At 37.7% G+C, this 72,089-nt stretch overlaps 1 protein-coding gene across 1 annotated transcript; it reads left to right on the forward strand.

Moving 5' to 3' along the window:
- Positions 1-7,302: 7,302 nt before the first annotated feature.
- On the forward strand, positions 7,303-53,328 carry CDC5L (cell division cycle 5 like). The gene is made up of 16 exons (XM_063097495.1): positions 7,303-7,485; positions 9,939-10,042; positions 11,440-11,601; positions 12,201-12,328; positions 13,747-13,846; positions 18,886-19,104; positions 20,585-20,729; positions 21,919-22,107; positions 30,627-30,775; positions 32,542-32,704; positions 34,473-34,637; positions 35,984-36,064; positions 36,356-36,598; positions 39,147-39,344; positions 49,161-49,373; positions 50,118-53,328. Exons 1-16 carry the CDS (start codon positions 7,441-7,443, stop codon positions 50,220-50,222), a joined length of 2,409 nt encoding a protein of 802 aa, XP_062953565.1. The 5' UTR covers positions 7,303-7,440; the 3' UTR covers positions 50,223-53,328.
- The last annotated feature ends 18,761 nt before the right edge of the window (positions 53,329-72,089 follow it).

Here is a 72,089-nt window from a genome sequence, read left to right on the forward strand (position 1 = left end):
AAAAGCCAACCCTATATAGTCAGGCTACGACAGTCAAACTAACGCCTCTCAGCATTTTTGCAGCCAATCTCCTTCTCCACCGGGGAGACCCCATTGGTTGGCTAGTGAGGGCTGCACATCTGGTCTCCCCAAAACCTTAAAGTGGAAAGGGAGATTGGGGCCCATGCTGAGACTCAAAGTGCCCGAGATATGAGACTTTATTTCTTTCCTTGTGAAAACATTTGTTGTCTCCAGACACAGCCAAAGTGAATGAAGCAGGTTTAGAACACAGGACATTCATGCTACTTTCATATGTGCCTTTAGACTAACTAGCAGAGAACGTGGTACCTACCACCAGTAACTGTGTCTGACCCCTTCTTGGGTTAACATCAGCATACATCTGTGCTAATTCTCTGGACCCTGAGACACAAGGACCACCCCTACCCCCAACAAAATCCAGAAAACAAAACCAAGAAAGAAAGAAAAAAAAAAAAAAGGTTGCCTAGAGATTTTTCTGGCGTACATTAACTTCTGAAAAAAAAATATTTTTTTTGTGCTTCTATTACTTAAATGTAAAAAAGTCAACTGCAGCCACCTGGTGAGTGGATAATGGAGAACACAGAGTGAATAAAAAAAGATTCTGCAGGAATTTCCTGATGGGGATATTGAGGTGGCAGAGGAAACTGCTCTCAGAAGGTACTCTGGTGTTTTGGAGGGATGAAGGTATAGAGAAAAGCCATGTGCATGTCACAGCTGTTACAGCTCTTCTTTCCAGTTACAGAGGTTGAACCTGTTAGATGTGAAAATCCTCTTCACCTCACTTTATTTTCTTTGGTAAATAATACTTGTGTTTGTGCGGGGTGTGTGTGTTCCTTTCTTACTTTTAATAGAAACAGCCTGTATATGACTATTTACAAGTAAATTCATTAGAGTAACAACTTTGCATTGCACATAGGTATTCTAATTTCAGATCCTGGGACAAATGAAAATGGCCTCTGTGGACAGGAGGAAACATTGTGTTATACAGCTAGTAGCACTAAAATCTGTATCAGCTACATAAAGACAATTCCAAAACTTTTTACAGTCTCTGCACTCTAAGTTACCGAAATATTAAGGCATTAGGGTATTAAACTTCTAAAATTCGACAAAAGATTTATGAATATTCTGTAGGATCCCTCTCATTGTCCACATTTCAAGTATGAGGTATTCAGTTTGGTTAGCCTGCTTCCTTTTGCTCTTGGGCATTTGGCCTTCAAAAGCTAGGTAGGTAATATCACCGTTTATAGGACTTGACTGGTGGAGTATTTTAGAGTTGGAGTCTCAAGATCAAGCCACTGGCCTAGAGAGGCTTTTCTTTCCTGGCTGGAAAACCAGGAGAGAGTACCTGAGTGTATAAATACCTCCACCCAGGACTGAGCCACATGCCAGATGCGGGATAGTGCCCTTTCTAGGGAGTCTGTGGGCCAAGTTCCCAGTGGACTCTGGGGAAGGATGTGGGAGCCCATTTGAGGTGCCTGATGTCCTTCCAGTGCTGTGGAACTCCAGGAGGGACTATAGCCTGATCCCACTCTAAGGGGGAGGCCACTACTGCCTCAAGAGACAACACTGAGGCTCTGAAACCAGAGCCTTGTAAGAATACAGACACGAAAAGCAAATGTTTCTTGGTGTGCATGAAGTGGCTCAGCATCCTATCAAATAAGCAGCCAAATATCTCAATGCCTTATTTTCTGAAGAAATGTGTCTGCTGCTAGCAAATGTGGAGAGGGTGGGGGCAGCAGACAGACCCAGCTTCCAGTGGTGAAGGTGAGAGCGTGGGTGTGATCATCTGGCTAGAAAAGTGTTCTTTTGACTTGGCACAGTGTGGGCTGGTGTAAAAATGGGGTTCTGTTAGAAAGGGAGGATGCATGGGGCACAGTTATACTAAAAATTATTTGTTCTTTATCTGAAATTCAAATTTAACTGGGAGCTCTGCATTTTTATTTGCCAGATCTGGCAACTTACAGTGGAGGTGGCACAAATGGGGCGGGTTTGAGGGCTAAGTAGGAGGTAAAAGCAGTAAGACTCTGGGATGACTTGGTTATGGGTGAGGGAAAGGTATGGGGGAAGAAAAAGTGGCAATATGGGGGATGGTGATGTAGTTGCCAGGACCAACTCCAGTCTATGTGGCCATCTTTGTACAACTAGAGAAACATGCCCTCTCAGTGGACACAGCCCCTTGGATGTGTAGCATGGTGAGCTTTGTGCAAGCTGGATTTCAGCCTCGTTTGTCCATTGTGCAGTGATCTTCCTACACAACCATATGTGGCAGCTCTGTGCTATTCACTAAAATAAAGAATGCTGGGGAAGTCCAGGTTTTCTGGGAGGAGGTCGATGTTGGGCAAGTTGACTTTGAGGAACCTGTGACACACACAGGAAGAACAGTCCAGGGTGTAGTTGGCATATAAGCCTGGGGTCTGGATACATGCATGTGAAAAAAAGGCTCCTGTGAGAAGTGTATATCCCAACCCATGCCATGTGGAAGTGAGATCTAGATGTAAACTACCCAATTGGAATATCGATGCCAAACCGAGAAGTGAACTCAAAAAGATCCTGAACCTCTAGGGCCTGAGAAAAAGCGAAGTCTCTTTGGGAACACTTCCCCACCTCAGGGCACAAGGGACTCCCTCAGAATAACAGCTGCAAAGATGAGCTTCTGAGAAAAAATTACACACTACAATTAGATCTACAACAAGGAAGTATCAGTATATGAAACTCAAGCTAATTTAGGTGATTAAACCATGGTTAGCAATATATGAATTACCAGGATTTAGGGTGCATGGAATTCCATTTTGTAGTAATTTGACACAAGGACATTAATATTTCTCAACTCCTGCTGAAAAATTTCTAAATGGGAGGGTGGGGGGCTTAGGGGTGGCAATCTGGTAGATGGGGTGGGCCTAAAGGACTTGTCTTGAAATTGTATTTGCAAAGTAGTGCAGTGTCTTTACTGAAATTGTATATGTTTATTTGAAGAAATGATGAAGATTGTGGGGGTGACTAACCCTGTCTCCCAATCATGCCTTGGTATAACTACAGGCTCTGCCCCTAATTTTAGCCCTTTCCTGCATAGTTTCTTGATGGTAAAAAGCTGGATTATAGGAAGTTAGAATTTTGATTTTTTTTCTTGGCTAAGTAAATGTTAGTCCAGTCAGAACCAGCTCCCCAGAAAGCGATGACGGGTAGGGAAATGGGAGACAATGCAACAAATCCTCCGGCTAAAATGTCTGATTAGCCCCTTACAGTTAGATGGAACTTTAACCTGTTTTTCCTGAGGCAGAGTTCCCCAAATTGTGTTTTCTGCTTGTCAATAGGTATTATAAAAGGTTTCAGGGTCAAACTAGTTTGGAAATGCTATATTTAAAAAGGAGTGCATTAGCTTCCTAGGGCTACCTTGACAAAGTACCACAAACTGGGTGGCTTAAAACAAGCCAAATTTATTCACAGTTCTAAAGGCTAGGAGTCTGAAATCAAGGTGTCAGCAGGCTTGGCTCCTTCTTGGGGGTTCAGAGGCAGAATGTATTCCATGCCTCTCTCTCAGCTTCTGGTGGCTGCTGGCAACTCTTGGCATTCCTTGGCTTGTAGATGCATCACTCCAATCTCTTCTGCCTCCTTCTTCAAATGGTGTTCTGCCTATGTGTCTGTATCTCTTCTCTTCTTATAAGAACACCAGACATTGGATTTAGGGATGGCCCTATTTCAGTATGACCTCATTTTAACTTGATTATATCTACAAAAACTCTATTTTCCAAATAAGGTCACATTTACAGGTACCAGGGGTTGGGACTTGAACATATCTATTTTGGGCAACACGATACAATCCACAACAGGAAGAAACAGACTTCTTCATCTTACCACTTCTCACAGGCCTTAATTTTGGTGACTCTTCAAAAGGGGAAGACAGAGCATGCTGTTTTTTTCAAATTCAAATAATCATGAAAAACATGTTCATTTTTTTATAGTGTATCCCATGCAACCAGTGTTCTGAGAAACATGCTTGGGAAATAACGCCTTGGCTGAGTAGAGAAGAAGTGAAAGCCTTCTCATTAAGCTTCTGTTTCGAAGTGGCAACTCAATTTGTTAATGATTCACAGTGACCGGCTGTACAGTCTGGTTGCCTGATGGTGGCTGCTCCTTAAGGCTGTCCTGCCAGAAATCCTTGGCAGCCCTGGGGTGGGGATGGCCTTTTTTGTGGGGGCCTCAGACTTAGTTGATGAGGCTGGGATGATACGGTGGGAGAGACTGGCCAGTCAGACCATCCTGGAGGACAGCATGTTCCGGTTCTGGTGTTTGTGGCTATGGGACTCTGGTTTCAGACATCCTGGAACTTGCATGAAGTTGCATTTTCTGAATCCTGAGAAAGGACAAAGAGTCTGCATGTTCAAAGGTGACTTGGGGGGCAGTTGACAGGGCTGCTTTGTCAGGATGGGCAGGTTGAACAATGCAAGCTCCTGGGGAGGGGGTGCAATTCACATTGTAGACAGGGTAGATCTAATTTCTGTAGTGGAGAGTCCTGTTCTCAAAATATCAGTATTTTGTGACAATTTTCCAGCAGGTGGCAGTAAAGTGTCTTGAGGAAGGGGCACCTTTTTCTAGTTGGCACAAAGGTGACATATGGTGTAGAGGTGGCCCTGAGTGGAAAGGATAAGCCATCATCATGGACTCTTGGAATGTTAGATCTGAAAGAGCTCTGATAGAGGGCTGGCCCAACTCTGAATTTGTCAGGACTCTTGCTTACAAGTAATAGAAACCCAATGCCATCTGGTTAAAGTCAAAAGGGGAACTAATTGTTAGAATGCAAGAACAGGGATGCAGCTGGGACTCAGGAACATATTGGATACAGGGGCTCCAACATGGCAAGGACCTACTTCTGTCTCTACACTTTCCTTTCTGCTCCTCTCAATGCATCTGCAACATGCTTTCTTCCCTTCTACATAGTCCAAAACATAGTGGTAGACAACTTCTAGGTGTCACATGTTAGAGGTTCAGCAGCTAGCAGACAGACTGACCTCCCTATGTTAAAATTCCTGGGGAGGAGACTTACTTGGTTCAGCTCTGATTAGATCAATCAAATGGTGTGTGTGTGTGTGTGTGTGTGTGTGTGTGTGTGTGTGTGTGTGTGTCTGTCTGTCTGTAACCACATCAACTAAGTGGACTTTGGGGGTAGGGTGGGCAGAAGGTAATGGTCACACATTCTACAGGGAGTATTGAGATAGGAAGTGCTCTGTTGCCCTGGGTTTGGGTTTTAGGACACACCTCTAGGTTTCAAATGATGCCCCAAGGTCTTAAGTCCTTCCTCTAGGCCCTCCTCTAGAGAAGAGTTACTGTTGTTTATTGGACCTAGTTTCAGCACCAACATGGGGGGATTGAGACCACAAGGAATGGACTTAGTGAAATCCAGCAGCTAAGCATGCTTGGTAAGAGGAATTTATACAGGATTATATGACCCCAGTGTCTAAGCAAGCTCAGTGGAAAGGAGTTTATCCTTTGAATGACCTTCCACTAGGGGTGCTAAAGAGCCAACAATATTCTTTAATATATTCAGTACATGTGATAGAATTTGGCCAATGACATACCCTAAAAGGAGAGTGACTGAGCATGCGGTAAGACTGTGTTACATAACAGGGAACCATACCCTTACTTGAATATTCATTAGATAATATGAATATGTACCAGATAGAAAAACTATAAAAGCCGAATCCCAGTAGAAGGTTGGGTGGTTGCTCACTGTCTATGGGGCCAGCCTGCATTTTGCCTGTGGAAAGTGTACTTTCTTTTTAATCACGCTTACTTTCATCAAGCAGTTGGTCACTCTCTTGAGCCATTCTGTACTCTGTACTAAACTTTAACTGTGTATTTCTTACTTTTGTATTAAACTCAATGTGGGCCCTGCTCAGTCTCTGGAGATAGGCTGCACTCTCTCTGTGAAATCTGTATCTCTCATTCATTACATTAAACCTGTTCTCACTTTCTAATGAGACTCTGCTCTTGAATTCTTTCCTGTGGCAGAGTCAAGAAACTGGTAAGAGGCTGGGGTGGATTGAGGCTGGCTATTGGGTCTCCCCAGACCCTATCCTCTGGCTTCAGTAATGCACAGGGAGGTCCAGAGCCAGAAAATGGCTTGTCACAAGTCCAATGGCCACGTGACAGCAGAGATAGGAGTGGACCAAGAGCTTAGATGGCTAAGTCTGTGTGCTCTTCATAATCCTACATTGCCTTCCTCTCAACAGAAAGGAATTTGTTTTACGGATACAATTTTCCATTTCAAAGTAAAAAAAAAAAAAAAAAAAAATCAAATTAGAAATTTCTTTAGCCCTTCCAGGAGAGGCAAGTGGAGAAATTAAGAAATATAAAGAGAAAGGCACTATATAAATACTCAGGGTGTTTCTCAATCCACTAACTAAATATTTCCATGCCTTCTAGGGCTGGCGCTAAAGAGACGTTCTGAAATGGTGAAGGAGATTGAGTTAGTAATAGGGACGTGGGATGGCAGAGAGCTTGCCACTCCCTACCTCACTGGGTTTTAGTTATGTCTCAATCTGCCCCCAAATTTATATTGTAGGTATCGTTAGCTCCACTTTCAGATGAGGACACTGAGATTCAGCAAGATCGTTACCCAAGCTAATGAGAGCCAAGATTTCACCCCACCCATGTTTGTCCAATACTGGTGCCTATCAATGGTAACTCTTCCTACTAATCCACACAGACTGAATAGCGATGAATAAAAAACTTTGACGTGACATTTCTTCAGGTTTCTGGACAACTACTAATTGCCTAGGGGTGGGTTGAAGTTGGCATTGCCCTCCTTGCAATAATAGCTACCATTTTTTTGAGCAGTTACTATGTATTAGATACATTGCCGGGTTTATGGTGTCATTTAGTTCTTAGGATAATCCCATGAGGTTGGTACTATTATTATCTGAGTGTTCTGTGAATAGATTTCTATTAGCGGAATGCTCAATAAAGTGCTAAATTAATAAATCAACAAAGCTCTCTTTGGACTAACAGGGTTGAAACTCTGACGCGTGACACTCCCACCCCCAGCCACTAGGTGACGTCACGACCAATCCCAGTATGTTCCCAGCCTAGCCCTACCGCTGGTATCTCGCGAGAGACGTGGTTTCTTCTAACTTGTCTTGGACATGCGCACGGCGTAAAGGCGCTTTGGCCCGAGTGGTTTGACCGTTTTCTGTCAGTCTTCCCACACTAGTTTTAACAGGGCGCTACTTTCCTTTCAGACACCCGAGATCTCGCGAGACTTGCTATTCTGTTCGGAGGGAGAGCCACCCTTGCGCCTGCGCAGATCTTTTCAAAGCAGAAGGTCGCGCTTGGAGGAAGTGGCGGCCTTGGGTCCCGTGACGGAAGCGCCGTTACTAGTTCTCTGAAGCTCCTCTCGGCTGCTTGCCGAGATACCCTGCCGCCAAGATGCCTCGAATTATGATCAAGGGGGGCGTGTGGAGGAATACCGAGGTGAGTCCCCTTTTCCCGCCGTCCTCTGCCCTCGCCCCCTCTGGAAGCTTGTGCGCACGCGCGCGGAGGTCGGGGAGGCGAGGGGATGACCTGTGGAGGAGAGCAGCGCGAGGGAGGACCCTCGGGGCCTTTACCGTGTGCCCGGCCCGGTGTTATCTCAGCGCTTCTAGGACAGGGACCGTTACTCACCCACCTGGCTACTCAGCTCCGAGGTCACTGTCAGGCACTTGTTAGGCCCTTAGTGAACATTTGTTGAATTGAGGACGCGCCCCCTGCTCCCCGGAGGAACTCGCAGTATGACGGGGGAGATAGGACATCAGCCAGAGTTGGTCTTCCGGGGCACGGCGCCTCTCTCTGATACTCAAAAATAAACAAGTTGCTGTTGTCACAACTTTGTTTCTTCATTGACTTTCTTGCAGAGGGGGGAAGCAGCTTGAGTGTCAGGTTCGAGGAGCTCATTTATGCCCGCATCCATCTGTTTATCTGCTATCCATGCGTAACCTGTCTGTCCTCCCCACAGTTTCCAAGATCTATCACTTTCTTGTCTTCTTGTCACTCCGCCTTTGCCTGGATAGAAACCAGATGGTATAAAATAACCATTAGTATGCAAAAGGGCAGAAGAGAGGGAGTAAAATAGAAATTATATTGTAGTGCATTTGGTGTTCAGGGTGCATTGAATTTATCAGTTTCCAGAGCATCATATTTTTTCATACCCTGTCCTTTTACATCTTGTGCCTCCTTAGAATATCTTCCAACTGCTTGGCATCCTTCTGACCATCCTTCAAACCTAGTTCAGAAATTCTTGGAATGTTTGCCCATTCATCCTGTGAGAATTAGTTGCATTCCCACTTGTCATAGCTTGCTTTGTCCTTTTGCAAGTATCACATCCGTCTATGTGATGCTGGGTAAGTTTCTTAACCTCTCAAAGCCTCGGTTTCCATATCCCCATATTCTAAATGGGGATAATAATACCTACTTCTCCTGAGGATTAAATGGGTTAACACATTTGGACCATTTAGAACAATTGGGTACATAGTAGTCTCTCAGTAAGTGCTAGTTGCTATTTCTCTCACCAGACACTGCTGTAAGAGGACCAGGTATTGGTATCCCAGGAACCTAGGACAGTAACCAACATGAAGTAGGTTGCTTGGCAGATGTTTGAGGAATGAATCTAGTAGGGTGGCTATCTACTATATATACTTAGTTGAAGGTGTGTGTAGGTATAGCAGTACTGCAACAGAGTTACGAATAAAGTCAGTGAAAATTGCCTCCGCTTGCACTGAGGGAACCAGGCAATTTAAAATTGGAGAAAAGATGACTTCTGAAGGAGAGACAGATGTACAAAAACAAATAACAGGAAGATTCCTATGCAGTGGTCAAAGCCCTGCAGTCTTTATTATCTCTAGTAATTATCTCTCATAATGGAGGAGAGGGGTAGAGTGGGGTGGCTCAAGTACGAAGCGTGCAGTTCAAGTCCGGTGAGGTAAAAAGCGTAAAAGTGAAATGCCTCAAGTGTATTCATCTGTGGGTCTGTCATCTCTGGTATCTGCGGCTTAGCTTGCCAGGCTGCCCTAGGATTGGTGCATTTCATATTGTGATGGGTGCCCTGGTGAAATAGTACTGGAGACTGGAGGGAAAGCTGAATGGTGGGGTGGGAGAGAAATATTTAATTCTTAGGTTGGACCTGAGATGTAGATTCTTGGGTTAGAGTTGGGGTTAAGGGGCTGGAGAGGAAATGCCATGTGTAAAATGAAGGCAGGAAGTTTGAATTGAAGAATGGATTCACTAGAGTCACAACTTGCTTCTTGAGGCCTGGATGTGTGTCCTGTTTGATTCTCTTCCCCAAGTACACAAGACCTGGTTCATGGTAGGTGTTCAGGAAGTGTTTTTTGAAGGAATGTATAAATGAATGAAATACACCTTTTTGAGGAGAATGGCAACCAGACATCGGAGAATACTTCTGTTTGTCTTTATCATAAAGTAGGGTTTCTCAGATTGGGCTGTTTTCACTCTCAGTTTGTTGGGCGATGTGTGTGTAAGGGAGGGTAACGTGTCCTTCTAAGGGATTTCTTCTTAATTTCTTGCGTTTTGTTGATTCTTGCTTGCTGTTCATCATCATAGTCAATGAGGTTTTTGTGTCCCCTCCCTTTTTTTTAAACTTAGGGTATGTAGGCGCCGAGCCTGTGGCACACTCGGGAGAGTGCGGCGCTGGGAGCGCAGCGACACTCCCGCCGCGGGTTTGGATCCTATATAGGAATGGCCGGTGCACTCACTGGCTGAGTACTGGTCACGAAAAAGACAAAAAATAAAAATAAAAATAAAAATAAATAAACTTAGGGTATGTATGTATGTCTCTTTCTGTACAGCAGCTCTATCAGTTTATTTAAATTTTGTCTTTTCTCCCTTGGAGTTTTGTGATTGAATGAACCTTTTTTCTTTGACAATTTTTTTAGGATGAAATACTGAAAGCAGCAGTAATGAAATATGGGAAAAATCAGTGGTCTAGGATCGCTTCGCTATTGCATAGAAAATCAGCAAAGCAGTGCAAAGCCAGATGGTATGTACCAGTCAATAACTGGAAAACAGAATTATGATGAGGAAAATGTCAGCTCTTTGAATCTTATCAAAGAAAGTAAGAATTGTGATATAACAAAAAGTATGAAGTGGGAGGTGGGAATTTGGACTTTCAACTTAGTTGTCACTTGCTTTCTCTGTGATCTTAGGCAAGCCATTTTTCTATTCCCTCTACCCTGCCCCTCTTTTCTCCTAATTAGGGATAATAATACTTGGCTCCAGCTGATGGAGATATGAGGTTCCATCTAAATTAATGTGTTTGAGAGTGCTTTATGAAGCATAAAATCTGCTTTTAGGGACAGATAGGCCCCAGCTTATAAATGGATTGTGTTCCAAAAAGTTTATAAGTTGGATATTTTAGAACTTTTCCAAAGAACATTTATTTCTTTGATAAATAATGGTTAATTTTCTAGGCAAGCTCACAATTATTGAGTTCCTTTATAGCAGAGTGGAAATATTGTATATTTGCTACTCTAAAATATAACATAAGCCAACACTACACCTATGGTGTCACCTTTTAAATCACAGGGTAGTGGACACATTAAACTATTTACATGTGTTCTTGGCATGAGCGATTTGGCCCCAGCCTCAACCCATGTGATACTAAAAACATACATTGGACTGTACAAGAATGACCTAATTTTCAAGGCACCTGGATAGGATAAAGGATCAGAATGTGGAGATTGGACTCCAAAGAGGAAGATCTAAGGTTGAAGAAGTGGTTCTGATTTCTGTTTCTCTTAGTAGCATTAAGCTTCTGCTCTGATGTTTGGTAAGACTTATGGCCTGTTTGCCAGCCTTTCATCCAGCTGAGTAGACTGGATGGAAAAGGTGGGTTGGGTGGGGCATTAGGAAAGACAGAGGATGCCATAGTAGTTTTACTTAAATTTAAAAACATACCAAATGAAAGCATACGATGTTTAAAAGCATGTAGTGAGTGTAAGTCAAATGCTTAAAAAAGAAAGCCAAGATGTGAGAATTGAAGTGTGAAAAAGAACTGTGAAAACTAGAAACACTAAAAATATGAGGTGGTATTGTTTTATTTCCAAATAATTTAAAAACCTCTAATAAAGCATAAAATAAATGAGGGCAAATGAGAGCTGAGAAAGAAGGCATATGATCATGTTTTAGTTGTACCTTTTTTAAGCTTTACTAACCTTACATAATTAAAATACAGTAAAATGTGGTGAGATGGGGAATCTTGCTTCGGGGAAGTTTAACACACAGTGAATATTGTCAAAAATCAGAATATAAAGAATAGCTTTAGTTATTGAAGGGTGAGAGCCTGTGTTTTTCAGACAGTAGAAGTCAGTAAATCTAATATGTATATTCGATATTTATGATAGTTGACTAATGTGTAAAATCATATCTTTTTAATAGGTATGAATGGCTGGATCCAAGCATTAAGAAAACAGAATGGTCCAGAGAAGAAGAGGAAAAACTCTTGCACTTGGCTAAGTTGATGCCAACTCAGTGGAGGACCATTGCTCCAATCATTGGAAGAACAGCAGCCCAGTGTTTGGAACACTATGAATTTCTTTTGTATGTGAATCTTCAAAAGTAGTATAAAACATGTGTATATGTTCTGAATGAGGCTGAACAAACTTTTAGTGTTTCCTGTCTCTAAACTTTTAATTACAGATGCGAGTAAAGCCAAAGGAGCTGAAGATAATGGATTCTATATTCCAGATTTCATATGGTTGTTCACAATTATGTTTTCTGCTAGAGACTTTTTAAAAGAATAATTAAAAAAATTATACAAGTCATACATGCTCATCATAGAAAATCTGGGAAAAAAATAATAAAAGAGCAAATAAAAGTCACCCATAATCACACTGTTAGATTTAACCATTGGAACATATTGATTCTTTACTAATAGTTTTTTTTCATTTGTATGGCTGTACTGCATTTGTGATTAAGGGGCTGCTTGAATGCTATTTCATAGTGCATGGACACACTCACTGAAATTAGAGAATTTTAATACCATGTCTTTCAGATGAAGTGATAGTAGAAATGCTTTATTTTGTTAACGTGGATCCATTGGGCTTTAGGAAAAAAAGAGTGCCAGAATTAGGAAGCCTGATAATTCTAATACTAAATGGTATGATAGTCTGACTAACTCATCTGTGGTTCTTTCCTAGGGATAAAGCTGCCCAAAGAGACAATGAAGAGGAAACAACAGATGATCCACGAAAACTTAAGCCTGGAGAAATAGATCCAAATCCAGAAACAAAACCAGCACGGCCTGATCCAATTGATATGGATGAGGGTGAGTGTATACTTGTAAGGAGTTTATTTCTTTGTTAACCATAAACTCCTCAGGCCTCTTTTTAACTCTTTTAGTTTCTTTCTGAACTCCTGTGACTTTTTAGAATCCCAATTCTATCAGCACTTGTTATTCTAAGTATCTTTCCAAATGGGTCCACTCTTTTCTATTACAGAGTAGTTGCTCATTTTGAATAGTGCCCTTATATCTTCCATTTCTTTAATTCACTTAATAAATTAAGCAGTATAATACTACTGGGCAGATTTCTCAGAGGCTAGATGTGAGCTCTTGAAGATCTTGTTTCTCATTCCCATTCCACAAAGAGAGGCAGCAAGTCAGGATATTGAATCTCAGTCTTTCTGTTAACTACTGCTTTGACTTTAAGCAGGTCATTTAATCTGTGTGAGAAGGCAACCCTGCAAAGCTGGGTTGGAGACTTATGATGATTCTGTGAGGCATTGAATCAAGAGTCAGAGGAATTGGATTTTAGACCCATGTGTACTCCTTATTAGCTATTTGACCTTAGACAAGTCATATAATCTCCCTGAGCTTTGATTCCTTTTATTTCTGGCTGGAGAATAATAATATGTACTTTACCTCACAGGATTGTTGTGAAGTCCTCAGTAAATATTTGTTGAATATGGAAAATGTAATATGTAAAATGGAAAAGTTTGAAGGTCGTGGTTCCCAAAGGTATACTGTGGCTAGGCTGGAGCTGGCTGCATCATTGTCACATGGGGAACTTTAAAAAATATATATCCTCCAGGGCCTTCGCTGGAGATAGAGTCAATAAACTGGCAGGTGTGTCGGGGGAGTGTGGCAGAGGGAGGGCAGTGTTCTTGGAATCTGAGTTTTTTAAAAGTTCCCATGTGATTTCATTGGATGTCCTTGTATAAGGTTTGTTCTAAGGCATCAGTAATGGCGTTCATCATTCTATTCTGGAGAGCCATGGAAAATTGTTGGAGGAGAGAAATAGTCCTGAGGAAAACAATGCATCTAACGGAGATTAGCAATTCCCTCATAATTAAATAATTTTTACAGTATTTCACAATTTGTGATGTGCTGGTTAGTTGATGATAATGAAGGTATGATAATTATAGTCACCCTCTAATGAATACTTGGTAGATGCTTTACACATTTCATTTTACTTAGTTCTTCTCAAAATCCCTGTCAAGTGGAAGTATTATTCCAATTTTATAAGAAAATGTGCTCAGGGAGAGTAAATAAGTTTGTAAGGTCACATAGCTAGGAAGTGGTGGCCATGGTTTTTAACCTAGGTTTCTCTGATTTCAAAACTCAAGCTATTTCCATTATGCTGCATCATATAATGAGTTATCTTTATGTTTTTTTCTCTAGGGTATGTCTGTGACATAGCTTGCTTCTGTTGAAGAACTTAGTTTTTCTTCTCTTTATTTTTGCAGATGAACTTGAGATGCTTTCTGAAGCTAGAGCCCGCTTGGCTAATACCCAGGGAAAGAAGGCCAAGAGGAAAGCAAGAGAGAAACAATTGGAAGAAGCAAGGTAAGTTTGTCTCCATCCGTAGTTCAACAGTTAGTTCGTACATCCTTCGGCTCCGTAAAACTGCATGATTTATCAACCCTATTGGGTGAATAATCATTTCCATTTTGCTAATATTTCTTAGCTTCTTTATTACTCTGAAAAAGTCTTCTATTTTTTCTTCCCTAACCATTTCAGAGTAGTTATAGAACAAAATACGTATTTTAAAAAATTTTGTAAGCCATGGTAAAAGTAATGCCCAGTCAGTTTATCTAGTTGGTTGGGTTTGTTCTGTTAGCATAGGGGAGCTTCATTTGTTGTAGCCATCTTAAAGTTAGGTGGCTGGAGGACATACAAGTTTATGTGACTTTTGCATGACGGCCAGTTTAATTAGCATTTGATTAGTGTTGAGCAGGCACTGGCTGTGAAACATGAAACTTGCTGAACATAGAGGCAATTAATGAGCCTTGAACCAGATTTTAGGCTCTACTAGAAATCTTCATTTAAACAGTGAGTGAATATGTATTAGGCATTGTCTTATCCAAAGGACTTTTTCTCCACTTTTCCCCTTTTTTTTCATTTTGGTTAAATCTGTGATTGATATTATTCCTAATGGCCCAGAAACCAAGATGAAGTATATAAAAGGAAATTCTGAAATAATAATAAAGCTTATTAACTTTTGGGATTCAGGCATTGGAATAACCTTCCTAGCCTACACAGTGCCTTTTGTTGTCTCCAGGCTGGCTAGGAAGTGCTTCTTGACCTGATAACTAGCATTGTATTGAGGGTTTCCCCAGTAATGGCTTTGAAGTGCCAGGTCCTGGGATGGAGGATTCTTTCATGCCTGCAGATGTTTGCTGGCATAGCTGTCCTATCACTAGCCTAAACTAGTTACTTATGATGGGAATATGATTAGCCTGGGATTGTAAACAAAGCAAGAAGGGCTACATTTGGCCCTCTAAATCTGTGGTTTTGTATCTAGATTCAACCAACTGTGAATTAAAAATATTTGGAGGGAAAAATTACACAAAGTTCTGGAAAGAAAACTTGAATTTGTTGCGCTCTGAGTACTATGTTGAATCCATGCAAATCAAATGTTAGGTATTATAAGTATTCTAGAGATAACTTAAAGTATACAGGAGCATGTGTGTAGGTTTTATGCAAATATTACTAAATTTTACATAAGGGACTTGAGCATCCATGGATTTTGGTATCCATGGGGGTTCCTGGAACCAGTCCCCCAAGGATATTGAAGGATGACTGCACTAAGTTTTCTACTCAGTCTCAATCATCTTTGTATTCTGTAGACTGTTTAGGGTTAAGTAATGTGAGTAAGGTTTAAAAAAAAAAATCACTTTTCCATTTTTGTTCATGGTTGGTTGGGGACGAGATTTTTAGAGCTTTTTAACCATGTGGATTGGGCCAGTGATACAGCAGATTTATATGTGAGAATCTTGATTTGGCTGATTGCTTTAAATAAATTTTTGCAGATTTTAATTTACCCTACGGTTTCTTGTAGATTTTCTTGTAGAATCCACACATCTTTATAAGTTATTTTGTACGTACGTTTTCTAACAGTCTAGATTAGCCTGTATGCAAAGTGCTGTGCAGGGCTATTTATTTTAAATTACAGATCTTAGAACTTAAAGCATTCTTTTTGGTTATAACAGTAATACACTTTTCTTCCACTATTTTTAATATTTTCACTTTGGGATATGGTTGATATAATGCTGTGTGGCTTGGTTATATTCACTTAGTATTATGTTATAAAGGTTTTCTAATGTGATTTGTAGTCTTTATTTTTATTATTTAAAGAATGAAATTACTTTAACGGTTTGAAATATATCCTTTCAAATGTTTCTCTCTCTCAGTATAGACATACACTAACATTTATATAAAATTGGATTATACTGGACATACTGTTTTCATGAGAAGTCAGCTGTTAATCTGATTGGGGTTCCCTTTTAAATATTGAATAATTTTTGTCTTACTGCTTTTAAAATTCTCTCCTTGTCTTTGGCTTTCAGCATTTTTAATATGATGTTTATGTTTGTGGATTTTTTTTTATCTTATTTGAAGTTTGTTGAGCTTCTTAGATGTGTAGGTTGATGTTTTTCAGTACATTTGGGAAATTTTCAGCTATTATATCTTTGAATATTTTATTCTGCTCCTTTCTCCTCTTTCCTTTTGGTAATCCTATTGTTCATATGTTGGTGCACTAAAGGTGCCCCATATTTCTCTGAGGCTCTGTTTGTATTTCTTCATTCTTTTTCTGTTCTTTAGATTGCAATAATTGTTATTCATCTGTCTTCAAGTTTGCTAATTCTTTCTCTGCCAGTTCAGATGTACTGTTGAGCCCCTGTGGTGAAGTTTTCATTTCAGCTTTGTGCTTTTCAACTGCAGAATTTCTATTTGGTTCTTTATTCTCTACTTGATGCAACACTGTCATCATACTTTACATTTTTAATCGTGGTTTCCTTTTGTTCTTTGAACATATTTATAATGGCTACTTCGAAGTCTTTGATATCTGGTTGCTCTCACAGGCAGTTTTTGTTACCTGCTTTTTTCCCCAGTGTATGGGTCATTCTTTCCAGTTCCTTTGCATGTCTTATTTTTTTGTTGGAAACTGGACAGTTTAGATGATATATTGTAGCAATCTTGGGTACTCCACCTCCAACCCCCATTTATTGTTATTTGCTTATTTACTTATTTGGTGACTGGCTTGATTATTTTAGTGAAGCCTGTGCTCCCCTTTCCTCCCCCTAACCCCCAAGAAATGTGAAGCCTCTGAGATTGCTCTCTACAACGAAATGAAGTCTTAGGTAAGTCGGCAGTCATCTGGGATGGCATGGCTTGGGCAGGGCGCTTTTTGACATCTCTTTCCCTGACTACACCCAGCTGTTAAGCTCCATTAAGCCAACTGTTTGCTACATTGTTTTCAGTTGTTTCCTGGGGCGTAAATTGCTCTACAAACAGATACAATTAAATTTGACTCCTTTGAAGGGATAGTTCCTGAGATTTGTTACTCCTACCTTTTCCCCTCTGGCCACCTAGTGGGACTACAGTTTTGCCTTTATATCCAGTGAACCTATCAAGCTTCTTTCCACTTGCCTTTTACCACAACTTCACTGTTCTTGAGAGTATCCTTAGGCTTGAACTTTACACTCTGTTGCAAATTAATTCAGTTGGGGACAGATTTGGAGCTCTTTGTACCATGTCCTCCTCCTTCCCCAGGGCTCTGACATTGCTTGTCTCTCAGTGACACCCCTGTGAAATAATTAAGGAGTAGGGGGTGGGCAGCAGCTCTAGGTCTCCTTGGCTTGCCTCTCCCAGTGTAGAACCCTCGTTCTACAAGCTGGGGCAAGGGCTATTAGGGTTGCTGTATTCTCAGCAGTACTGTGCCCAAGGTAGAACTTCTGTTTGGATGGAAGAAGGGGGCCCCACTTCTCAGCCACTCTTGCTGGAGTTTAGCTTCTGCAACAGGTATCTGGTAGCTGGGTGAGAAATGTTGGTGTCCTGCCCCTCCTGGGATGAAAGCTCAGCAATTGGAGCTGGCAGGGAGAGGGAGTCCTGTGTTCTTGGCTGCACTTGTGTGGAAAGAGTTTCCTTCTCCCTAAGGTAGGGGGAGAAAAGGAGTGGGTCTTGATTCAGATACTACACTCTTGCTTTTCTTATTGAGTTTAAGTAGATTTTCTTGAATTAATATTCATATATTTGCTATATCCCCTTAGGATCCTTTTTAGAGTCTTTAGTTGGTTATTTAAAAAAAATATATAATTTTCATCAGTTTCTCGGGGGACTAGGTTTATGGAGTTCCTCATGCTGTCATGCTGGAAGTTGCTTATATATTTACTGTTTGGTATCTTGTTTCACTCCTCCCCCTTAATATTATGAAGAACTTTTCTCATCATGAAATCAATAAAATTATAGAATCATAGGAATCTACAAAGAAAAAAGTAAAAATGAAATGAAATTCCACTCTCCAGTGATTATCACTGTTAATATTTTATGGGCATCCTTCATATCTAACCATGCATATACTCACTGATAGATATGCATATAATTTTTACATGTTGCTCTGCAACATGTAAATTCTATAACATTTTTTACACAGCAATACGTCTTAGGCCTTTTTCCATGTCAGAGTAGATTTACAGCCTTTTTAAAGGTTATATATAAATGGCTGTATAATATTGTATCTATAGCTATGCTATAACTTTATTTAATTTCTTTTGGGTGGACGTTTAGATTGTGTCTACTTATCCATATTATGAATGGTGCCTGGTGAACAATCTTATAGTTGCTCATGTTCTTAATTATTTCCTCAGGCTAAAGGCTGAAGAGCATAATTGCTGGCTTAAAAATATGAAAAACTTTTGTCTTTTAATATGTACGTTTCTAAATTCTCTTTGGGAAAAGCTATACCAGTTTACTTTCTCATTACCAATGTGGAAGACTGCCCACTTTTTGCACTCTTGCCATTAAAACAAAAAACTGAATGGTATTAATTAGATATGCACAAATGGTACTTATTAATTTAATTTGTGGTTCTTTAATTATTAAAGTAAAACTTTTGTAATTTTAGCCATTTGCAAATTTTAATTTCCTTTTGCTCCCCCCCCGATGCTTTTTAAAAAAACTTTGCATAGACTCTTTATTTAATCATTCCTTATATTAATTACAAATACTTTTTCTATTATTTGCCTTTAATTTCATTTTATGATTTTTTATAGTGCTACATAGTTATAAAATTTAAATCTCAAAGCTGTTGATCTTTTCCTTTGCCATTTGTTTAATTATATTTAGTAAGTACATTTCCATTCAGAGATAGATACATATTTACTTATAGTTCTTTCTTTTCTTTTTGCTTTACTGTGTGTGTTTATGTATGTGTATACCTTTAAATCAAAACTGGAATTTATTTTGGTGAATGGTGTGAGATGAAGATTTAAATAAATGTTTCTTCCCCAAATAACCAGATAATTTTCTTAATTCTAATGGATAATCCATCGCTGTGCCATGGTATGTGATTTTCAAGGTGACTTTGCATTCTCTTTCGTCAGACGTCTTGCTGCTCTCCAAAAAAGAAGAGAACTTCGAGCAGCTGGCATAGAAATTCAGAAGAAAAGAAAAAGGAAGAGAGGAGTTGATTATAATGCTGAAATTCCATTTGAAAAAAAGCCTGCTCTTGGTTTTTATGATACTTCTGAGGAGAACTACCAGGCTCTTGATGCAGATTTCAGAAAATTAAGACAACAGGATCTTGATGGGGAGCTAAGATCGTAAGTTGCCTTTCTGATTTTGGAAATGGAAAGGTATAGTAGGAATTTTATGAAAGGCCAAGTATTGTCTTTGTCAGAGCCCAGTTTTTACTATTTAGCACTATGTGGCCTACACATGCTTTTAATTATTTAATGAGTTCACCAGCAACCCTGGCTGCCATATTTTTAGGACAGAGTGTTGTTTGTAGCTCTTGAATACTGCTTGGCTCTTAGTGGACTGTTTACTCACCGAGTCACATCTTGATATTTATGTGTGTTTGTGAACAGGTTAATTGTTTTACTACTGGCCTGAAGGGATCTGTCAAAATGTTGTCTGGTTCTTTTTTTTTTCTAATGAAAAATTTTACCTTGTTTTTATTAAAATGAAATTAAAAGAAAAATATTACAGATGCTTTCTTAATCTTTTCACTTGATAAGGATAGGTAGGTATATTTACAAAATGTTCTAGAGTTCAGAGGATTTTGCCTAGAGATTTTTAGTTTCTTTAAATCTTATATCTGAATATTATAAGGAGAATATTTTATGATTGTCAGGGATTTTTTAGTTTTCTTGGCATTTCTGAGTGTGTGTGTGTGTGTGTGTGTGTGTGTTTGTGTCTGGCCAGTATGGGGATCAGAAACCTTGATCTTGGTGTTGTAACACTGTACTCTAACCAGGAGATAACAGGCCAGCCATTTGTTAAAATTTTCTGCTCTATGTTGACCTTCCATTTCTGTTGATATGAATTTTTACTAAACAGGCATCAACTATTTGTAAAACAGGATTTTCTTAGACATACTACATTGTATTTATTTCTCAAATTAGGACCTTGCGTAAATTGGGTAGGCTCTACAAGCAAAGAGATTGAAGAGGAAAACTAATCATTTGGAAGGAATAAACTAGATGAGGGGAAAGGAAGACACACAGAAGGGGAGGAGGTACTCCTTGAGCCTGGCTTTAGGCTTCCTCATCACCCTTTGGGTGTCCTTTGTCAGTACTAAAATTATCCTATTTAAAAAATTTGTAAATTTTAAAAATTGTGACAGTTTAATAACAGTTTTAAAAGGAACTTTAAAATTCACAATATATTTTAATTTCATCTTTTCTATATATTTGTTACCCTTTTTCATACTCATCTTCATCCTTTTCCAGTGAGTACACACATTTTTATTAAATATAATCATAATATAGGAATAGTTTTATTTTTCTTTTGACATGTAATGTTTTGCTTATCACAATCTTTACAGTTATATATTTTAATATTTAGTCCTTGAATTACTTAGTGTGCCTTATTTTCTTAATAATTCCATTACTATTATAAGTTTGCATTCTTCTTGAATATGGAAGGTAAGTAATGGTGTGGGGAACAACTTAATGTATATCTTTTTTTAAAAAAATTATTTTCTTAGAAATAGGATTGTTCGTTCAAAGGGTATGAGTATTTATATGGCTTTCAGTGTTACTGCCTATATGTAACTTAAAAATCTCTTTACCATGACAGTGAAAAAGAAGGAAGAGATAGAAAAAAAGACAAACAGCATTTGAAAAGGAAAAAAGAATCTGATTTACCATCAGCTATTCTTCAAACTAGTGGTGTTTCTGAATTTACTAAAAAGAGAAGCAAACTAGTTCTTCCTGCCCCTCAGGTAATCTGATAATAGCAATTTTTTCATTGTGCAAATTTACATGCTTATATCATTTATTTGGCAAATGTTTGAGGGCCTGTGTACCAGGTTTGTGCTGCGTGCCTTTAAGAAATTCAGTCTAATGGGTCAGCCACGCATAAAAGTATGTCATTGTGATATAGTGTGATAAATAAGCAGCAGCTTCTCTGTGTAAATTAAGTCTTAAACGGCTCGTATGATGGTTTAGTAAGTAATTGTCAGCTCTTAGCAATTTGTCAAGAGGTTGGTTAGGGCTCCAGACCTCTTTTTTGTAGCTGCTCAGTATAAAGGTATGGTTTGCTTTGTGGACTTTTAGCTGCTTTCTTTTGGGGAAGGTTTTACTGTGCCGTGCTTCTCTTTTTGAGACAATAGCGTGAAAAATCAGTGGGGGAATTATGGAGAAGAGAGATACAAACATTCCCTCATTTAGCTTTTATGGGCTCTATTCCTTTGACTTAATTATAGTTGGTCAGAAACTTGGGAACTTTGAGTAATCTCTGGTTTTGTTTTCAGTAGTACAGCTCTGTAGAAATGCGTAAGTTTAGTGGAGCAGAGGAAAGGACTTAAGAGACTGGAAGAGCCTCTTTGCCTAAATGAGAGCATTGGCTGTATCAATACAAGATTCTTGGGCATAAACATAAACTCATTTTGTCATGTGTTGCTGTTCCTTGTAGTGATATTTATTAAATTGAAATTTGCCTGTAATTTCTGTTATTACTCCTTAGGATATTTGTTTTGGTAAAATTACTAAAATAACACCTTTAGAATTTCTTCGGGATCTTGTGGTTCAGTGGATTCTCTCTGTGTGATAGTTTACTTAGTTTTCAGTTGTTTTTTCCCCCATATTGATAAATAGTTTTGTATAAACAGTATTATTTTATGTTCTTGGTATGTTGGTTTGAAAGAATTTCACTAAAGAAATACAGACTTTGTAGCTTGATTCTATAACATACTCGTATATGAATTTTTTTCTCACATTATATAGGGAAGGCATTTTAAAACTTTATTATGGAAATTTTCAAAGACACAAAAAGTAAGGACAGTAGTACAATGAACCCCCGTGTACTCATCACACAGCTTCAGCAGTTCATCTTTTTGGAATATGGAAATTTTAAGCTATGTTGGTTCTCAGTTAAAAAAATTGCTTACTGTGGTAATTGTGTCCTTTTAGATTTCAGATGCAGAACTCCAGGAAGTTGTAAAAGTAGGCCAAGCAAGTGAAATTGCACGTCAAACTGCTGAGGAATCTGGCATAACAAACTCTGCTTCTAGTACTCTTTTGTCTGAGTACAATGTCACCAACAATAGCATTGCTCTTAGAACACCACGAACACCAGCTTCCCAGGACAGAATTCTGCAGGTAAGGTATTACATCGTAGAGTGAGCCTTTCACTTTGTTTATTGTCCTTGGAAGTATCATGAAGGAGAACACTGAGTGGTTTGGTTGTGTGTCTTTTAGGATAAACAGTTTGAAACTGAGTCCTGAACTCATAGATCCTAGGGCATTTCTGTAGTAGAAAAGCTAAATGAGCAGATTCAGTAATTAGGTGGTTTCATTTCTACATGTATTAATTCAGGGCTTTTTGAAGCCAGCCCTTCTACCTTTATTAATCTTTTGTATCTGTCCGTAAAGCACACCCTTTTAAAGTATCACATTGCTTAGCAATCCTAGAAAGAAATCAGATGTGTGTAGTTAGGAATTTTTAAAACTTCTTTGCATTTCTGTACTTAGCTTGCTTGGCATAGGATGCCAGCAGTACTACTTTTCTCCCTCTCCCTACCACATGGGATATCCACAGCTCTGTGTGTCCCCAGGGTGTCTGCATGCTAGAGAATACCCAAGTCTAGAAAACACTGTTGAGTCTTTCAGCAACCTTACATCTCATTTCCTCTTCTCTAATTGTCACAAATACAGTTTTAAGACCTTGATTCAATAGTGAAATAATTATGTAAGGCTTAGTAAGATAAACATTGTGCCCTTCTTCCAGTGCTTACTCCAGAGAGGCACAAATTACAGCTCTTTGTATTTTTACTCTCTTATTGCTAAGGTGCTTGTTACTTTTGATTGTTTTCAATTTTAGGCATTATCTGTTGTTTTTTCACATAGCTAGGATTTAAACATTTGGTTCTCTCGCACCCTCTGTCTCTATCATGCATACACACTTTTTCTATTCCCCTATCTTCTGTTATAGTTATATCATAATTTTGGTTAGCTTTGTATTCATGGTTTACCTTATGACTATTGTAAACCTTATTCTTTGTGGAGCCATGAAGTACCTTAAATTATACAAATACATAATGTTTGTATGTATTATACACAGCATATTACTGTACTTTACAGTATTTTTCTTGGAGGTAATACTTATTAAGTTGCTATCTTTTTTGATTACTAGCACTAATTCAACTCTATGCTAGACACTGGCTGTGTCAATTTCCTATAATCTGGTCAGACTTCAGATATTCTCATCTTTTGAGGAAGTCTTTCCCAGAACTTCTGAATGCTGTAGTCTGGACTGGTTACCCTTAGATCTTGTTTACAGATTGTTGTTTTGATTCCCCTTCACTGTCACCCTAGAAAGTCCCTTGGATCCCCTCTTTCCTGGCTCCCATGTCTTTGGCTCTCTTGGTTTACTCCCTTGTTAATGGAGCATATCCTTCAGTAGCTTTCTGAGAAAGGGTTCATGGGAGGTAGAATTTTTAATTTTTTTATTTAAAAATTTTTTTCTTTTTTTTTTTATTGAGACATATACATGTCTGTGGGTTGTGCAGAGTTGCATAACAATACCTGTGTGCAATATGTGATGCCAAACTTAGCATAATTAGTATATTCAATATTATAAAATGTTATTAGTTTTCATGGCTCTGTATTGATTCGGGGGGTAAAATTTTTAAAAATTTAATTAATATTTTTATTTGACAAGTAAAAATTATATATATTTATCGTATACAGCATGATGTTTTCATATATGTATGCATTGTGGAATGGCTAAATCAAACTAACATACATTACCTCATACTTATTTTTTTGTGGTGCGAACACTTAAAATCTATTCCCTTTGCGATTATCTCTAGTCACCATTATGTACAATAGATTTCTTCAAGTTACTGCTACTGTTGAATGGAAATGTTGTGTCCTTTGGCAAACATTTCCCCAGTTTCCCCACCCCACTGCCCTTGGTAACCATCATTTTACTGTTTCTATAAGTTCTACTTTTTAAAATCCCACATGTAAGTGAGATCATGTTGTATTTATCTTTCTGTGCATGGCTTATTTCACTTAACATAATGTCCTCCAGGTTCATCTATGTTGTCACAAATTACAGGGTTTCCTTTTTTAAGGCTGAATTGTATTCCATTGTGTATGTATACAACATTTGCTTTATCCATTCCTCCACTGATGGACTTTAGGTTGATTCCAGAAGTAGAATTTTTAAGACCTCGCATATCTGTAAATTACTAATTACTCTCTTATTTGATTGATAGTATAACTGAGTCCTGAACTCATAGATCCTAGGGCATTTCTGTAGTAGAATCCCAGATTGAAATTGTTTTTTTCACAGTTTTGAAGGTGGTGCTCCAAGGTGTTACAATTTCCTCTGTTGTGGTTGAGACCACTTGTTCCATTCAGATTTTTAACCAGGAAGCCTGATTTTTCCTTTCTCTAGAAGTTTACATGATCTTCTCTTTTTCACATGAATGTTTCTTGGTGTGTGTCTTTTTCAACCACTGTGCTAGGTACTCGGTGGATCTTTTCATTCTGGAGACTCATGGCCCTTAATTCTGGAATATTATTTTGAATTTAAAGAAAAATGTCTTCCCTTTTCATTGACCTCTTTATAAACCTCCAATTTTCTTATTCATTTCTCTCCAGTTTTCTATTTTATTGATTTTTTTTTTTATTTGTAGGAGATTTTCTCAGTTTTATCTTTATTCAGTTTTTAAATTTCTACTATCATATATTTGGTATCTAAGAGCTCTTTTTTAAATGTGTTCAGTTTTTTTTTTAATGTCTCATTCTTTTGTGAATATCTTCTCTTATTTCTCTGAGGCTATTAATGATGGTTTTGTTTTGTTTTGTTTTTACAAATTTTCTTTTCCTTACATAGTCTCTTAAGTTTTTTGTTTTGTTTGTTGTCTGTCTTTCATGTTGGATGTTTCCCCAAATGTCTGGTGATTTTTGGCTTTTTGCCTGCATTTAGTGGGGGGCAGGGGGTAATTACAATCTGACTGGGTGTGGGTGTGACTCCTTGACTCCTGGCTTCCCTGGAGGCTGATCTGGCTGGAGTGTTTCATTGGGGAATTCTTGATCTCAGTATTTCTAGGTCTTTTCTCTTAGGTTAGTCAGATTCCTCAGAGAAGTAACTTTCAATCTGCTGCCTAGAGTGTATAAAGCTGGCCAGCCTTCTGAGAGCATAGTTGGGGAAAAAGGCTGGATATCTCCAATTTGAAATATAAACTTTCACTTCATTTACCTTTTTTCAAAATGATAATTTTGCTCTCAACTCTTCGTGGTATCCTCTAGCTTAGAAAATCCTTTGTTGTACTCTCTTCAGAGAATAAAGCCTCTCTGTCTTTTGTAACTCCCCTTTTATGTGTGTGTGTGTGTGTGTGTGTGTGTGTGTGTGTGTGTTACTAACAGTACTACAGATTTTGTTTTTTCTTATCGCTCTCCCCTTTTTTCTTATTTTGTATTTGTTTCATGAAAGTCTACTAAATTATTGTACACTTGTTATTTTGCCAGCCAACTCAAGGTTTTGAGGAGGTCTGGATACAGGATTTCACAAGTAAATAAGTAGAATTTCTAGCATATCAAAAGCTTTAAAAAGACAGTCTTGTGATGTTGCATTTATTCTGTTGGACCCTGAGCATAAGTAAGGAATGTGTTCCAAGATGTTCAAGGCCAGGTTAAGTGTTAGATAAGCCTGTTCAGGCAGATTGGGAAAGAGAAAAGCTAACCTACCCACAGAAGAAACATGGGCCCAAATAGCCCAGAATACAGACACTTAAACTGAATAGCCTATTAATAATAGTGGACAGTAATGACTCTAGGTGGCCCTGGAGTGAGTAGATGCTTCTGATAGATGCTCTGGCAGGACTGATGTGGCTCAGCATTGCTTCCACATATGAAGCACTTCTCCAGCCCTTTTATTACAACACCAAGCCTAGCAGAGCATGCTGCTTTCTTGGTCCTGTCACTTTGTTCACACCTCAGCTTCTCTGTCTCCTCTTCTCTGACAGGAATGTCTCCCTGCCCCTTTTCCAATAGTGCTATTTGAAAAAGTTTGCAAGTATGATTGTTAGCACTTGAAAATTAAAAAAAAAAAAAAAAAAAAAAAAAGCTGTTTTTATTTTGGGAAAAAATTACAAAATAGGGTAATATAATGAGCATTTAAGGGAAATTCTTTTGTGTTGTTTTTAAAACAGTTTTATTGTTCTAATTCCTATAACATACAATTCACTCATTTTAATATATTCATAGAGTTGAGCAACCATCACCACAATCATTTTAGAATATTTTCATCACCCCAGAAAGAAACTCCCTACCCATTAGCAGTCACTCACTCCCCTTTCCCCTCAAACCTGCCAAGCCCTAGGCAACCATTAATCTACTTTCTGTCCTTAGAGTCCCCTGTTCTACACATTTTATATAAATGGAATCATTCACTATTTGATCTTCTGTGACTGGCTTCTTTCACCTAGCATAATGTTTTCAAGGTTTACCTATGTTGTAGCATGTATCAGTACTCCATTCCTTTTTATTGCAGAATAATACTCCATTGTATGAAATATACCACATTTTGTTTATCCATTCATCACCTTATGGACACTTGGGTTGTTGTCTGCCTTTTTTGACTGTTATGAACGATATTGCATTGAACAGAAGTTTGTGTGGACATGTTTTCATTTTTCGTGGGTATATACCTATGAGTAGAATTGGGGAGTCCTATGGGAACTCTGTGTTTAAATCTTTGAGGAATTGCCAGACTCTTTTCCAAAGCAGCTGTATCATTTTACTTTTCTATCAGGAATGTTTGAGGGTTCCAGTTTCTTTACATTGTCTCCAACACTTGGTGTTATCTGTCTTTTTGGTTTTAGCCATTCTATAGGTAAACATATTCTGAGAGTGAAGTGGTGTGTTGTGTTTTTGATTTGCATTTCCCTGGTTGCTCATGATATTGAGCATCTTTTCATATATCTTTTTTGAAGAAATGGCTATTCATATCCTTTACTCATTTTTAAATTGGGTTATCTTTTTATTACTGAGTTGTAAGAGTTTTTAAAAATATATTCTGGTTGTAAGTTCCTTGTCTGATATATATATAATTTGCAGGTATTTTCTCCCATTTTGTGGGTTGCCTTTTCACTTTCTTTTTGTTCTAATTTGTAGCACAAAAGGTTTCAATTTTCATGAAATATAGTGTATCTATTTTTTTCTTTTGTTGCTTAAGCATTCAGCCTTGTCTAAGGTCATGAAGATTTACATCCATCCAAGGTCATGAAGATTTACATCTGTGTTTTTTCCTAAAAGTTTTATAATTTTAGCTCTTACACTTAGGTCTGAGACGCGTTTTGAATTAATTTTTGTATGTGGTGTGTGGTAAGGTCCCATCCTCATTCATTTGCATGTGGATATCCAGTTCTCACAGCACCATTTGTTGAAAAGACTGTTCTTTCCCCATTGTGCAGTCTTGGTATCCTTTAAAAAAATCAATTGACAATGAATGTAAGGGTTTATTGTGGACTCTCAGTTCTATTCCATTGATCTATATATCTATCCTATGCCAATAACGTACTGTCTTGATTTTTATAGCTTCGTAGTGTCCTTTTTGTTTTTAATATGGGCTTTGAAAACTGATTGTTAAAGAGTATTGAGGTAATGAGAGAATGTTAATTGAGAGAGTGGCAGTTATTCTGAACAAAACACAAAACAGGTTTACAGGTTAGGCTGTATGCGTAAGTTTGGGGCTTTTAACTTTCGATTCCTCACCTAAAAGATATGAGGAAGTTATCTGTAAAGTAAGTATATTTGTTGGAATTAATTCTAGATGTAACAGGAAAACCCTAACAGTGGCGTAAATAGAGTAGAGGTTTATTTCTATTTCACATTCTAAATGTGGAGAGATAAATCAAACTGGGGCTGGTGTGATGCTCCTTGATGTCAGGGACCTAGCTGCCTTCTGTTTTGTTGTCTTCCATGCCTGGCTTCCCTTCTCAGTGTCTCTTTGTGGTAGGTGCAGTGGCTACAGGGCCAGCCAACCTGTTTGCATCTAGCCGGCAGAAAGGAGGAAGGGGAAGGGCACACCCTCTCCCTTTTTAAGATCACGTCACTTGCACACAATTCTGCTCTGTTCTTCTGGCCAGAACTTAGACACATAGCCTCACCTAGCTATGGAGACATATCGTTTTGATTCTGGGCAGCCAAATGCCTGGCTAAAAATTGAGGCTTCAGTTATTATGGAAGAAGAGAATGGGATTTTGGTGACAAATAATAGGCTCTGCCACAGTAAGGTATTAGAAAATGATCACAGCTGGTTGAAGCCATTTGGAACCTCTAAGAGGAACTGACAGAACTTGAGAATTTAATCTAGTTAAAACTATGTATTATTTTTACGCAAAATAAATTGGTCTTCACTTTGTGAGCTTTTATTGGTTGGATGCCTCTTTTCTATGTGTGATGCAGGTGATACCTTTGGCTGCTGTTGTGTGTAGCTAGGGATGTGAGGAGTTTTGCCTTTGTCTCTTGGCCACCTCTGATCTCGTCCTAGGGTGCATCAGTTAAATATCATAGAGTAATGATTTTGTTTTAGGAATCAGATCTATGAACAACTGGGGGGAAAGCTAGGAAGGTAGAGGTATGAAAAGGAAAGTTTAAAGGATCAGAGAAAGGTCATTAAGTAGCCTTGGTGTGGATGAGACAGAGCTTAGGGTAATCTGGAAGCTTTCCATGAAGCGAGCTGGTATAGAAGTCTGTGGAGGTTGTTGGCTCTTTGTGGCTACTGTTTCTGTGACTCTACAACTAGAAGTCTGGTGACGGGCACTGGGTTGCTATTGGTCCCCAGGGCTGGCTGTAAAGGAGGAGAACTGGACATGGCGTAGGAAAGTGCAAAGACACACTGAAACTTGCCAGCTCTTCTGCGTGTCTCATCACCTCTAACAAATGGCAACCTTCAGAGTGTAGTGTTTGCTGCCTCACCTCTGCTTCTACTTCTACCTTTCTTTCACCATTGTTGAAGTGTCTAACCCATACTATTTGGGGAAGGGGATTCTGGGAAACATCCCAGTGTAACCAAGCTGATGAGAATAATTCACCATATAGGAGACAGCTCTCAGATGCACCAGCATTTTCATGGGTCCTCTCGTACTGGGACAAAACCCTCCATACTTTGGCCAGATCATTTTGGGGGGGTCTTTAATTATAATGTATTTTATACCTTTGCCTACTTGTGATATTGGCACATATGATTTGTCATATTACATCTACCCTTTTGGGAGTATATGCTTTGCCATTTGCAGATGTTCTAAGCCCACATACATTTCTTTCCAGGAAATCCTTTGTATTTGGAATAGCAAAAAGAACACACACAGAATTTTGCTAATGTGAAATTCTAGATTCTTTCTTATGAATAAAGATATACAGAATAATGGAATAAATTTGCTCTGATTGTTTTCATGTTGCCTTAAAACTCAGTGGCTTAATGCATTTAACTGTGCTTATGATTTCTGTGGGTCAGAAATTTGGACAGGGCGTAAAAGGAGAGGCTTGTCTCTGTTTCATGATGTCTGGGGCCTCAGCTAGGAAGACAGCATTTGGGGATGATTTGACAGATGAGGGCTAGAATCACCTGGAGGTGTCATCTTTCCATGTCTGGTGGTTGATGCTGGCTGTTGGCAGGGTCCTTAGCTGGGATTGTGGAGTGAAACTGCTTGTGGTCTCTCCACAAACAGCTTGGTGGCCTCAGAACAGTTGAACTTCTCACATGATATCTCAGGGCTCTAGTGTGAGTATTGTAGTGAGTGTGGTGGGAAGCTGCATAATTTTTTCTAAATTAGCCTTGGAACTTAAGCGCTGTCACTTTTGCTGCATTCTCTTGGTTACAGGTGAATCACAAGCCCTCTTAGATTTGAGGGGAGGGGACATAGACCCCTACTTCTTGGTGGAAGGAGTATCCAGGTTGGATTGTGAGAAGAACATGTGGCCTGAGAGTGAAAGCTGTGACCATCTTTGGAAAATAATGTCTGCCAAAAGTCTGAGTTGGGGATTACGAGACTTGTAGGTACAAAGATAGTAATGAGGACAGAGTTATAATGGGGGAAGTAAAAAGAGCATAGTGAATTCTGCCTAAAGAAATAGGCAAGACTTCTGAAAGGAACCGGATGTCATGAGTGGTTTTCTTGCAAAGTGGATGGGCTACTTGGAAGTATCTTAACGTCAGTAGAAGAAACTGAGATTCAGAGAGACTAATGAAGACTGGATAAAGTATTAGTGATGAAGACAGACAAAAACCTAGGTGTTCTGACATTTGGCCTAAGCTCACATTGGGAAATTTGAATTCTTAGTACTTTATGATTGGAAAGAGTTTAGGCACAGGTAATAGGAGAAGCTTCGGGGTAATGGTAATTTCATATGTGAGGCCAGAAGAGCATACCTTGACATATAAAACTTTATTCTAAAACTTCTGATGTGATGTATTAGGTTGATGGAAGGTATGGAAGTATTGAAATCTGTCATGCCTTGTATTCATTTTCTATTTAGTTTTTAATTGAGAAAATGTGTAAGAATTCTACCTGCTTCAAAATTTATATAGTAGAGCTAGAATAGATAATTCTACTAGCCTGTCTAAACTGTTAAACATGCTTCTTTGCCTTCTCTTTAATCAGGAAGCCCAGAACCTCATGGCCTTGACCAATGTGGACACCCCATTAAAAGGTGGACTAAATACCCCATTGCATGAGAGTGACTTCTCAGGTGTGACTCCACAGCGGCAGGTTGTACAGACTCCAAACACAGTTCTTTCTACCCCATTCAGGTACTGTAAATAAACAGGTTTTATATTTTAGGAAAATGAATCAAAGGATTTGGACAGCATTTTGCTTTAGTAATGTTGACAAGAGAATGGAAATAAGTGTTTGCCTTTTTGATTTCTTCTTACTTTTTTATTATTATATTATTGTAGTAATAAATAGTAGTATCCAGGAAATGGTTAAATAGTATGGAGCTTCCTTCTTTTTTTAATGTTTCAAATGCTATCACCTTGTTTCTGCATGCTTTATAGTTGATTTTTAAGAGTATATCAATCCATTGTTAATGATCACTTGGTGAATTTTATAAAAATTGTAATCCTTTTTATGTATGTATTACTTTTACTTTCCCACCAACATTTTATTATGAAAATTTCAAGCATTCAGAAAGGTTGAAAGAATGGTAAAGTGAACATCCATATACCCACCACCTAGTTTCTGTGGTTGTTAATGTTTTACTTTATTTGCTTTATCACACAGTCATCTATCCATCAACCCATCTTATTTTTTAATGCATTTCAAAGGAAGTTGCAGATATCAGTCCATCTCATCCCTAAACACTTCCACCTGGATATCATTAACTAGAGTTCAGTTTTTGTTCACAATTCTTTTATTTTAAGCTTCTGTTTTCTAAGAAGAATCTTTAAGATAAAAATGTTATGGAAGCAAGTCATATTAAAATGGAATTTGACTTTTAAGGGTTAGAAATATTGGGGTTTTACTTTTAATTTTCAGTGTTAGGATATATTCTCCTACTTAAAGCACCTCAGACTTTATGTTGTATAACTGTATACTACAGCAGAATCAAGAAGCATTGGCTGCCAATCCTTATATAGCATTTAACACTTCTTGTAAGGTTTGTAAGAGAGCCTAATTCCTCCTCACCTGTGTATATCTTGTCTTCCAACTAGATTGTAAGCTCCTTGGGGGCAGGGACCATGTCTTATATGATAACACGACTATTGGGAATAGCTGCCTGGCGGTACCACCAGTCTGGAACACAGCCAAGATGCAGGAAGTAAGCAATGGGGGAAAAAAAGGCTTTGAATCGTTACAAGTTGCTGCAAAGTCTATGGACTTTATTCCTAGAGAAGTCTCGTATTTATTAATTTATTTATTTTTAAAATTTATTTTTAATAGCATATTCATTGTTAGAAATCATACTTACTATTTATGCCCCTTATCCAGTCTCCCTCCCTCTCCCCCAACCCCCCCTTCCCCCAGAACTTATTCATATTTAGATGTTACTCTAAAAGTGTGGTGTTTGGTTTACAAATAAAATGTAAAGGGAAGAACTGCTTAAAGTGTACAGAACAATGGTAATGACAGTGATAAGGACACAATAGCCAACAGCTTGATAGGGAGGAAGGAGATAAATGATAAGATGAAGACACTGAACTCAAAAGAGTCATCTGGGGTCACTGAGTGTGGTGGCCGACCTCCCTGCCTATTACATGTTCTTAGCCATCCTAATGTATCAAGAAAAGGTTGAAATAATGTTTGGTGGACTTAGTTGAGGAAGGCAAGAAAATATCAAATGTAGTGACTATTAGAAGTAAATAAAATAAAAGTACTGTGTGTAAATACTATACAAGCTAGACCAAACTTTTATTTTAACCTAGTAGAATTTAAAACCAGGTAGACAGAATTTCTAGAATCTTTCTTTCTTTATTATTTTCTGTATTCCCTGTGAAATAATTTTTTAGAAAAACATTTAAAATCACAGTCAGAATATAAGTGGCACTTTTATTAATTGGGATTTCTGTTTTTCTAGGACTCCTTCTAATGGAGCTGAAGGACTGACTCCCCGGAGTGGAACAACACCCAAACCAGTTGTTAACTCCACCCCTGGTAGAACTCCTCTTCGAGACAAGTTAAACATTAATCCCGAAGATGGAATGGCAGACTACAGTGATCCCTCTTATGTGAAGCAGATGGTAAATGTTAATTCTTTTTAATACTCTAAAATTTTAAAAATATATTTCATGGGTGCCAAATTAAAAATTTCTCCTGTCAGTGCACATTATGCATACCTTAAGAATCTATACACCTATGGATACCAGAAAAGGAAAATGACTTGCAAGACTTTATGAGAGGGAGGAACTTTGGGCTCAATAACCTGCTTTTTCTTTCTTCATATGTTTGTGAATATTGGTGACACTGAAAGTAATGCTCCTTGTATCTCTTATTATTTTAATTTTTATCATTTACTAATTAATACTTTCCTTTCTTGAATATTTATTTTAATTTCTTTCTATTTCTGTAAATTAAAATTTCAGTTTCAAGTGCCTCATAAATTAGATTTTCAGCCTGGAATTTCTCTGTTTGCTTCATATGTTTAAGACAGTCTAGATCTCAAAGCCAAGTTAATTTGATATTTGTTGTTAATTTCAGTGAAGTTTTCCTTGTGTATTTTTGCAAGGTGATGTAGAAAGCTAATTATAAAAGTTACGGTTTTTGCTTCTGCCCATGTTATTGCTTTTAGTACTTCAATATAGGGTCTAATGCCACAGAAAATCATTGTAAAAATTTTACAAAATGACTTCCAGTGATATTGACCTGTCTTGTTTATAAATTAATTCTAACTTCATGTATAGATTTGGTTAATTTATAATTTTTTAAATGCCCAAGTTGATATTAACTAATGTCAACTTTGAATGTCTCTGTAAGAATTAAACAGATTAAGAAACTAATTTGCAAAGCATTCATTTGGATATTTGAGAGGATGTAAAGTTGAATAAAGATGTCCTTTGTCTTAAAGAAGTTCTATATTCTGGGGAGATTGGTAGTACTAAACTAAGTCCAAAAATAATTGCAATATCAAAACAGAATAAGCCCTTTGAGCAAAACTAACATGCTTATGGTGGTTAAAAAAAGGAATAATCATATTTGTTGGGTGGGTCTCAGGAAAGCTTTCATAGATGAGACATGCTTATAAGGAGGGTGGGGCTGTCTCAAATGGAGGCCATAATGCAAGTAAGCAAGGAGCATGTTTTGGACATAGTAACTTACGTAGTCCTCACAGCTAACATACATGTAAGGTGTAGTGGGAATGAGGCTGGAAAGGTAAGCTGAGGATGTACTGAGGAAAACTTTGGGCACCAGGTGGTTTCTTTTTGTTGTTGTTGTTTTTTGTCAGCTGGCCAGTACAGGCATCTCAACCCATGACCTTGGTGTTACCAGCACCATGCTCTCCCAAGTGAGCTAACCAGCCAGCCCCCAGGCAGTTTCTTTGGGAACTATGGAATCTGATTTTTTTGTCTACATATGATTTAGTATTGCCATTAAAAATACATACACACATAAATTCAGGCATCTTTCAGATTAGGTTTTATTAGTCCAAGGATAAATTAACTTTTGAACTTGAACTTGTTCATTTGCTATTAAATTTTAATGTCAGAAATGTATTCCTTCAAATGAAAATCCTACTGGTCTTTTTTCTGCCTGTGCAGAGGTAATTCCCAAATCTTTTATTGGAATATCTGAGTATCTTCATTTATCTCACAAGTCAAAGTTTTTGATTGGTCTTAATGCAGGGAAGAAGGGGAGATAGAAAATGAACAAAAAACTTGTTTAGTCAGCTCTGAAATAAGGGATCATTTTTCTAGAATTAATATTAAGCTAATTTTTTTTCAGAAACTCTTATAGAATATTGGTTGAATACTTAATGTGTATGAATTGAGAAGGACCTATTCTTTTCTACAGGAAAGAGAATCTCGTGAACATCTCCGTTTAGGATTGTTGGGTCTTCCAGCTCCTAAGAATGATTTTGAAATTGTTCTACCAGAAAATGCTGAGAAGGAGCTGGAAGACCGTGAAGTAGATGATACTTACATTGAAGATGCTGCTGATGTGGATGCTCGAAAGCAGGTGGGTAATTGTGCTAGAAAGAAGTGTGAGTTTGCCTGAACATGTCCGTATGCTTAAAAGAATGAAGACAGCCATTAAATGTCTCAAGATCTTGACTTATAAGTTTTTTCAGTATTTAAAAATACTATTCTAAAGTAAATTACTTTTGGGGAGGGAGAAGGGAGGGAGGTTTTGCTGATGGGGAGCATTAATCAGCTACAATGTATATCGACAAAATAAAATTAAAAAAAAAAATAAAAAAAAATAAAGTAAATTACTTTTATCATCAATAATATATACTCACATAATAATATACTCACAGTATCTTGATGGGCATTCTTAAAATGTATATGGAAATTTAAATACCCTCTGTCAAATTAGTTATGCTTCTCTAAAATACACATAGGTAGTTTTTTAGACATTGCTTCAATCAAGTGAAGAAAAGATGTTATTGGTCAGTCTTAAAAAGAAGTTCATCTTGGATTGGTTGAGTAAATGATTTTAAGTTAGTGTAAACTAATAAAAACTGTGGATTTGGAAATTTAGAGAGAGAGAGTGTCAGAATAATATTAGTAACATCTTGTACTAGTATATCTTGTAGTTAATTTCTCATTTTCACATAACAGCCCAGTGATGTAAACTGGCTAGGTATTGGCTCTGTTTTAGAAATGAGGTAACAGCCTCAGATGAGTTATGTTAACTTTCCTAGGTCTTGTGGCTGATAAGTGGTGAATTCTGAACTAGAATTAAGGTGATGTACCCATTTCAGTAAGTCCTGCTGCCTTCCATTTCAGGATGATTTTGGGAAGCTTTAATCTCAGGGGATTGGAGTGTGAATGACATCGATGGATATCATATTTTAGAGGGGAACCATGTGAATGTACTTTCTGGTGGAGAACAGAGAATCATTCTTTTTGTGTTCTCTCAGCTACTGAGTTACATTTACTCTCTCAGAAATGGCATGAAATTTTAATATTACCCCACATTCATAACTTAATAATCATTAAATAATACATTTATTGGCTGTCTTTTTCAATTAAAAGTCAGTAGCTTTGGGGTAAAAGGGAAGGGCTGTGTTGCAATAGTCTCTAAGTTTAGGATTCCCATTTAGACAAGAAAAGTGGTTATCTGATGGATAGATTTGGAGAACACTCTAGTAGACATTGGAAGTTCTTAATTGCTACTGTAGTGAGAATGAATAGACTGATTGATTTCTGTTGCTTTAATATTACCTTTCTACTAATTTACAAATTTTTACAGCTTTAGCTCTTGGACTTACATGATCTTATAGACCAGAGTGTTTTCAACTTTACTGAGATGTCAAATACTGTATAACTGCAATAATGGATATACAAATCATTTTTCAGGCCATACGGGATGCAGAACGTGTAAAGGAGATGAAACGAATGCACAAGGCTGTCCAGAAGGATCTGCCAAGACCATCAGAAGTAAGTGTTAGAATTTTTGGCTTAGGAAGTTTTAAGTTTCTTTTTATATGATTGATGCTTTTTACATCATTCATAAAGACTATAAAACAAAATTTCATCTTTCTGGAATATAGTAAAGTAGTTCCCAATCCAGTCTTTAAAATGTTTCATTGGTACCAGTAAGAATTTAGAAGGAAAAAGAGAAATTGCTTTTGAAAATGTGAAATTGCTATTTATTTATGCTAAAATAGGCAATAACATTAGTATGTTGTGGTGATATGTTTGGTAATTGTACTTGTTTTAAAATTTTAGGTAAATGAAACTATTCTAAGACCCTTAAATGTAGAACCACCTCTAACAGATTTACAGAAAAGTGAAGAATTAATCAAAAAAGAAATGATCACAATGCTTCATTATGACCTTCTACATCATCCTTATGAACCATCTGGAAATAAAAAAGGAAAAACTGTAGGATTTGGTACCAATAATTCAGAGCACATTACCTATTTGGAACATAACCCTTATGAAAAGTTCTCCAAAGAAGAGCTGAAAAAGGTATGATTGAGCAGGAATATTTCTGTCTTGACATTTAAGTATTTGTTAGATGCTGTGTATCGTGGACAAATGTGAACTTGTTTTGCCACACTGATATTCATGAACAACTGAAGCATATGGTTAGGAGATAAGTGTTCATATTAAGTACTATGAAAAAGACATGCTTTAAATACCCCCATCCTTCATGTTCAGTGTTTAGACCCTTATCAGATAAACACTGGCTTTGGGGGCAAGGTGATTTTTGTCTCATGGGTGTTGTTGGTTGACAGTTGCTACAGTTGCCATTTTCGGTGTTCACCTCTGCTGTCTCTGAATAGAAGTGAATGCCTTTAATACTTACACCTCATTTATTTAGACTAATATGAAAATAAAAGAATATACTAAAAATGTTTGTATATTAAACCTTTTATCTTTTTTTTTTACTGATTTTATTCCTCTATATGCATTTTCTTCTTTTCTGCTTTTGACAGAGCAGACAGTTGTGATTGTGAATAGAAATCTCTACAGTGGTATAAGAAAATACAGTTGGTTTCATGCTTGGAAGCAGAGTAGTCATTAGCTTAAGTCATTTTTCTTTAGCCTTCAGTCCTGAGGGTCAGTTGTAGATACATTGATTTGAAATGGGCTGCTGCATACTTGGGAGAAAGCAAATAAGATTCTTTCTCCTGTCTTCTCTCATGTACTCTCCTTCTCTCTCCCCCCTCTCAATTTCTTACTTTCTATTTTTCTTATTGCATAAGTAATACATACTTACTATAGGATTTTTAGAAAATAGAGAAAGGAAAGAGGGGTTAGATTTCCGTTTCAACAATTTGCCCCTTATTTCTGAGTAACTTTGAGCTACTCTTTTTTTTAATAAGTGGCATAGGGAAACTGACATCGTCGAGTGCCTCCTCTATGGCAAGCACATTTACTCATTGAACTGGGGTTGAGAATCAGGCTATGAAATTGATACTTGCACAGTTTTCTCTTTTTGAGAGTGAAAGTACGAGGGGAAGGAGGAATTTAGGAAATAAATTTTCCTAAATTTATTATATGTATGGGAACCTGAAACAAGGATTACATTGTTTCTTTTAGAGGTTCTGTAGGGGATAAATTCTAATACATTGAAAATAATAATTCTAAATATTGCTTTGGATTATTTGAAGCAAAATAGTTTAAATATTCTCCCACATTTTATTTATCTGTTTACATTCCTCTTTGTTCCAAAAAGGATTTGAAACAGCTGTTTACTTAGCAAACTCTTTATGAACAGTTTAAAGATAGATTGGCCATACTTTCTCCTAATGATGATAAGAGCTGAACTTTAAAATTTTTGCTGTGTATAGTTTCAGAGCTAAATTCGATTTCTCTTTTAATAAGTTGTCAGTTTTTCATGTTAAAATTGGTTTGATTCTATTATCTCCTTTAAGAGGTATTACTTAAAAGTATCCATTCTTTTGTGTAAATATGATTTTCCATTTTTTTGTTAAAATTTTTGGTTTGCTGGTCATTTCTCTTGATTTTATATATTTTGATGTGTATTTACTTTCCAGTATTACTAGAAAGACCAAAGCCTTCTATAAGGCACAGAAGGTGTTTGCCAGTTTTTCATGAGCCATGAAGCAAAGGGCTGGAAAAAGCTCATATATGCTCATGAATTCTGTGTGTCTGGTGCTGGGCAAAGCTCTTTCCATATATTATTCACTTAACTGTAATAAATAACACGTCAGGTAGGTATTATCCCCATTTTATAGATGAAAAATGGGCTCAGAGAAGTTAAACAAATTGACAGCTACTTAATGGTAAATTTTTGATTTGAACTCAGGCCAGCCCAGTTCCCTCCCTCTCATTCTGTCATCTTAAACTGCTTCTTTAGTAGTGGACTAAAGCTGGTTTATGATCCATCATGATCTCATTTGTGCCCTCAGTTTCATTCTCTGGCAGCATCAGGGTCATTTTGTCAGAATGAAGGAAAAAGGGCACATTTCAAAAAGCTTCCTGGTTCCCTTCACTATCTTGTGAGGGCCTGAGCGTAAGGTGGGATGGTAGAGTGGAAGGAGCATCCCTAAGCACTGGTGCATTTGGTTTGGATCCTGCTTTGTCTGCTTTCTAGTGATGTGATCTTGAATAAGTTGTTTAATCTTTCTGATCGTTAGTTTTATCAGCTAATGAGGTTAATATTGGCTACTTTGTAAGGTGGTTGTGATCTTTGGAGATAATACAGTTAAAACTTTTAAAGTCAGTTCCTGGCACATAGTAGATACCTGAGAAATGGTAGCTGCTATTATATTGAGTAAAAGCAAAGGATATTTATACTGTTGGGGAAACATGGATATTTGAGTTTTTAAAATCAGTCTGTATCAACTTATAGGCTTCTTAATTCATTTCGCTTAAGTATTGTTCTTCCATCCCTCCCTACAGTCCCCTTCCAAAAAACAACCAACCAACCAACCAATACTCCTTGTCTTTGGCCCAAGAAAGGAGGAAAAATCTAATCTTTTTACTCTCTCTGGTGATGGCAAGTATTTGTATTATTTAAACTTACTGAAGTTATTATTGTGAACAGGCCCAGGACGTTCTGGTGCAGGAGATGGAAGTGGTAAAACAAGGAATGAGCCATGGAGAACTCTCAAGTGAAGCTTATAACCAAGTGTGGGAAGAATGCTACAGTCAAGTTTTATATCTTCCTGGGCAGAGCCGCTACACACGGGCCAATCTAGCCAGCAAAAAGGACAGAATTGAATCACTTGAAAAGAGGCTCGAGGTTGGTATCCTTTTAAAATTCTAATTTAAGTGTACTTTGATTGAAATAATGAACCAAATAATTCCTCTAGGGAAAAGTTAGAAAAATATTTTTAAAAGTTCATGGAAAAATAGAATTGAAAGATAATACGAGTCTTTTTCATGAACTCTTGGAAGTACCCTCATAGACCTGAGGTGCTATTGCCTTTGCAATTCTTGAAGAAAACTACACATAAGTGTTTGATCTTCCTTGGCCTTGTTCGTTGGTTTTTCAGAATTGCTGGCCTTCCTAACTAAAGATTAGCCCTGCAAATTGACCACAGGCCAATCAGCCTTTTAGGTGTGGGAGCAAGGAGCAGAGAAGTTAACACTAGTCACTCAGAACAATGTAAATCAATACAAGAATAGCTTGTTTTCTCTTAGGAGGGATCTCAGCACTACCAAGGAGCTTCCTTTCTGTAGCCAAATGAGCACATTTACAAAACTTTGATACCTTTCTGTTCTCCTCTGATTCCTGTAAGTTTGAGCTAGAGCGGGTAGAGATTGATTACCTAGACAATTGCTTCCATGATTTTCCATGTCGATGAAACATTGAAATGTACTAGATGCAGATTCATGGCATGTGGTTTCTTAATGTAGTCTGCATGTTTTGAATTCCAGAATCTGTGTGGGCACTTTGCCAATGGCATGTTATTTGTGCTTCGTAGACTACCAGGCTGCCTAGTGGATTCTCAGTGGTGGTCTCTTCAGAGATATTTCTGAGGCCAAGATGGTATGGGAAGAAGGGGTATCTCAGGCAGTCATATGCAGAAAATGGCCTCAGTGTCTTCTTTTATGTAATTATCAGTATTTCTTTAAAAAAGCATATTTGAAAATATTTTTATTTAGGATTAAAACCAGAAATAGTAAAATCACTTGGGATGGTTGGGACTGTGTGGGGCTGGAGAAATGAGCAGAAAAAAGCAGTATTTTTTAATTTGGAAACTATTCTAAGTCTTCATTGAGATGGCATGTGTAGACACTTGATGTTTAATGCTTATTATCCTCTTTTTTCAGTTAGCAGGAAATTAATGTTTCTGAAGTAATTCTCATCTTGGGCGAAATCTTAGTTCAGTTCTGTTGATAATTCTAGTTCTATTACTAACTTCCAGCAGGTTGTGCTGTTGCTCCGTGTTTTAATTCAGAGTTAAAGGCAGGGAAAAAAGAACATCAGTGGTTAAATTTTAAGTTATATCTTCTGTTGCGTAGGCTTCATTTCTTATAAGTGGTAGTTAGCAGTGTAATTCTGATCGAAGGTCAGCATCGTAATTGATTGGAAAGCTATTTGGAAAGCTTCCTTGTTACATTTATATATAAATACTTAGGTCTCTCACTTAGTTTGAGAGACTTCTCAAAATCTTCTCATTTTGAGGTGGATAAACTCTTTCTGCCACAAATGGCAAGGACATTTTTTGCTGCTTAAAATTTTAAAAAAAGTTTTTCCCTAAATCTCATTTACTTTGTCGAGGCACTAACTTTCATGACAGCAAATAAATGTGTCACAAAGTGAGTGGTGCCATAAAGTACAGTAATTTTTATTTCTATGTTGAATTGGTCTTGTGAGTTTTGAAGGGAAAAATACAGAAGAACCACTGCTGTTCTTTTAGAGATTTATTTGGGTCGTTTATGAGCAACCATTAAAAACATGTGGTTCTCTTTGTTCAGTTCAGTACCAGGAACTGAAATCTTCCGTTGAACTATTTTTGTTGAAGGATTGGTGATTTTGGAAGAATATTCATAAAACAGTCTGAAGTAATTTTTCTCTTCTTGACTTCTGGATAACTTACTTTATTGTTTACTCAGCCAGTTACTTTTAAAGAATACTTAATCAAATCCTTTAATTTAGTAAACTATGCTTATTTCAAATGAAAGTTCATTAAATCTTTTAAAAAGAAAAGCAACTCAAAAGACCCAAATAAACAAATCACCCATTTCATTTGTATCCATCCTTAATTCAGAACTAGGTTTCTGTTAGCTTATTTTAGTTTTTGAAGACACAGTTCTACTGGTTTGAAATACATAAATATTTTATTTCAATTGTGGTAATTCTTTCATCATTTCAGTTGATTGCTAAATTATAAACATTATTCAAAGTTTGTTGTGGAGAAGGAACTCCAGTTATGTTGTATAAACTAAACGCTGTACTTAAATTATCCTCTCCACTGTTAGGTTCAAGGAGATATCTCTCTCTGTGCAAGCACAGTACACCATGGCTGCCAGTGTGTTTGATTTCTGCTGCCATGAACTTTGGAATAGTGAATCTAAATTATGGCCCTATCACAGCCTATCAAGCAAGATGAAATCCAGCTTTGTCGTGGCTGGTGTCTCCTAAATGGATTAAAAGAATATTCCCTGTGGTTTATATTGGAGCTAGTCTTTGAGCCATTACTCAAGATTAATATTTGAAACTTAACACTTAAATGAAAATCCTTAAGATACTCATTTAAAACTAATAGAACCATCTCAGATTTTATATAGAATGTGGTAGGGGGTGTGTGCACGTCCAAGGAGTCTGTTAAATAAATAGAATCAGAATGTAATTACATGTCAAAAGTAAGTGGAAAAGACTTCTGAATTGTAACCAAGTCCATGTATTTTATTCTGCTTTGGAGGCAGAATTAACTTTTAGAATGTTGCCAGACATTTGTGTGTAAAATAAGGCAGTAACAGCAAACACAGAAATAATAGCTAATATCAGAAAAGGAAAAGATGTGAAAGCATAGCATGCTGGGGCTGTTTTAATGTGGTAGCAAAAAGCCCTATGTATTTTAATAGCTATATGGTAGGAGAGTAGAGTGATACCCCAAATTAATAAAAGCTTAATTTCTGTTCAGTGTCATGTCTTTTTTTTTTTTTGGCACCTGGCCGATATGGGGATCTGAACCCTTGACATTGCTGTTATAACACTGCACTGCAACCAACTGAGCTAACCAGCCAGGTTGTTTTAGGGAATTTTCGTTAAAAGTTTAAAATAAAAGAGCGTTAGTACTTTTATTTATTTACATGTTCAGTGAATATTCCCAAGCATCTGCTATGTACCAGACTCTATTCTAGGCCCTGGGGATACAGCAAGGGACAAGACAAACGACTGCTCTTGTGGGCTTCAGTTATCTGGAAAATGCTTAATGTGGAGAACATCATTTTCTGATGATGCCAGATAAATGAGTCATTACCATATTTGTGAAGTGCAAATAGAATTTGAAGTGTTCTAATTTGTTTCCACTTTAAGTGGAAATAGGAAATTATCTGAAGACATAATTATTTTGAGTGAAATAATTTCCTGTAGGTGCAAAAGTGAAATGAGAAGTCTGAATTTAGGCCTGCCATTAAATTTAATAGTATTTGAAATAGTATCTAAACTGCTATGTTGAGGAAATTTGGCTGAAAAGTAGATTTTGTCATGTTAGCTATAAAAATGGAAAGACTTTCCTTAGAGGTAGAAAGTAGGTCCAGAAGTAATACTTCTTCCTGTATTTTACTGGCACAGTCAACATAGTCAAGAAATATTATGTAACACTGACTTCTTGAAAATAAAGTAACTTAAAGAACACAGACAACACATTTAAAATTCTCAGTGTATTTGTAGAACTCTTATGAGGACCCCTGATTTTACTGAAGGCTATATTTCAGCAAAATCGGCTACACTATGGATCCCATTTTCTCAGTGATTTTCATTGTAAAGTCATATTTTTACACGAAAAAATTTCTTTAATACTCTAAAAGAGTGGAAACAGGATAAGGATTAAATTAGTGGGCAATTCTGGGCAGAGGGCTATATATTGCAGTATCTCAGCAGGTTTATGCTTATGTTCCCTGTGTGGGGGTAGGGATAAGGGAGAGTGGCGATTTAGTACAGGAGAAGAGTTCGCAGTACCATGGAACACTCTCTCTTTTACCAAGTTCTGTCATGACCTTTAAAGGCATTGACACATTTCTTAGTTGTCTCTAGCAAGAACTCCTTAAAACTGGACTAGAGATCTCCTTGGTACAACTATGTTGCTTCTGTTATGCCTCAACATAAGTTGAATTTGTTTTATGCAGTTTATGTGTTTCACTTCCTAACGTATGCAAATGTAAAGTGCTTTTGCATTCTTTGTTGTCTTTGGAAAGATTTTCTGTAAGGTTTTGCCTTACTGGATAGCTTGCTTTGCAGGGATGCAATCTGATGGTTGCTGACTCTGATAGATGCTGACAATAATCACTTACTTGGATCTGCATCTCATCAATATAGAGAAAGTTCACTGATGAAAGAAACCTAATGCTAGTGAGCAGTATAGAGATTAAAGGGGAGTCGCTCATGGACTCTTGTTTGCACACATTTTGGTGATTGAACCACATCTTTACTATTATAGGATCATTGCGGAATGATGGACTAGGAAGTGAAGGTGCCATTGACTGTGTGTTTATTTTGGGTATCCTTAAACCTGTTTTTCCTGCGGTGGAAGGTTATATTCTGGCCCCTTAAGCAAGAGTTTCAATGAGGGATGCTCTTAATGTTTCTGAACTTCACTGTAACAGACTTTAACTGAAGACAGTACTGGAAACCCAAGGATAATGTGTTTATTTTGGAATTACTTAAGTTTAGTAACCTTAACAAACTTAGCTTGAAAGTAACAATTACACTTTTATAAGTCCCATACAGCTCCCTTTTGTAATGACCCGAGGAAACACTTATGGCTCCACTGATTCATCTCCTGGGGACCATCAGTTTTCCATTGGTCTCTAGCCAGTCTTTTTTGGACAGTTTCTCTTCTATGCATTTAAAAAATAACATTTATAGGTGTTTTTCTAAAAATAATATCTGTGCTTTGTAGAAAATTTAAAAGAAATAGAAAAAAATGAAGAAAAGAAGCCTACTATCTAGACATAATCACTTTAAACATTTTGGTATATACATACGCTCACACACCCATGTATCTTTTATTTTTCTATGTGTGGATAAAGGGAGGAAGATATTTAAAACAAAATTGGGATTATGATATACTTAATTTTTCAAATAATAATGTATTGTAAATATGATTTTTGTTTTATATACAATTTTTTTTTTTTTGAGGGGAGCAGCTGGCCAGTACTGGGTTTGAACTTGTGACCTTGGTGTTATAAGCCTGCACTCTAACCAACTGAGCTAACTGACCAGCCCCATAAATATGATTTTTAAAAAAAGAAACCTGATCACTTGCTGTCATTTAAAATCTGTGGTAAAAATTAGCTTTGGCAAAATCTTTGAATAATTAAAGGCTAGTTATATTTCACCTTCCTTCTTAAAAGTTGTTAAATGTAACCTGTTTTTTTCCCCATTAAAATTTTTTGAGAGATGTTTGTTTTCCTATAGTTTTATAGCTTGTTAAGAATAAAAGAATTAGGAGTTTTAAAATATAAACTGGGAGAAGTAACGCTTTTCTCAAGTGTCAAATAAAATTCTTTTAAGTGGGTGTGTAAAAGTTAATGTCCCAATCAGGGAATGAATGATGGGCAGATCCATTAATGAAGGTCTTGTTTATATGTGTCTAGAATTATTTGTTTTTCAGGATGCTGTCTGGTGGCAGTAAGCCATCCAGTCCCACAGCTCAAATTTCTTTTTTCTTTTATGGCTGCTGGCCGGTGTGGGGATCTGAACCCTTGACCTCGGTGTTACCAGTACCACATTGTCCAAATTATGCTAACCCACCAGCTCCCACAGCTGGAATTTCTTCAGCCATTTAATGTTTGCATTTCAAGGGCTGAGGCTAGGAAGACATTTGATTTATTAGCAGTGGTGTGGCCTAATGTGTTGGACTTTCAAATAGGAAACAACTGCATAGCATTATCACTTATTGGCTCTGTAGCCTAGGACAAGTTACTTAATCTCTCTGGATCTCAAATTTCATAATCTGTAACATTTGGGTGGGTAATTATTTTTAGTTGGAAGTGTGAGTTTAAGATAATGTAAGATTAAATGAGATGCTCTGTGCCTAGTAAAGAGCAAGTTTTAGTAAATGGGAATTCTCTCCCGTGTCTCTTCAAGACTATATCACCCTTAAAGTTACCTAAATTGGATTAAACTTGGTTTGATACTTTCGAGTATCAAGAAGTAACTTCATCTCGAACAAAGGGGTGACTTAGTTTGTATAGTCTGTAAATTTTGGTGAATGTCTGAAATTTGAGATGTGGGTTGATTTTAGGAGACATTATTATACTGAGTGAGGCTTAAAGCTCAGCTTTTGGTTAGTGTAAATTAATTTTACATCATTGTGGATTTTAATTTAACATTTCTTGTATACATTTTGGTGTGTTGAAATAGTTGACATATTTATACACTTAAATGTCTCCATTATATTTCATTATATTGATGTTTCATGGTTTGTGGTGTATAGTCGTAAGTTAACAAAATAACTAGTCTTTATCTAAAAAAATCTTTTATTACAGGAATTTTCAAACATACCCAAAAGTAGACTAGTATAATGAGTCCTCATGTTTCATCACCCAACTGTGACAGTCATCAAATCGTAGCACTCTTATTCCACCTGTTATGCCCCCTTGCACTGTTATTGAAGCAAATTCCAGATATCATATCATAAAATAGAATTATGTTGCATGAAATTTGTCAGCTTGGTCTCCCTACACATTTATATGTTGATATATTCTCATTCATCTCCTGCTTTGAATTGAATTGTACCTTTTCATACTGGATGAAGCAGCTTTAATTGTATCAAGTGGTGTTCTACTTTAAATTCTGATAGTGATTGTGAACTTCATTTTATTTAAGGTTATTAGCAATTTTCTGCTGATACATATTTAAAACACAGTAATGGCTTCTAAACTTTCATCATAACTGTGTTTGAGGGGCTTGTCTGGTGATTAGAACAAAGTATTTAATTCTAGCTCCACTGCTAACTGTCAGGTGCTTTAAGATGACTCTGAAGTGTATCTGCAAGTAGATATTAAAAAGCATTTTTTGAAAACTTTTGGTAAATAATCTTTAAGATTCAGTGATTTGAAATGCCTTTTTTTTTTTTTTGAGTAAGCCAATATTTTATTCAGAATAAGTCGTCCTTTAGAGCAGTTGCTAATGCTTGTTTTTTTAAAGGACTTAGAAGTATGAATCTGGTTAGTCAGAGCCTGATTTTTTCCTGTTGTTTTGTATTTTAAACAAGAAGGTTTTATACTCTCTTGCACTTCAGTGTTGTTTCTGTGTATGTATGGATGTATGTGTACGGGTGGTGGGGTTGGGCTGATTTAAGGTGGTTCTGTACTATGTATGCTTGTGCATTTCATGCTTGAGATTTATTGACTTGAAAAAGACCGGAAGCTATAAGTTAGTTTTTTTCCTTCTAAAGCATATTGAACAGTCGTAGGTTGAACATTTTACAAAGCATGTAGATGTCTTCCTTCACATTTTAATAATCAAATAGCAGGTTTAAGATAACTAAGCTAAAATTGAATATAAAAATGTGTATTCCATTTCTTATTTATATGTCTAATGACTAACTTTAGGTAGTTATTTGGCTAAATTAATTTTTTCCTGTTCTTAAATTTATTTTTATATAACTTATTTCCATATTTGCTTGGAATCTTAGCACAGAATTTCAGCCAGAAGACTTTTATAAAGCTTGAGCTAAGTGAAATAAAATTGTTGGCATTAAATGTAAGCTAACAACTTTGAAGTTTTAAAATCTCTGATTTGGGAATAATGACTCAACTGTATGAGGTGAGGTAATTTCCAGATACAGGGTACTAATAGTACCAAATATACCTTGATGACTAATCATACAGTTTCTGAGCATAGGTATGCTATTAAACCACATTGGAAATTGAATCGAATAGCCATGGAGTGCAGTTAGTGTATGGCTAATTGAGTTATCTCAACCAATGAAAATGTTAATATGTATGACTAATTTTAAAAAAGCACTGTATATATTAATTTGAAATTCTGTGTTCTTAAGATTTTTGGAATGTGTATTTGAGTCCATATGTGATTGGAGTGTCTAATGTGGGTATTCCTAGAACATGAAAGTAAATTGCAGAGTAATGAAGGCTTAACTTTTATAAAATACTGAAGAAATGAGTGGTTTTAAAGGAGCTTTATTTAAACTAATTTTAGATTCATTCACATTTATAAGGCACCTACATATAATGTCATCCCTGAATATCCACCCTGCCAATAGGTTTGACTTTGACTTTTAATAAAATAAGCTTATTTGACTTTGACTGTTAATAAACTAAGCTGGAGATGGATAGATATTAAATACTACTTTTCCAGTAGAAGTACTGTACTTTGAATTTTTAGGAACACTTCAATTTTGGTGTTTACATATTCCAACCATAAAGCATTGGGACTGAAGGTCTGTTTGTTTTTAAATTAACTGTTATGCATTGAAGTGGATGTTTCAGAGTTGTTATCATAGGAAGCTATATATTTGTTCTGGTGATTATATTGTTCCTAAACATTTACAAAACATCCTAGGTACAGTTTTCATATCAGTATTTTGTATTTGGCAATATTTTCCCCCAGTACCATTTCTGCTTATTTACTCCCCACCCCCCACATTTAGTATCTCAGAAAAAAAAGTATTTACATTATCACACTGTCTTCCTTGTTATAGGGTGCTCTTGGTTACATTATTTTGAATTACAGAGTATCATTTTGGGTAGACATTATCCTGAAACTACCCAGTTTGGGTTGCTTATAGAAGCCATTTGATGGGATTTGTTTGAGAGAGTGGAACAGAGAGACAGACAGGGAAAGATGGTGGGGTAGAGGGAGGAAGGGAGAAGCAGACAGATATAAAGAAGTTAACACAGGTTTCATAATTATTATTAAGGCTTTGACCTCACAATTGTAAGTGGTGTATGTTGAAAACAAACATTGCAGATCACTTTAAAGTGTGAAGTGATTATACTGTGGGGACATAGAATATGTACCTAGAGAAGATGCTATTCTAAAGGGATTCTGTGTTACACAACGGCTCCCTTCTTGTCTGCCTCTCCTTGGACCAACCCTCTAAGCTGGGGCTTTCTCTGCCCTGCTGCATTAGTTTACATGCTCCAAAATTTTGTTGAAATCTTTCTTCTGCTTATTAATCCTCTCCTGGTCTTTTGTGAGTTTATACATTTTAAAATTCTTTTTCCATAATTTTAGAATGGTATGAGAAGGCAGCCAGCCCTCTTGTGTTCAATATACATATGTATAAGAAAACTGTCATTTCTTTTAATTATATGGTATCTTTTCACTTCTTAAAATTAAAAATTTTTTTTTTTGTCAAATCTGATATTGATATTCTCTTCCTTTATAAATTTTATGCCAAATTTAGGATTATAATTTTATAAAAATAATCTGGTAATTTTATAGTTTGAGGGGGTTATGTTTTGATCATGACTGTGATATATTAGTTGGATGGAATATTACTCAGTAATTAAAAATGTACTAGACACATATAATACAGAAGTGCATTTTTTAGGCATAGATGATGAAGATGGATTGCTGCCAGTGCCAGAACCAATGCAGATGAATGATAGCAGAAGTCTGTTTCAGAAAGTAGACATTAGTTTTTCCCTTACTGTGAAATTCAAGCCTGCTTTGAGATTGAATCATGGGTGAAGTTATTATAAGTAGATTATAGATTATTTGGGACTAACCTGTAAAACCCTTGAAGTGCAAGGTAAATCCTTCTTAAGCCTAATTTTGTGTAATGGTGGTTGAGGTATAAAGAGTTGCTTTGAGGCACATAGATGAATCAGTGGTACATTTTTAGTACTGTTATTTAATAGCCTACTTTTCTCATGTATGTTGATGTGGTTCTTCCCCCCCACTCCCCGCCAGATAAACAGGGGTCACATGACTACAGAAGCCAAGAGAGCTGCAAAGATGGAAAAGAAGATGAAAATTTTGCTTGGGGGTTATCAGTCTCGTGCTATGGGGCTCATGAAACAGTTGAATGACTTATGGGACCAAATTGAGCAGGCTCACTTGGAGTTACGTACTTTTGAAGAACTCAAGAAACATGAAGATTCTGCTATTCCTCGGAGGCTAGAGGTAACATATGTATTGCCTCAAAGCATTGCTTAGAAAGAGAGGTGCAAAGAATTATCAGAGCTTTCCTTTTTACCTTCTTCTGTGCAGGCTGTCTCTAAAGTCTATACTGTCAGGCTTTTTTCAATGAGAACCTAAAGTTTTTGACATTCTTATCTAGAATTGCCTATGTGTAGATGGATAGATCAGGCAAGTGGTGGATTACAAAGGCTTTCTCTTTACTCATTTTCTCTTTTGTATCTAGATACACTATGAAATGGAATAAGTAATGCTTGTGATTTGTCCCCTTGAAACTTAATTGGATTCCATTCATGTAGCTCTATGAGGGGAACCTAAACCAGTGTCTTTTTGTTTTGATAATTTAGGATGCTGGGAACATAGCTAGTCATTTCAAAGCATCAAATTCCTTTGTCCAGGTTTGGTTTAGATTTATCTCCCAAGTGTGCATAATAGCCCTGCCCAATTAAAGGCATTTGGAGCTTATTTAAGTGCATTTGTGGATACTGATAGGACAATAATGGCTTATTTATTGCAAGATGGTAATTATATGACCAAATCAAAGAATGGCTGCAGTACTAGTTTTATAGCAAAAGTATTTGTTCTATTTGTTTCTCTTGGGGAATATCTACCTTTTAAGAGTTATGAATTAACTCAGCTGTTTCTAAGATGATACAGTACCATAAGATATTTTTTATTTTCAGTGTACTTACATATGAAATAATTATTTAATATTTTTGTCTTTTCAAGTGTCTAAAAGAAGATGTTCAGCGACAACAAGAAAGAGAAAAGGAACTTCAACATAGATATGCTGATTTGGTCCTGGAGAAAGAGTCTTTAAATTCAAAGTTCTGAAGCATAGTTTATATTCTGTCACAGGATGAATTAATTGCTGGTTTTCATATTCTGGAAGGCTGAAACTGATGTTTATTTTCATTGACAAATTTACCCACCATCTGTGGTTTTTCAGTTGTTTATCCTAAATGCTATGAATCTTACATATTCCGTGTACAAAGACTTTAACTCCACAGGACGGATATTTTAGGGTTTAAATTAATAAGATCATTCTTTTAGCAGTGTCATATTTGCAAAATTTTTTAGTTTTGGCCTTTAATTTAAAAAGCCTGATTTTAAAGTGCTGCCTATGAGTAAACTTGAATAAAACCAAAATATAAAAAATTGAAAATGTAGCCTTTTGTTTGAAGTAACTAGATACTTAGAGAGCCCGCAAACCAGCAACTATGTACCCTGTGTCATATTTAGTGAGTAACTCTTGGGTAATCGAAATGGCAATCCAGTATCTTAAGTCCTTAAGAGGCAATCCTTTGTGGCTTTGTTAGTTTCAGCAGTCATTTCTCTATACACTGACAAGATAGATTAACTTTGTAATACAAGTTTTTTCTTAATATCACTTTAGGGAGGGTCTCATCTCTGTCAGCTATTTACACAGTATATGGATTAGGGTTTAAGAAATTTAATTTTTCTTGACCTCTTTTTTTTATAAGTATTTTTTTGACAAAGGCATTTTAAAGGTTAATTTTAACAAAGCTATCAAACTTTATTTCAAGCTCTGCATTTAGCTGAACAAGTCAATCACACATGTATAGAATTTGGGCAATGGATAGATGTGGGAAGATCTAATTTTATAACAATTTATATATAATATAAATATATAAATTGATTAATATAAAATGATTTAATACAATATAAGTTGGCTACCAGCTCAACATAGGCCAACAATGTGTTGTGCTCACCAAAAAAAGTTTGCCCAATTTTAGAATACTAGGGACTAAAGGGAGGGAAGGAAGGATTCATTCATTCATACATATGTTTATTCATCAGATATTGAATATATACCCTGTGCCATAGTCTTGGAGATAGAACAGTGCATAAAATAGGCTTGTTTCCTGTTTTGTGGAGCTTACAGTTTGTTGAGAATGACAATTAAAAGCCAGATGTTTATTGAGTGACTCTTATGTGTCAGGCACTTATTTAAATAGTGTTAGAAATGAGCACTTATTGAGACAGAGTTCTTGCTCTCATGGAGGTGACATTAGTGCGGTGGGGGGAAGTACTAAACACATACAGGGAAAAGTATCAGATCATGAGTTTAATATTCTACTGAGGAAATTAAAATAGGGTGATGTGAGATAGTGACTGGCTACTTTAGATTGGATGATCAAAGAGATCTCTTGAAGAGGTAACATTTAAGATAACATGTGATTGACATTTTAGAAGGAGCCATCCTTGTGGGGTTCAAGGAAAGAGTATCCAGGCAGAGTGAATAGCTTGCACAAAGCCTCTTTGGTTTATTTAAGGAAAAAAAAAGGAGGACAGTGTGGCTGGAGTGTCAAGAATGGCATTTACGTAAGACCTGGTTGATTAGGGCCTCTTATATAAGGCCATGGGAAGGAATTTGGGTCTTATTTTAGATATGATGGGAAGCTATGAGAAGATTCTAAAGGAATGATGTGATCAGCTTTGGTTTTAGAAACATCACTGTGGCCATATTGTATAATGTCTCACCAGGCTGGAGATAGGGAAGCCAGTTACTTTATGAGCATAATGCAGTAATTTGGCAAACAATAGTAGTGACTCAGCCTAGAGTCAAGACAGTGGTGATAGAGACAGGTGGAGAGATTTGAAAGGTAGTAGCTTCTGTATTCTTATCAGACACATTGATATTTTCCTGGTATTTAGCAACTTAATTCTTTAATACTTTTCTCAGTAATTTCTCCTGGGTTTTCTAGGAAATACTTCGATATCTTCTGTGAATATGATAATGTTTCTTCTAATAGTGTTATTTCATTTTTATTGCATGTTTTGTCTGAAGTGTTTAGAACATTGTTAAATAATGAAGATAATGGTAGACATTCTAGTTTTGTTTATGATTTTAATGGGAATGTCCATAGTGTTTTACTTTTGAGTTAGAGACTCTTCATCTACAAAGTTAGTGTCTATTTTTAAAGAGTTTGAGTTAGAAATGTCTCTGGAGTTTTATCAAATATACTTTTTGGGCATCTGCTAAGATGCTCATACACTCCTGGAATCAGGTAGATTGATTAAAAATTTTTTTCTTTAAAAGATTTATAGTTCATTTGCATTTTGTGTAGACTCAAATTATATGTGTTTAAAATAGTTGATTTAATAATATTAATAAAGACTCACTTTTCTCAAAATTTGAAGTAATGCACATACTTATAGCCTAAAAAAGTCATCAAGAATTGCAGAATTTCAAAACTGGCAGTCTCAGTGCATTGTGAACTGCCTATGCTCTTGCCATGTAGCAGTGCTGCTTTAACAGGTAAACAAACATGCCCTCATCCTTTATTAGTATCCTGTAAAGCCTAGGGTTCTTTACCAGCACCACTGTGAGCGATTTTGGTGACTGTTTTAACATTCATATTGATCATGTTCTCTCACAGGCATTCTTTAAAGTGATGGTGTTAAAAACTGGTATTGAAAAGCATGTCCAAGTCTCAGTAACTTTGGGACAGAAATTAAATGTGATAAAGAGCTGAAAGAAACCTCCATCATGAGTGAGTCCTCTTCAAAATATTAGAAATAATGCTGGGATAATAAGAAACAGTATCAAAAACTATAGTGATTGCAGACTTAGGTGGTCCAACCATGCATCCGCCCTAGGAATGCATTTCTCTTAAAATGTGACCACCCTCTTGGTATTTTAGAATTAGATTTACTAATCTTTTATTGAGGAAATTTACATCTTCACATGAGTGAGATTGTTTTTTTGGGCTATTATACAAATTTTGACATTGGGATTTTGCTAGCTCTATAAAGTAAATAGGATAACTTTTCTGTGCATTAGCATTTATAGCATGGGCATGATTTGTTTCATGAAAGATTGAACGGTGATGCTTGTAAAACTTTTGAGTTCTGAGCCTTTTGTTGGAAATAATTTCTTCATAACTGTCAGTTTCTTTTGTAACTATTAGTATGTTACCTGTTAATAGATTTAAGTAACTTTAAATTTAAATTTAAAACTTTGTTTTAAAATGTTTCTCTGTTAATGTTAATTATTTACTAAATTTAAGTAATTTGTATGTTTCCAGAAGTTTTCTTACTTTGTTGAAATTTAAACATTTTTAGCAGAGAATTTTAATAGAAATCTCTTTTCTATTAAATTTGCCACTTCCAAAATTTACTTAGTTCTACCATTTTTTACTTGATTAGACTTGTTAAGAATCTCTTTTTTCCCTTCAAAAACCTAGTGTTTCGATTTGTTTATCAGTTGTGATTTTGTTTTAAAATATATTAACTTCTCATTTTATGTTTATTTCTTTTGTTTTCTGTAGATTTTTTTCCTCCAATTTTTTGAGTCTGATGCTTATTTTTTGTTTGTATACAGATGAATATGTTGTAAGCTTTTGAGTTATCTCTGAGTTCACTTATGTTCACATTCCAGCCATTTTGATTTGTCTTGTTTTCTGAGTAGTTTATCATTGTGTTTTAAATTTGGGGTGTAATAATTAAGAATATGTAAAAATTTCTGTATGGTTGGCTTTTAAAAGAAATTTTTTTTTGTTTCTTGTAGGATTTTTACCTTGTGGAAAGAAAACATGGTTTATGTAGTTTCTGGGTTTTAGAATTTATTGAGGTTTTGGGGCCTACCATCTTTAAAAAGTTGTTCTGTGGATGTTTTAAATGAAGGTTTATTCAGTTTGTATGGGACGGAAGTGAATGTGTATCTATTCAACCAATTACATTATTCACATTTAGTTTTCTTATTTTTATAAATTTATAAATTTGTGGTTGTAAATATCATAGAATAATAGTGTTGTCTTAACTCCCATTATAGTTTTTTCTGTAATTTTCTTTTGTTTATCTAGAGCTTTTGTTTGTATGTTTTGATACTGTTATTTAGTATATAAATACTTGTGTCATGTCAGGTACAATTAGGGAAGACTTACTGGTCTGCAGCTTTTTTGTTGTTGTTTATGCTTTTTGCTTTGAATTTTACTTTCCTTGATATTAGAATATTTCTCTTCTTTTTTTGTATATTTGCTTGATAAATTGTCAATCCTTTTATTTTTTACTTTCATATATAATTTTCAGTTTAGTGCTGTCTCTTAAACAGCATATCTTGTTGGATTTTATATTTCAACCCATTTGGAGAGTGTTTGCATTTTAAGAGGATCTAATCCATTTATTTTTATGCTAATTACTGACTTTGGTCTTCTGTGGTTATGTTTTACGCTTTCTCACTGATTTATCTGTTTCCTACATGGATTGTAGTTTCCTGGCTTTAATTTTCTTAGTGATTTAGAAAATACACATCCTCTTAAGATATTTCAAGAATACAGGAATAGCAGGTGTAGGGGGTAGCCATTACCTGTAGAGTGAGGGATAATACCCCAGGAAGGAACAAACTTGGAAGAGCCTCTTCCCACCTCCTCCAAGGCTGAGTTCACATCTCATTGAAGAGGGTGTAGATGGACGAGTTTGCTGAGGTGTCACAGTCTAGGATGGCAGGCAGAGTGCCAGGGAAACTTACTAGAAGTCACTTGCTGGGGTGTTGGTGACACTTGGAGGAAAGGTGCCTGCTGGAGTGCCAGCAGAACTGGAGAGTGTGTGCCCCTGGGTCTCCCATGCCTCCCTGGCAGGGAAGCCTCCAGCTGGTAAGGGAGCCACGTGCTGACAGTTACACAGTAGAAGCAAGAAGGATAAGCACCAGGACCAGAAGCGAAATCCCTTCCACTTGCACTTTCCCTCAGTGCCTGACATTGTGTCCACTGGCAAAGTGGAAATGATTTTAGGTTTCAATGCTATTTCACAAAGCGGGCAAAAGGGTGAACTTGGAGCTGGCACAATACCATAGTTTTTCAAAATCACACTTACGCCTGTAGTTTTCTGGACTTCTGAGTAAAAATGAAGCAGTTGTCTAAACCAATATTAATTTTTTTAACAGCTCCTTTATACCATGGTCAGGGACTGTTTATATATGTTTCTGGGAAATATCCAGGATGTGTGTCCTATTTCATTATTCAAAGCTGTTTGTTTCATCTGGTGGTTATCCCTGATGGCCAGTCTTTGTGTTTGAATCCAATTTTTTCATTTCTGCCTGGCCTCTTGGTCTTGGATTATTTGTTGGAAGTGTTTCCTTGGTTCCTTATCCTTCCTGCAGTCCTACATTATTTCTTTGGGTTCTCTTTATTCCACATTTGCAGCCAGAGATAAGGCCAAGGAGGGGAGTTCAGGCAATATCCCTTTTTGAAAAGCATATTTTTTAATCAGCAGTACATGCATGTGTTTTACAAAGTCAAATTCTGGAAAGATGGTGACAGCTGGAATGTCTTTTGGATTTTAAAAATTTTCTTACTCTTTACCTAAAAACATAGCAACCAAAACCCCCTTGATAACATTTACAACATAACTACATACAAGATATCCCCATGAACTCCAAAAAATGTGGGGATAAACCACCAACAGGCACAAGACCTGTGTGCTGTTGGTGTCTGCAGGAGAAAGCAGAGGGAAGCAATGGGGCATCTGACAGAACTAAAGACAGGAGATCCCTAAAATGTATCCAGCAGGTACGTATTCATGGAATGTGTGGTGGGCCAATTTGAGAACTATGGCTAAAACTGGGTAGGGTTTTGCCCACTCCAGTAGTGGGTGAGTGAAAAGGAGTAGAAGTCTGAAGACAGGTTAGCAACCTCAGTGATTAATGGGTTAAGATTTTTTAAAAGATAGGTTTAAATATTTCAAAAGTCTTTGTTATAGCTGAAGGCAAGAATTTTTTCGTTGAAAAAAATACAACAACTTAGTAATAGAAGGTATTACAGTTACCAGCTATAACACATTTGTTAACTTACCATGTAGTATGCTATTTAATGTGGTAGTCACCAGCCCCATGTGGCTGTTGACATGTGAAACATGGCTTGTTCAAACTGAGATGTGCCTGTTAAGTGTAAAATACTGGATTTTGACAACTTAGTAAAAAAAAATAGCTCAGTAATTTTTTTATATAGCTTACATGTTGAGAGTATTTTGGATATATTGGGTTAAGTAAAATATACAATATTATTAAAATTAAGTTCACCTGTTTCTTTTTACTTTTATGACTAATAGAAAATTTAAAATTAAATTTGTGGCTTGCATTCTATTTCTGCTGCACAGCACTGGTTACTGATTTCTAATGCCATTGTGATTTGAGAATATATCCTGGATAATTGCAGTCCTTTTAAATTTATTGTAACTTGTTTTATGGCCCAGCATATGGTCTGTCTTGGTAAATATTCCTTGTTCACTTGAAAATAATGCGTATTCTATAGGCTGTAATGTTCTGTAAATACCAATTAGGACAAATTGATCTGAGTTCAAGTCTTCCATATTCTTAATTGCTTTTTCTCTCACTTGTCCTATAAGTTGCTGAGGGGTATGTTGAAATCACCAACTGTAATTATGGATTTGCATATGTCTCAGTACTTTCAGATTTTGCTTCATCTGTTTAGTGCTTTGTTGTTGTCTGCATACACATTTAGGACTACTATTTGTTGATGGATTGTCCCTTTTGTCATTGTGAAATGTCCTTTATATCTAGCAACATTTTTTGTCCTGAAGCCTACTTGAGATTAATATTGCTACTCCAATTATTTTAGTGTTTGCATGATGCATCTCTTTCATCCTTTTACTTTTAACCTCTCTGTCTTTATAGTTGAAGTGGGCTTTTGTAGGTATCATGTAGTTGGGTTGTGGTAGGCATGTATCTTAGACTACTTAATATTACACAGGTCACTGAGGCTCTTTTCTTTTAAAAAAATTATTATTCCTTTCCCCTCTGTTCTTCATTTTGTATAAATTCTATTACAGTTTTTCAAGTTCGTTGAACTTTTCTTCTGCAATATCTAATTTGTTGTTAATCCTTTCCAGTGAAAATTTCATTTCAGATACTGTATTTTTCTTCTTTAGTAGTTCCATTTTGTTCTTTTTTACATAATTTCTCTCCTTGTTGTATTCACATTTTCCTTTACATCCTTGAGTACATGTAGCATGTTTATAATAGATGTTTTAATGTCCTTATCTGCTGCTTCCATTGTCTGTCATTTCTGGGTCTATTTATGTTGACTATCTTTTCTTCTGGTTTTTGGTCATTTGCCAGTTCTCTGCAGGCCTAGTACCTATAGAGGATGATATACATTGTGAATGTTACATTGCTGCCCTCTGTTTTCTTTCTTTAAATTATATTTTGCTTTATTTATAGTTAATTTACTTGCAGCTCTGCTTAATCCTTTTGAGGCTTATTTTCAAGCAAACTGTGTCTCATGAGCACATTTGTTTGTTACATATTGCTTTGGTTGCTTTCACACTACAACAGCAGAATTAAGTAGGCCACTTAAGAGACTATGTGGTCTACAGAGCCTAAAGTACTTACTCTCTGATCCTTTACAGAAAACTTGCCTATCCCTGTTCTAGTAAGTATTTATTATTGTTATTTTTAAATGAATTTATATAAATTCATTTTAAATTTATGCTTAAGTATAATTTCAATTTAAAAATTTATCAAGCATTTGAATCCCTGTACTGGCCAGCTGCAAAAAATAAGATAAAAATACAAAATTTAAAATTTATATTTAAATATTTTGAAACTTTCTCAGTTTTAATTTCTAATACAACAAAATATCAATAATAATGGCCCACATAAACAAAAGGTTTTTGGAGTCCTCAATTTTTAAAAGTGTAAAGGGATCCTGAGACCAAGAAATTTAAGTACTGAGTTAGATTAAACCTGCTGGATGAAAGCAACATCTTTTGCCCAGAGAATCTTATCTGTTGTCTCTGATCAGAAGTGTTATGGCATACCCTGTTCTCCTGGTCCATTCCAGCCCTACCTATTGTGCCTGGGAAGGGGTGGGGGTGGCTGTGTTGTCTGCATACAATGAGTACTGTCTTTTTCTTATTCCTTTATTCTCGGATTCTGAGGCTTTTCAGCTTGAATAAGCAGAATTGACCAGTTAGATTTTGTTGTTTTGTTTTTGTTTTTTCTTTTGTTTTGATGCTGGAGAGGTGTTCAAAGTGTAGTCATAAGGAAACCCTAAGCAATTAGTGCAGTAGAATCCTATTTGCAGATGAGGTGACTAAAATCTCATGAGGGGAAGGGATTTGCTCAAAATGGTGAAATTGGTGTTCAAGTGAAGTCTAGAGTCCAGGCCCTGTTTTTGGCTATATCTAGCTTCCATAGGATGTGAAATCTCAAATGAGACCAATCTCAGAACACTTACTAGTCTAAATAAAAACCTTCATATACTGCACTTAAGCCTGAGGGCACCAAGTCAAGGGTTAAGATCCCCTTACCGGTCATCTTAAAAAAAAAAAAGCCCGAGGGACTCATCACTCTGTAAATTGTCATAAACTGAAGGTTTAAAGTTAATTTAAAGGTTTGAGGTTCTTTCAGTATCTTAGGTGTATATTTTGTACTGATACCTTTGAAACTGAATTCATGGAAGAGCAATTAGCAGTTGTCATCCTTTCCCAGCAAGCGTCACTTTATGTCCCCCCTTCCCTCTCCCTGCTGAGAACATTTGGCTGAATATCTGGAGATTGTCCTGGCATAATGAAATGAAGTGGTTAAAAAACAGAAGTTGGACCAGATCTTAAAAGTGATGCATATGGCTTGCCTCTAGGAGGTTTATCATGGGTTAATTAGAAGATTTATCATAGATTAGGTGGGTAATTTACTGTCAGCTCTCAGATAGCCCTTGCAAGGGAAACTTAATATCTGACTGAAAGTAGAACTGTTCAAAATATGAGGTGGCTATACTTACATCAGATAATAGACTTCAAGTCAGAAACTGTCACAAGAGACAAAGGAGGTCATTATTTAATGATAAAGGGGTCATTTCATCAAGAGGGTGTAACAATTGTAAATATATATGCAGCCAACACCAGAGCACCTAAATATATGAAGCAAATATTAATGGACATGAAGGGAGAAATAGACAGCAATACCATAATAGTAGGGGACTTTATTTCCCCACTTTGAACAATAAATAGTTTGAACCAGACAGAAAAATAATAGGGAAATACTGGACTTGAACTGTACTTTTTAGATCAAATGGACCAAAGAGACAGATACAGAACTTTTCATACAACAGCAGCTCTAATGCACATAGAAAATTCTCCAGGATAGACCACACATTAGGCCACAAAACAAGTCTTAATAAATTTAAGAATATTGAAGTTATATCAGGTATCATTTCTGACCACGTGGTATGAATCTAGAAATCAATAACAGGAATTTTGAAAAATTGCCAAATACGTGGAAATTAGACAACATGCTCCTGAACAATCAATGAGTGAAAGAAGAAATCAGAAGGGAAATTAAAAAATATCTTGCGACAAATAACAATGGAAACAGCATAGCAAAACAAGATGCAACAAAAGCAGTTGTAAGAAGTTTATAGCAGTAAATAAATGCCTACATTAAAAAAAGATCCCAAATAAATAAGCTAACATTGCACCTCAAGGAGCTAGAAAAAGAACAAACTAAACCAAAGCTAGTAGAAGGAAGGAAATAAAGATCAGAACAGAAATAAATTGTGAATAGAAAAAGTCAATAAAACTAAGAGTTGTATAAAAAAGATTGACAAACCCTGGGCTAGACTAAGAAAAAATAGAGAAGACTCAAAATCAGAAACAAAAGTGGAGACATTACAACAGATGCCTCAGAAATAATCAGGATCATAAAGGACTATTATGAACAATTATATGCCAATAAGTTTGATAACCTAGAGGAAGTGGATAAATTCCTACAAAAATGCAACCTACCAAGATTCAATCAGGAAGAAAAAGAATACCTGAACAAACCAATAACATAAAGAGTTGAAATTTGAAGTCGAAATTTAAAACCTTCCAACAGAGAAAGGCACAGGATCAGGTGGTTTAAAGGCTGAATTCTACCAACCATTCAAAGAAGAATTAATAACAATACGTCATAAACTCTTCCAAAAAATAGAGCTAGAAAGAATACATCCAAACACATTTTACAAGGACAGCATCACCTTGATACCTAAGCCAGACAAAGACACTGCAAGAAAAGGAAACAACAGGCCAAAATTTCTGATAAGCATTGATGCAAAAATCCTCAATAAAATAATAGCAAACTGGATTCAACGAGACATCAAAAAGATTATACATCATGATCAAGTGGGATTTATCCCTGGCATGCAAGCCTGGTTTAACATATTCAAACATCCTTTCTTGATTAAAAACTCTCAACAGTTTAAGTATAGAAGGAAAGTTCCTCAACATAATAAAGGCTATGAAAAACCCACAGCTGGCATCGTAGTGGGAAAAAACTAAAGCTTTTCGTCTAAGATCTGGTCAAGGCAAGGATGCCCACTCTTGTCACTTATATTCAGCATGGTACTGGAAGTACTAGCGAGGTCAATCAGACAAAACGAAAAGACATCCAAATTGGAAAGGAAGAAGTAAAATGATCTCTTTGTAGATGACGTGATCCTGTATGTAGAAAATCCCAGACTCTACACACACACACAAAACTGTTAAAAATAATAAACGAATTCAGTAAAATTGCAGGATGCAAAATCAACATACAAAAATTAGCATTTCTGTACACAAAATGACTTAACCAAAAAATCAAGAAAACAATCCCATTTATGATAGCATTAAAAAAATTTTTTTGGAATAAATTTAACCAAGGAAATGAAAAGACCTGTACACTGAAAAGTATAAAACATTGATGAAAAAAATTGAAGACACAAATAAATGGAAAGATTAGAAGATTAACATTGTTAAAATGTCTACAAAACCCAAAGTGATGTCCAGGTTCAGTGCAATCTATCAAAATCCCAATGCTGTTCTTCACAGAAATAGAAAAAACAATCCTAAAATTCATATGGAACCACAAAAGACCCTGAATAGCCAAAGCAATTCTGAGAAGAAATAAAGTGGGAGGCACCACAGTTCCTGATTTAAAATTATTTAACAAAGCTATAGTAGTCAAAACGGTATAGTACTGGCATAAAAACAGACACAGACCAATGGAACATAATAGAGAGCCCAGAAATAAATACAAGCATATATGGTAAACTAATTTTCGACAAGGGCACCAAGAGGTCACACTGGGGGAAGGAATAGTCTCTTTAGTAAATGGTGCTGGGAAAACTGGGTTTCCACATGCAAAAGAATGAAATTGGGCCCTTTAGCTCATACCATGCACAAAAAACTCAAAATGGATAAAAGACCTAAATGTAAGACCTGAAACCATAAAACTCCTAGAAGAAAACATGGAAAACCTAGACATTGGCCTTGGTGATGATTTTTTGGATATCACATCAACAGCTTAGACTACAAAAGCAAGAATAAAGGAACAGGACTACATCAAATTAAAAAACTTGAGCATGCAAAGGAAACAAAATGAAAAGGCAACCTATAGATTGGGAAAAAATATTTGCAAACCATATATCTGGCGAGGGGTTAATATCCAAAATTTATAAAGAACTCATACAACTCAATAGCAGAAAAAGAACCTGATTAAAAAATGGGCAAAGGACCTGAATAGACATTTCTCCAAAGACATAAAAATGGCCCAAAACTATGGTATATGAAAAGGTGCTCAACCTCACTAATCATCAGGGAAATGCAAATCAAAACCACTATGAGATGCCATCTCATTAGGATAGCTGTTATCAAAAAGATGAGTGATAAGCGTTGGCGAGGGTGTGGAGAAAAGGGAACCCTTGTACAGCATTGGGAATGTAGATTGGTGCAGCTCTTATGGAAAACAGTATGGAGGTTCCTAAAGAAATTTAAAATAGAAGTACCATATGACCTAGCAATCACTCTTCTGTGTATATACCCAAAGGAGATGAACACATCACCTTATAAAAACACTTGCACTGTTCACTGCCGCATTATTCACAAAAGCCAAAACAAACAACCTAAATGCCCATTGATGGACAAATGGATAAAGTAACTGTGATATATATGATAATATGAATATATATTCGTATTATCCTATATGATAATACGAATATATATATGTTTATCATATATATATGATGATATGAATCTTTCCATGAACTTTTTGAAGTACTCTCATGTATATATATAGGAACATTATCTCATCCTAAAAAAGATCAAGATCCTGCCATTTTCCACAACATGGATAAACCTGGACAACATTATGCTAAGTGAAATAAGCCAGACATGGAAAGAAAAATATTTGCATGATCTCACTTATAGGTGGAATCTAATCACAAAAAAGTCAAATACACAGAGACAGATAATTAAACAGTTGTTACCAGGGACAGGGTGTGGGATAGGAAATAGGGAGATAGATGTAGGTCAAGAAATACAAAGTAGATACGTAGGATGAACAAATCTAGAGATCTAATGTACAACATGAAGACTATAGTTAATAACACTGTATTGTACTCCGGATTTTTGCTGAATGAGTATATTTTAGCCGCTCTTGCCACTGAAAAATGGGCACAGTGTGAGATGATGGATATGTTAACTGGCTTTATTATAGTAACCATTTTGCTATCTATATGTGTCTCATAACATCATGTTGTATACCTTAAGTAGACACAATAAAATTTATAAAACAGAAAACCAAAATATGTGGGCGGTGATTATTTGTCTTCCTCAAAGAGAACTCTTTGCTCTCCAACAAAAAAAATCAGACCTACCAATTAAACCCAATTTTGGTTTTAAAACTCTTAACTGAAGGAGAGCTGCTCAGATTTACGATTTGCTTGCTTGAGAGGTCTAGAAATTTTTAGAACCTATAGAAATGTCCACTGTCTGCCCCCAAAGTTCTCTTAATTGGTTCAGAAAGTCTGGCGGAAGGAGGAGGATGGCAGCCCTGTTTTAGTTTAGTTTTCAGCTGGCTGGGAACTTGAGAAGCTTGGCCGCCCCTTCTCCCCTTGACGAGTTAGGAGGACCCCATGTGGATGAACAGCTACTGAATCCAATACTTAAGGGATTGCACCTGAGATTGAGCATCGGGGAACTGAGCTCAGAGGGAAGGCCGGATCTTGAGGAACAGACATTAAACTAGAGGGATATTTTTGGGCAATTTCTCCTGTAGAAGCTGTCATTTTCCTGGACTTCGTGATGGCGGGGATGGAACTAGAGGGTGGAACTAGCGAGAATCATCACATACTCTTGTGTGAGCAACAGACTGGGATTATTTTCGAAGTCACCTGTTTGGTTTTATTTAACGCTATTCCTTTGATGGTAATCAAGTATTTTGTTCTTACCTTTAATAAAAATTGGTTCTGAAGTGACATGCCTGGATGGTTGGTTAAGGAAGTGGTGGCACACCTCTTCCAAATTCCATCAGCCTCCTTGTCGGCACTCCCGGGGGTGTGGTCCTAATCTCTGGAGCCAGTTGGCTCAGCGCACCATGGCTTCAGTGCCATCTAGTGGTTAAGTGGAGGAATTACTTTTAACCGAGGGACCAACAACTGGGTTAAGACTTTTTGACCTTCAAATCTGAGAACAGGTTCACTCTCAAGTGGCTTCACTATTTTTTTTTTTTTAATTGCTTTTTTGGGGAAATATTTATGTTGAACTAGATGAATTTCAAAATAATACTAGGTTCTAAAATCCTTGGCAGATAATGAAGAAACAAAAGCAATGATTTTGCTTGATGGCAAAACCGCAGCAAATACGTAGAGAGAAAAACCTAAACACGACTGCTCTTTCAGAAACAGGTTCATTCAAACTGGGCGTAAGTCGACCTCAACAGAATGAGCTTGTAAAGGGTGGGGGGCTTGCTTTATTTGCTGTTACAGCCTTGACATCCAGCCCTGAGGGGGCTCCATGGGTGTGGTTGAGGCAATGAAAGACCTCTCCCTAACAGTAACTACCATGTGGCTCTGAAGGGTCATGACTGATTCTGACACAATTTCATAAGCATTAGAGCAGATGTGTGTGGCTTCCTACTATGGAAGCTGAAGACTTGCTCTCCCGGCCTCCTGGAGTGAGAGCTGCCCCATCAGACACAACCCGTTGGACTCTGGCTGGGGAGCTGGTGAAGCAAGGGAACACAGGCTGTGTGGAATCCACTCTTTTGAGCTCAGCAAGAGCCACCGAGGAGTGTTTGGCAGAGGTGGTGGTGGGGCGAGCCTCGGGGTGTCTACCCAGTGGGGGCAGGGCTGATTATGCAGGGCATCTTTTGGATGTTATTCTGTGCAATGTAGCCACCATGCCTGATTCTCTGGGCCTCCCTGAGAGAGTGAGCTATAAACTGCCTTTCTGCTGAAACAGGTCAGAATTAGTTTCTGTTGCTTGCAACTGAGAATCCTGGAGGATGGCCCAGCAATGGATGTATACATGAGGGTACCTCAGAAAGTGTGGAAAGATTCATAATTCTGTTTTCCATGAACTTTTTGAAGTACTGTTATATAGTCTTTTTGTATTTCCCACATAGGCGAGAAATCTGGATGTCACCCACGATACTGCCTGTTCCTAACACCCCACAACAAGTTTGTCACCTAAGCCTGAACACCTCTCAGAGTTGGAGGGATGCACAGGAGGTAGCTGAAGGCAGAGGAGGTTATATATTGAGAGATGTGGGTGCCAGGCCTCCTTGTTTGTGCCATAGTTGATTTGACACTCTTGACCCAAACTAAGCAAATGAAATCATCTCAACTGGGAAGATGGAGTTGAAACAGTTGAGTCTCTGCTAACAGCTGTATGAATGTGCAAGCCCAGGAGCTGAAGGGCTGCCAGGTTTCATTATGGGATGGAAGAACCCAGAAAGCTGTCTTCAGAAAGGGGCAGAGATGAGGCCTGGGGATAATTCTAGTGGCTTCTGTCCTGCTTTCAGGATCTTCTTGAAAACTAGCTGCACCTTCCCACCCTACCCCCTATCCCTGGGAGACCCCTTGGACATCAGTTGAAGCTAGCTTACATAAAGTTGGCTTCCATTATGTGGAACCAAACCATTCCAGCTAGTGCCAAGATCAAGGACGAAAAAAAATGGTGGAAAACTTTAATTAGAGGACAAGAAGAAGAGTTTCCAGCAGAGGTGTTTGGAGAGAGGGGCTTGGCGTGTGGCAGAGAACTGATGGAGGCCAGGTTAGGGGTGAGCAGAGAGGCAACAAAGACCTGAAACAGGCCAGCACCAGCAGTGGCAAATGAGATGCTGACAGATTTGAGAAGTTTCCAGGTGAAGGTGACAAACTTGTTGTGGCGTGTTAGGAACCAGGCAGCACAGTGGATGACATCCAGATTTCTCACCTATGTGGGAAATACAAGACGAAGACTATACAAGAGTACTTCAAAAAGTTTGTGGAAAACAGAATTGCGAATCTTTCCATGAACTTCTTGAGATACCCTCATGTATATATGCCAAAGCTACTCTGTCAGGGCTTTCGTTCCATAAGCTTGAGTGGGTGCTGGCAACTCCATGGAGGTCTGTTGACTGCTGGTTGCAGCAGGCGAGTTTATATAGCAGGGCTGAACTCCTGGAAGGGGACAGGTTCCAGGGTGCTCATTTCAAGAGAACCTAGCCTTCGGCAGGCAGGAGTGGGCCTGGGAGTCAGGGCAGTGGCGGCCAGCTGCCAGATATAGCTGTGCTAAGTGGACTCTCTTGTAGACTTCAGGGTGCTGAGTCCTGGAGCCTTACCATGGACCAGCCCCATCAGCATCACCGGCTGCCGAATGGGAATCTGCATCTTAGCATGCTCCCTCAGGTGGTGTGCATGCGCTAAAAGTTAGGGAAATGCCACTGGGGCCTTACATAGGAGCTGCCTTACACATGAAGGAGAAGCTTGTTTTTCTCCTGGTTGCCCTCTGCTCTCGAGAAGGCTTGATTAATATTCTCCTCCCTGCAGAGGTCTTCCTGCTCTGAAGGCCGCAACTGGCCCTTCCTTTGATCACTCATTGTATTAACAATTTGTCCATTATTTGGAACCAGTGAAAAAAGCCTTCTCAAAACATGCCCTGAAGCTCATGGGGCATATGTGATAACTTAAACCAACTTGATACTTCTTTAATTTCCCTGCATAGTCCATTCCAAAGAGTTTTTAAAAAGTAATTTTCTGAAACTTTTGGATAGGCCATTTGTTGCACTATAAGACTTTCTCCTCAGAGGGACTTGTGATTATAACTGGAATGAGAAAGCTCTGTTGTGAGAAATAATATTTGGTCCTGGAAAACTAGAGAAGTTGGATGAGAGGGGGGATGTAGAAAGGGCAGAGGGAGTTTGGGGGTTAAGGAGGGGAGAACAAAGGCTCATGTTGTATCCTCAGTTCCCATTTTTGTGCTTTGACAAAGAGTACACCCAAAGGGAAACTCAAGGAAAAATAAAATTGACAAAGGTGCTGGTTCCTTCAGAACTTCACTGTCCAATATGGTAGCCACTAGCTACGTGCATTTATTAAAATTAAAATGAAATACTCAGCTCCTTAGCCACCCTAGCCACCTTTCCATCATTGTGGGAAGTTCTACTGGACAGTGCTATTCTACAAAGTCGTATAGGGTTGTAACACATATTCACTACCACATTGCAGTAATTTATTTCTGGTTCAAAACTGCATTGCACATGCCAAGAGGAGTTTCAAAATTTGGGCAGTCTTCCCTCAGCATGGGGAGGTAAGTATGCCTTTCCATTCTGCAATGCTCTGAAAACAGGAACACAACAGCGTCTGTGCACACTGCCTGTGCTGAATTGACAGGAGCTGTGGGCCACATACTGAGCCCACAGCCAGAAGACCCAGCTTGTTGTCTGCCTTGCACCACACTGGACAGTTGTAAACCCTCTTGGTCTCTTTATACAAAGACAATGTCTGTCACCGACTAGCAGGGTGGTAGTGGACAAGTGAGAAAATCCAGCTCTGAATTGCATATGGTGCTTAGAAGATGAAAGCCTTTATGAATCCTCACTTAATAAAACATCAACAGCAAAAGTAAACAATGGCAAAGAATACCATCCTGTCTCCCTACCCCTGTGACGAGATACACATTACTATCTAAGAGAAAATTCAGCGGTGAACATGGCAGAGGTGAGTTTCTGTTTTAACTGTATTAAAATATGAGGTTGTACAAGTTTAATATTGCTTTTAAGATTTAATTTTAACTGGTTTGGAGCTAACTCAAATGCAGGCTGTTTTGCATAACAACCTCTTAGTTTGGCAGCTCAACAAAATATTTTAAACAAAAAGGTATTTGGATTCTTAAATAGCTCCACATTTTGTGTAAGGAAAGGTTTGCATGTATAAAATGTGTCTATACAGTTCCTGCTGGAAATTCAAAGCACCCTGGTCCCTGCAGTTTTTTCTACACCAATTAGGACAAAGGTCTTTTTCTTCTGACTTATTTAGATAGCCCTCTTGTTGGTTCTCCTTGTACAACTAAAACAGCATTCAAGAGTTAACTCTATGTTTTTGCATTGGTCTTTGAAAGTATATTTTGAAATATTTCAAGCTCGGTTGAGATCACATCTCATAGATACTATGTGAACACAGGTGTACAAACTTCTAAGTTAGGGGCTGAGATAGATAGGAATGCCCAGGTCAGCATCACCAATTTAAGGAAATGTCAGGATGGTGACACAGTATAAGAGGTCTTCACGGTTCTGCCCAGGACCTGTAACCTCCCCATTCTCAGTCTCGCTGCTTCACCTCCTAGTGCCTGAGGATGTGGAGCTTGCTGCCAAGAGCACAAGGTCCTCCCCACACCATTTTTAACAATCCCTGTAAGTGATGATATATCTGAAAGCCTGGGCACTTTCCCAAAGTACTTCAAAGAGAGAGATTGTTCACTGTAGTCAAGGGTCAACGTGGAGTTCACCAAACTGCCCAGGAACCCTCGTATGTTTGAAAAGGATAAATTTATTGTAGTGGATTGAATTATGTCCCCTCAAAACTCACTGGAGCTTCAACTGTGTCCCTCAAATTTTATGTATTGGAAAGTTGGTCCCCACTGTGACTGTTAAGAAGGTGGGAAATCCTATTATGGTAATTGAAAGGTGGAGCCTTGAAGAGGTGATTGGATTGTAGGACCATGACATAGTGAATGGATTAATAATAGTGGTCAGGGTTGTGGTTCTGAGGGCTTTAAAAGAAGAGAGGAGAGTCTGTCTCTCTTGTTCTCTCTGCTTCCACCATCTTGCAATGTGAGGCCCCCTGGGTCACTGTTGCCACCACCAGATGGACTTTGGACTTCCCAGCCTTGGAAACTGTAAGCAATAAATTTTGTTTTCTTTATAAATCACCCAGTTTCTAGTATTTTGTTATAAGAAACAGATTTCTCTACATTTCCTCAAATACACAACCAGGGCACAAATTACCACTTCACTGAGCTGCAAAGAAGCAGAAGAGCAGCTCTGGGGCTGTCTTAGCACAGCGAAGAAAGCTGGCAGCTGGGTAGGAAAACCCATCAGACCCTGCAACACAGAATGCGATGAGAATGCCTGGGAAAGCTCTTCAAATGAGCAATTGCACATCTAGAGATTGATCTCCAGACCTACCAGCAACACAAGAGAAAACCACTGTAGCGTTGTGTTAGCAAAAGACTGCAACAGCGTAAATGTCCATCAATGGACTAAACTCATATGGCCAAGCCCACACAGCGGAGTACCATGTGGCCCTCCACCCTAGGGGCTGAGGGCGCCTCCGGCAGTCACCCCTTGCTCCAGGATGGTCTCCACTCCATCCTCTCACCAGGCCCTCTTCTTTCTCTCCACTGTCCAGATCTGGCAGGCTGGCTGCAGCCCACTCTTCCACCCGCCTAGCCCCCATGGACGTGCTGCCCTACTCTGTGCCTGCCGTGGTGCTGACCTGCAGCCTCATGTATTTCAGGCCTCATTTGTAGTTTCTTCTTATGTCATGCCATGGCTCCTTAGCTAGATCATAGGCTTCTTGATCATGTCTTTTATGTATCTGCCCAGAAAGAGGACCATTCACTCTGTCTTACCTGTCTCTTCTCTTCTCATCTCCCTCTTGTCTCTGGGCACCTCCGGCCCCAAAACACCAGATCCCCTCATCAGTTTCCACCCCTGGCACCCGTACCAGTGGATGAGCCTTAACTTTGGAAATTACCAGTTACTTTACTGCTCCAGACAGCAGGGAGTGGGAAGAGGGGAGACACTGAGCGGGAACTTCCTGGGAACTACAACAAGCTCTGCTCTCAGAGTCAGAGTCCTGGGTTTGAGTCCTGACTCTGGGACTTTTAGGCTGTGTGACCCGGGGCAAATTACTTGATGTCTCTGACCTTGACTTCCCTGTGTGAGATGCAGCGGTCACTGCTCACGTAAAGGGTTGGCATCAGTCAGGTTGTGTGGTCCGGGAGCTGCTGCGCGCCTGCACTTGTACAGCCTTATTACCACCCATGACCTTCTTGATACTGGACTGTGGTTCACAGCCAAAGAAACCAGAGAGCCTCACACCAGATTCGGAGCCATGAGTTTGGTTTTTTTTTTTTTTTTGTGACCGGTAAGGGGATCGCAACCTTGGCTTGGTGTGGTCCACACCACGCTCAGCCAGTGAGCACACTGGCCATCCCTATATAGGATCCAAACCCATGGCCTCGGCGCTACCAGTGCCACACTCTCCCGAGTGAGCCACGGGGCTGGCCCGAGTTTGGTTGTTTTGACCAAGACACGGTACAATACTTGTGGAGGAAGGGGGGACATAGCTAGGGAGGCCAGGAGCACCTGGAGACTCATCATTCCATGGGGTCTTGGGTTTACATCTGAGTGGAGGTGCTGATTTGTTGTACTTGGTGAACCAGAAGCACGATCAAAGTATGTTGCTGTGTAATATTTTAAAAAATTGACAGGAAGAGCAGTGTGGGGTGATGAGTGTGGAAACACATTGTAGTTTTCATCTTTAACACACATGTTCTGAAAGCTAGTCTGGGAAACATGCTCTGTCACCCCTATAGGGCTGGCTCAGGGAAGTGAGGGTGGATCTAGTCATCCCCTGGGGAGCAGCTGATGGAGTGAAAAGAGCTTTGACTTCATGCAGGCGCTACCACGAGGGAGCTGTGTGACCTTGGACAGGTTACCTCCCTTCTCTGAGCTTTAGTCTCCTCACCTGTAAAGTGGGGCCTCCTTTCGTTCCAATTTTAGTATATGTGCTGCCGAAGCGAGCACAAGTGGGGCCTCCTTTCTAGGGTCTCGTGAAGATTAAATGTGAAGTATCTAGTGCCATGCCTGGTACACAGCACACTGCAGTGGGCTTACTGTCACTTAATATATTCGGAAACAGGAAACGGAACCACACCACTGTTACTTTGGGGTTTTCTGTTACAGCTGAACTTAATCCTGACCAATACACTTACTTAGATAAATTCCCCACTTTTATTAGGGAGGAATCCAAAGTTACAAGCCCCAAAGTTCCTACACATGGTCTAGCCTCTGAGCCTGTTTTGTATTTTTCCAAAATAACTGCCACTCTCTTGAACATTCTCAGCACCCTTTAACAGTCTGTTTTCCAAACCCATGTAAGTAAGGCTGTGTGTCTAAAATCCGGCCAGTGGGACAAAAGTGGAGATGCACATGGGAGATGTGTTCTTGGATGCAGACAGGCTGGCTGGCCCTGCAGCCGCTGCACCGACCAGAGGCGACTCTGAGAAGCGAAGCCAGGCACTGCAGAGAACAAAACAGAAGGCGCCTAGGTCCTCAACCCCAGACAGTGCCACACCAGCCCAGCTTTCGGACCATCTCTGGACTTTCTGAATGTGCAAAGATACCCCAAAGAGGATGATTATTTTCCTCAATGCAGAACTTAAAATTTCTGGACATGTGACCAGGCCTGTAGTAGAATCTGACAAGGGTGGGCCTACTGTGAATAACCGAGAGAAACAGGAATAGGAAATACTCTAGCCAATGTTGTTTTTCATGTGAAATAGAACTCTTTATTATATAACGGCAAAAATCAGAAGACTTAAGACCTTTGTTTTTAAAACCTTTGTTTTATAAGGCTTGACCTAACTATGGTCAAGATAAGACCATAAACACACCAAGGTACAAGGTCAGCACATAAAGTGTGATGATTAAGGGAGCAGTGTTACTCCTGAGGGCAGCAGCAGGCGATGTGCCGCAAGCTCTGACCATGACACTGGTCTGCTTAACATTGTAATCACAGCTTGTGTGAAAACCCAAAAAGCATACTTACTACATTCAGGGATGATTTGAAGCTAGTCAGGAGGGCTGATATTTTGAAAAATATTACAAGATGCAAAACATATTTTGACTAAACAGAATGATGAGCTCAACAGAACAATGTGAAAAGTGAGGTGAGGGTGGATGGGAAAATCTGCCTGACGTGGGGCCCAAATACCAGTGGCCTCAGTACCAGGCTGTTGGGGGAATGGTGTTCAGTTGTGAACTTTGGAAGAGATAGGTCCTCAGGGTGAAGAGATTCAGTCGATGTGGGAGCACCTGTTGGGGAAGAGCTGGTGGGATGTGGTGAAGGCACATAAGAGCCCTGCTAGCTTCCTAGGGCTGTTGTAACAAAGTGGTGAAACAGCAGGAGTTTATTGTCTCATAGTTCTGGAGGCTAGAAGTCTAAGATCAAGGCGTCAGCAGAGTTGGTTCCTTCTGAGGGCTGTGAGGGAAACTGTTTCAGGCCTCTTTGCTAGCTTCTGGGGGTTTGCTGGCAGTCTTTGGTATTCCTTGGCTTGTAAATGCATCACCCGATCTCTGCTTTCATCTTCCCATGGTATTCTCCCTGTGTGCATGTCTCTATGTCCAAATTTCCCTTTTTATAAGGAAGGACA

Source organism: Cynocephalus volans, chromosome 5, assembly GCF_027409185.1.
Source record: "Cynocephalus volans isolate mCynVol1 chromosome 5, mCynVol1.pri, whole genome shotgun sequence".
NCBI lineage: Eukaryota > Metazoa > Chordata > Mammalia > Dermoptera > Cynocephalidae > Cynocephalus > Cynocephalus volans.

Excerpts from the sequence above, each read along its gene's own strand:
- CDC5L (XM_063097495.1), top strand. The coding sequence starts at position 7,441 with ATGCCTCGAATTATGATCAAGGGGGGCGTGTGGAGGAATACCGAG. Across the intron at positions 7,486-9,938 it reads GCGTGTGGAGGAATACCGAG|GATGAAATACTGAAAGCAGC; the intron begins GTGAGTCCCCTT and ends CAATTTTTTTAG. Across the intron at positions 22,108-30,626 it reads CCCAGGACAGAATTCTGCAG|GAAGCCCAGAACCTCATGGC; the intron begins GTAAGGTATTAC and ends CTCTTTAATCAG.